General features: G+C 35.8%; 1 protein-coding gene across 3 annotated transcripts; it reads right to left on the reverse strand.

The window, feature by feature from the left end:
- Nucleotides 1-4,122: 4,122 nt before the first annotated feature.
- Nucleotides 4,123-50,286, reverse strand: LOC149805841 (erlin-1-like). 3 transcript variants are annotated; one of them, XM_089950560.1, is made up of 13 exons: nucleotides 50,135-50,206; nucleotides 40,545-40,592; nucleotides 37,319-37,416; nucleotides 34,481-34,503; nucleotides 29,201-29,281; nucleotides 28,134-28,180; nucleotides 24,018-24,205; nucleotides 17,877-18,009; nucleotides 17,291-17,382; nucleotides 16,145-16,234; nucleotides 10,914-10,993; nucleotides 8,226-8,411; nucleotides 4,123-4,327 (listed from the first exon to the last, which is right to left on the reverse strand). In XM_089950560.1, the coding sequence occupies exons 3-13, from the start codon at nucleotides 37,404-37,406 to the stop codon at nucleotides 4,319-4,321; spliced, it is 1,017 nt and encodes a 338-aa protein (XP_089806686.1). In that variant the 5' UTR covers nucleotides 37,407-37,416; nucleotides 40,545-40,592; nucleotides 50,135-50,206; the 3' UTR covers nucleotides 4,123-4,318. The 3 variants fall into 3 exon arrangements, with proteins under 3 accessions (XP_089806686.1, XP_089806684.1, XP_089806685.1); XM_089950558.1 differs by lacking the exon at nucleotides 40,545-40,592 and having other exon boundaries at nucleotides 50,135-50,286; XM_089950559.1 differs by lacking the exon at nucleotides 40,545-40,592 and having other exon boundaries at nucleotides 50,141-50,243.
- Between the last annotated feature and the right edge of the window lie 21,803 nt (nucleotides 50,287-72,089).

Consider the following 72,089-nt stretch of genomic DNA (forward strand, 5'->3'; position numbering starts at 1 on the left):
ACTACAGTGAACTCGAAAATGAAACCAAAATGTCTTTGTCTTTTTAATGTTTAAAATGTGTTTAAAAGATCCAACTTTATTCACAGATTCATAGTGATCTCGTACTAAAGAATAATTTTGACAGCTCCTTTACTGAATTTTTGTACATCTGAACATTTATATTTCTATCAATATATAAAATACATATCAACAGTAATGGATACACTAAATTAATTGTTATTGCTACAGATGTTTAATTAATGCATTTGTTGATCATCACCTAAGTCTTATAACTTCGTTACTAACTGTCAAAGGCCTACTGGATCTACATATTTAGTTTTTGCCCAACTGTCAGCAGCCTACTTGATCTACATATTTAGTTGTAACCCAATTATCAGAGGTCTACTTGATCTACATATTTAGTTTTAGCCCAAATGTCAAAGGCCTACTTGATCTACATATATAATTTTAGCCCAACTGTCTGAGGCCTACTTGATCTACATATTTAGTTTTTTTTAGCCCAACTGAGGCCTACTTGATCTACATATTTAGTTTTTTTAGCCCAACTGTCAAAGGCCTACATGAACTACATATTGAGTTTTTTTAGCCCAACTGTCTGAGGCCTACTTGATCTACATATTTAGTCTTTAAGCCCAACTGTCAAAGGCCTACTTAATTAACATATTTAGTCTTGGAATCTTCTAGTCTTTATAGTTCTTAATGTGATTTAGGTAAAGCAGTATTATTAGTAGTGATCTACTCATTAGAATATACTGGTGTACTGCTTTTTGTTTTACACGTTATAAAAAATAATCGGCTGCAAGTTGCCACTGTCCTTACAAAGCGAAGTGAGCTATTTGATCTTGAAATCAGGCTGAAATATATTGTTGTCGTTGTGGGCTTAACACAATTTTTCAGCACATGATAAGCTACACTTGGCAGCCAGTATATCTGATGGAGGAAGAATCAGGGAAAACCCAGTGAAAAATCAGTGACCCACAGGAAGCTACTGCCAACTTTCTCACATGCACAAGTTGACCGAGGCCAGGACTAGAACCCATGTGGACTGAAGTGAGACATCAGTGATCTGTAATGGCTAGGACCTTAGACCATTCAGCCAAAAGGGGCCCAACTGAAATATGTAACAGTGTAAGTGCCAAGTGTGAGTCTGCAACACTTTGAATGGTAGATTATGGGTCCTCTACAAGTGGCATTTATTGACATGTATACTGTTGAGTACAGCATTAGATTAATCAAGAAGCTGTACATATCTATTATTGAAATTGCAGACATTTACATAATTGTCAGTGACTGATTATGAATCTAAGAAGCCAAATGCCAAGATTTTTGATATTTTCAATAATGATTATTACTTACAACTTGCCAAGAATATCTGAAAGAAAACAGACACATCAGATACAGATTATGATGGTGATAAAATTACAAATCAAAGTTAATGACACTGCCAGTGTGCAGTGTAATCTTTATAGAACTGAAATTTAGAGAATTATTTTTCAAAGAAACTGTAACTGCAAAGTGAAACCCACACATGGCTAACTCTGATATGTGAATCATATTAAATTGCAGATATGGTATTTTTTAAATCATATATAATGTGGACATTTGCAAATATTAATTTTGAAATAAAAAAAATTTTAAAAAAGACTTTGCATATTTTAACATTATTTTTAATGTTTTTCTTGTAGAATTTATTAACATGTGCTGTAAACTTTTAAAACTGCACAAGTTTGAAATTTAAACAATTTATGAATTATCATCATTAACAGAGTGTTGGGGTTAAACAGTTCTGCTTATAGAAAATTATTCTGTAAATGACAGCATTGCATTTATTCGTAAATGTTATAGTCTTATGCCGTTTACATTATTTGATCTATGTCCATGTTATTTCAACATCAATTTACATTATTTGATCTATGTCCATGTTATTTCAACATCAATTTACATTATCTGATCTATGTCCATGTTTTTTCAACATCAATTTACATTATTTGATCTATGTCCATGTTTTTTCAACATCAATTTACATTATTTGATCAATGTTCATGCTTTTTCAACATCAATTTACATTATTTGATCTATGTTCTTGCTTTTTCAACATCAATTTACATTATTTGATCAATGTCCATGCTTTTTCAACATCAATTTACATTATTTGATCTATGTCCACGCTTTTTCAACATCAATTTACATTATTTGAGGGGCCCCGAGTGGCTGAGTGGTCTAAAGCGCTCTCCATTACGGATCACTGCCATCTCACCTCTGTTTGCGTAGGTTTGAGTCTCGGATTTGGCCAATGTGGGTATGTGAGAAAGCTTGCCAGTCTTCTTGAGGGTCGGTGGTTCTTTCCGGGGTTCTTCCTCCACCATTAATACTGGCCACCATGTATAGCCTATCGTGTGCTGAAAAATGGCATTAAACCCTACAACAACAACAACATTATTTGATCTATGTCAATGTTTTTTCAACATAAGTTTGCATTATCTGATTACTGATGTTTTCAAAAGTAAATGAGACTTCAAAATTTCCATTTCTAAACTCATGTTACTAAATTAACGAGTTAAAATATTCCTCTAAATTAGAGTATTAACAGTGCTCGCTCAAAGTCTTATCTGTGACTTAAAGTTACATACTATCTTTAGCTATGTATACATCCAACTGCTAACAGCACAGATCCATATCTACCGTTGCATAATTTGCTAGCTAATCCAACCAGTGAGACACAAATACTATCATGCTAGTTCTCTACAGAAGCTATTCAACAGAACACCAGTACAGAAGAGTTTAAATAACTTAGAAGAAACTGGTCTCTATAAAAAATTATACACGTCAGTTTTGACATAACTTTATACATGTACTTTTATTATATACTGAATTATACATATCTACATTTTACACATTTATAATTTTACAATTTACAGTTGTTACTTTTACCTTTCACCATCTGTGTTTACTGATACTGATATTTATAAAAATATATTTAATATAATTTAATATCACTTACAAATCTTACCTTTATCAGTGAACTATATAGCTTAGGATGTGATTATGTGCAAATCCGCTAATGGATCATAAGATGGTAGCCAAGGATCTTCACTATTTGTTAGTTACAAACCATTATAGCATACAGTTTTGTTTCAAAGTACAAAATAGATTCGGGCATTAAACATCATTTACAATATTCTTCTATTTCCTTGTATAACAACGGTATACATTATCAAAATTCAGTCCACCCAGTGTTGCATGCAAGACTTTGCAATGAGGAGCTCCACTATCACTTCCAAAATTGACGACAACAGTAAACAATTAAGAGTGTTAGACATAAATATGAACTTACAAATTATGTTTCTGCATCAAAAGTCATTTGCCATCATTTCAACCCTCAAAAATGAGTACGTAATCTGCTTCAATGTCCATTCATAAACAGATTTTGACATGATATAGGTAACAGCTATTCAAAAGAATGCCCTAATAACTGTAACCCCTATAAGTAAAGATTACAACATACATTACTTCTACTTTCCATGGAATGAAATTCTCACCACTAAATTTGACAATTATTCATCTGCCATATTTACAGATTACACAGATATAACTGAAATGTGTGGAAGTGTAGCTATTTTCTATGATTTATTAGTACTTCATGCATATTTTGTTGTGAGAAAGATAAAAAAGGAATGAATTTTGCAATACCAAGGCCTGGATGCCACATTGTCCATAACTGTAAATAATTACCTTGAATAAATGGAAGTAACTGCCATCAGGTATTTGTCTGGAGTTTATGTAAGTAATATGTCCTGACAAAAAAAAAAACAACCTAGCTTATCTTGTCTGGAAACCGTAGACCAACTAATTATTATATACCATATATACAAACGTAAAAGCTGAGCCTGACTAAAAACAAAACAGTCCCTGATCTGCCATTGTATGATGTGCTGGCAGAGCAGTGTATATGTTGTTTTTTCTACTGATAACTCCTAACTGCATTCCACAGGTCCAGATCTGCTTGTACATTATGTGACCACAGACCTGGCTCTGTACAGTTTGCAGCTTGATGCAACTTTTAAGTGTGGATATATGGTAGTTCTTGTGTATTGGGTGCAATAAAAGACCAATTATAAGTAATATTTATTAAAAAATGTTTATTCCAGAATAGTGTTGTTTATATGAAATACATGGAGTATCGGGTGCTGTATCTTCTAATGCTGAGCAAGAATTGGAAAGAAGGGGCCATTTATCTCTTTCAATATGATTATCCTGTATGAAATGATTTGCATGCATCCACATTTGCTGACTGATGAAGAAGTTCGTGGACTGCCTATCATGACTCCTGAAAAATAAAAATAAAACTACTGTAATCTTGATGCCACTGAATTTATTTCCACAAAGAAAAGGATCTTTTGTTGGAGACAACTCAAATAATTTATATATTTTGGCAAGTCTTGGCAACAAAAGAATTAAAGTTATTTGGCAAGGTTTGTAAATTTTATTTGTGAATGAGCACAGGTTAAGGTTCTATTTTAACTTTAAGAAAAAACTGATATTTATGAAACTGCAGAATAGAACGATGAAATGACTTTGAAAACAATCTGCATGCTTTGGTCACAGTGCCTCTGCCTTATATGAAGTCACGACATCAGGAGGTGTTATTATGCATGTTACATACAAAACAAGAGTCCCTCGAAGGGACTGATGCTCTACTGTTTGAAAAGAATTTCCAGGAATTCAAAATAAGGCTAATTCTGTTCTTTTAAACTGCTGAGTGTTGAAACGAACCCAGATATTATCTAACAATAAGATTTTCAAATTGGCCAGTATGGCAGTCCTTTTTGATGTAAGATCTGTACCGTTTCCATTTAGGACAAACTAGACACCATTAGATGACTTTTGGTAAAAACCCTGTGCCAATATGACCATCTATTCAGGATAATTACTGACAATATTTCTACATGATCATTGATGCAGCCATACTGGATGTATGCAAGGCAACATTTTCATTTAGAACCCAAGTAGGTATCATAAGAATTCCTTTGGTGAAAACCATATTGATATGACCGTCAATTCTGGAGTAGTGACAACATTTTCAAGGTGGCTGCAGTGTTGGCCATACTGGATGCCAGATATGCATCATTTTCATTCAGGACCAACTAGGCAGGATAAGAAAGAAGTCTTCTGGTGAAAACCATATATCAATATGACTACAAAGTCATATAGTAGCAACAATAAGATTTTCAAGATGGCTGCTATGGCAGCCATATGTGAGGTTAGATTGTCACCGCATTCATTCAGGACCAACTAGATATCATATTTAGTCTTCTGGTGATAACCCCACATCGATATGACTTTCCATTAAGGAGGAGAACCAATATTAAGAATTTCAAATTGGCTGCCAAGGTGGCTATACTGGAAGTGAGATCAGCATCATTTGCATTTCATACAAACTAGATATCATAAGAAGTCTTCTGGTGAAAATCCAATGCTGATATTACCATCCATTTAGGAAGAGCATCAATAACTAAGCAGCAACATTTTTTTCTCGGACCAATTAGACCCTGGGATGAAAGTTTGTGCCAAGTTTCAAAGCACTTAAGTAAGAGTAGTGATAAGAAAATTGTCCTAAAGCTTTATGACCAATAGATCTAAAAATTATGATGGGAATATATGAACATAAATAATACAGAAGTCATATGATAAATCCTGTTCTAGATAATCAGAGTATATGAATAATTCTGCAAGGTCATTTACTTTTTAACTAAGATCTGAGAATTATTAGCATATCCATTTACCTGGAAAATAAGCATGTACAGGTAAAACCTGTTATAACGCAATTCATTTATAATGCAATTCCGCTTATAACACAATGGCAGCATGGCTCCCACTTTTTAATTTAAGGTTAACTCTCTTTTTAATATCCTAAATACATGCTCTCAGAAAAGCCGATTATTCATACGGATTTTAATCCCAGCACTATGTTTAATGTTGCCCTAACTTCACCGTGCACTGTTTCCGCCATATTGGCATGTATACAATTCAAAATTGAAGCATATCTGATGTCTGATGAAACCTGGCGAAGAAAACAAATGATATATGATCAAGAGGGTAGTTAAAACTGATGACATTGAAATTTCAATGCACATGTTCTTTAGGGAAGGTTTTTGAAAAATTTGCTAATGCGATCCCACTTGTATCATGATGTTATTCTTTGGACCCTGAGCATTGTGTTATAATGGTTTTACCTGTATTTAAGTCCCATTTTTCAAGACTTCCAACAATGTAGTTAAAACTTAATTGGAGGAACAATCAAACAGTCTTGACGAAGTTGTAATATTACCTTGCATGGTTTTCAACTGAACGTTCAGTTAATTCCTATATGAGTATAAAATATTATGATTTCATTACAAAACTGATGTTTATATTTTTGGGGAATTTAAAAATGAAGATCAAGTTAGATACAGGCAGAATTGCCCTAGTTCTCATAAAACAATTTCTTTTGAGGCCAGATGTATGTGTGTTTCTCATACTGTAAGAAACAAGGAGGGTTTCAATGCAATTTTTGGGTTTCAGCAATGTCACAAATTGTGAAATTTTTCCTAACGGGCAACAAATTGTACCATCTGGCAACAAGATTTTTTGGCAGTTTTAATTGGTATATATATGATCTTTGGTTTGGAGTGGAGAAATCCAATGGCATCATGAAAGGAGCAGCAAACTTGGATATAAAATGCACTGGAATCTATTTATTGTTATATAAACAAATCCTCGTTCATAATGACAAACCCATCTTAACAGTTTATTGTTACATCATAATCTGCTGATACTGGCATCCAGTCTAAGTACTTTATGCTGTGATACGCTCAAATAGTTATGCTACCTGACTAGCTACAATTGAACAATTTCCAAAGGCAGGATCAGGAACAGCTACCATTCTGCAAATGATGATTTTTAAAAAACAAATGTACCAAGAAAATAGTTTTGCTGAAACTTCAAAGAAAACTTTACCTTGAAGCACTGATTGTTCTGCATAAATACTAAGAAAATGAAATATAAATCGGTCACAATCAATGTTCTACAATTATTTGATGTTACTGCTGCAATAACAAACCGGCATTTGTTTGGACCTCTGATGATGGCATTTTGCAGCGACTGTAATAATGCATGCACCCTTCATCAAAGTAAGCAGACTACAATCTTCAATAAAAACAAAGCACCTATCATCAAAGGAAATCAGCACCAAGCCTAAATAAAAGCATGGAATCTGATCAATTATTGCATTTCCCAAAAGTGATTGAAACACTTTTATTGTGCCATGAAAGTTTCCTTTTTGCATGAAAAATGTTTATGCTTTGAATCGCTATCAATGACAACATAAAACATAAATTAAATTTCAAATCTTTTTAAATCTTGTCAGATTAACTGATGGTGGGAGATCTCACAAAGATGTTTATTACATCATTTTCCTTTGAATAGCATTATCTCCTTCGTTGCCTTGGCAAGATGATAGCAAACTCCAGCTGACCGAAATCAAAGCCAATTTAAGTGCATCTACATGCAGCATGTAAACAATTAAACAGCCATGTGCTACTAGCAATGATAAATATCTTAGTGAATTGTTTGGTGCCACGTGTTTGTTGACAGTGGGATACAAATCAAATGAAGGCAAACAGATTTTTAATATATTTGTTATTCATGTTTTCTAAGAGGATGTGAATGATATATGAATTTTCTAATGTTATCTATACTTGAATTCATGGATTTTTTTATATACATGTATGGTATTTAACGTATTATGGATTATACCACACATATGCAAGCTGTCTATACACAAGTGTATATCAGATAAATTATGGTGTCAATTAATCAAAATTTTCATTGTTTATTTTCTCTCTGTATAAATCCTACTCACTGATAACAGGTGACCTCTTAAAAATTTCACCTGTATGCAAAATATGATTTTTTAGCACCTGCCCCCCCCCCCATTATCTCAACATCTGCTTAAGTTGAAAATATTACTGTGGTTACCAGGATGTTGAGATAAACAGGTAGTACAGTATTATGAAAATGGCAACATTTTTTTGAAAATTGGAGACAAAATACTGAGGTTGGCATTTTTTTTGGCGCAAACATTTTTAAAGCCAGTGCCATCCCTGATAAGAACTACAGGCTTCATTTTTTTCCTCCACATCTACTGATAATAATATTTAAAAAAATCAAGAAAAAGGAGCTCAAACCTGTTGAAGATTTGGATTTTGTTTATCTGACCCCTTTGCCTGCTGATTTGTTGCTGCTGTAACCTGGGCTATGGGGATTCCAGAATCCATGAATATATCAGGAATACTGTTCCCAAAGAAAATCTTGGCATTATTGGTAAGTGCTTGATATCTTACTAGCTCTAAGTACTCCTTTGTTAATTTTAGCTGAAAAGTAGAGTGAGAAAAATATTCATTAGAGATTCATAACAAATAAAACAAACATATATTAATGAAAATATTTCTGCTACTCAGAAATCAAAGTTTAAATTTACATGAAGATAGAAACTATACTCTTGATAGTTCACCTCGTATAATTTCTAAGATTCAGTGGTGTCATTAGGTGCCGGGGTCCATAGATTTACCCCAGCAACTTTGCCGCTAGCACCATCCTATATTTTGTAAATCAATAATCATTTTTGACAAGAACAAAAAATATTTAAAAAAAACTCCAATTTTTGTGGAAAAGCATGTTCTTGTAAAATAATTAACACAATGATGACTATTAAAATACGTAAAACACCCAGTGATTCAAACAAGCAATAATGATACTAGCTTGCAACCGAATTCACAATGCTTATTAATCTACCTGTAGCCATAATGTAATATGTATCATGACTACATTTAAAGTGATATATAACTTCTTCATGCCCTGTATCAGGATATGCACATGGGATATTTATTCATACTTGCAGATACAGAAATAACAAATTCCTGGATTGACTAAATTTATCAAACATTGCAGCCACTTTTGACCAGTAGATCATATATTTAGGCACTAAGTGTGCAGGCACAAAAATAGTGAATTGTGATGACTGCAAAAACTGAGCTGGCAAAACAATGGTGAATCGTGATGACAGCATTGAGTGGGCACAACAATGGTGAATCGTGATGATACCATGCGAGTGGGCACAACAATGGTGAGTCGTTATGAAACCATGTAAGTGGGCACAACAATGGTGACTTGTGAAGACAGCACTGAGTGGGCACAAAAATTGTGAATTGTGATGACAACACTGAGTGGGCACAACAATACTGAATTGTGATGACAGCAATGAGTGAGTTGGCACAATAATAGTGAATCAAGATGACAACGAGTGGACACAACAATAGTGAATCATGACAGTATTAAGTGAGTGGGCACACAAAAATAGTGAATTGTGATGGCAAAATGACATATTGTGTGCATTATGATATGTATTGTACTATGTCATCTCTTTTGCATTATGTATAATACCACAATATCAACATTAATGGATAGATTTACTCTTAAACCAAGTATTACATTTAACTTATATCAGCAACACCTACAAATGACTCCAACAAGAGTTTCTGATGGAACTGATGTTCTACAATAAACAAGGGTTCCTCGAGGGAACTGATGTTCTACAATAAACAAGAGTTCCTCGAGGGAACTGATGTTCTACTGGCCAAACATAATTTCCTTGGATCCAAGATGATACCATTTCTTCCTTCTAACTGCTGAGTGTTCAAACTATGTTGTTGTCGACAAACTGGTTGTATGATTGACACCATTTTCATTTAGGATGAACTAGACATAAATAGACTTTACTGACAACTACATGCTCATATGACCATTCACCTAGGTGTAGTAATAACTAGAATTCCTAGATGGCTGTTATGGTGAACATACTTTTAGAAGTAAGATCGGTACCATTTTCATTTAAGACCATTTAGATATAATAATTCATTCATTGAAAACCCCATGTCAATTTAACCATCCATTCTAGGTTGTTGTTGTTCTCGGGTTTAACGCCATTTTTCAGCACAAGATAGGCTATACATGGTGGCCAGTATAACTGGTGGAGGAAGAACCCTGGAAAACCCAGGGAAGACCACCGACCCACGAGAAGCTACTGGCAGGCTTTCCCACGTACCCACGCTAGCCGAGCCTTGGACTCGAACCCACGCAGGCAGAGGTGAGATGGCAGTGATCCGAAACGGTGAGCGCTTTAGACCACTCGGCCACTTGGGGCCCCCCCATCCATTCTAGGAGAAGTAGCAATAACAATATTGTCACAGTGACCAACATAGCAGCCATACTGAGTGACAAATTGTCACTATTTTCATTTAGGAACTAGACTAGTCTTCCGATGAAAACCCCCATGTTGATTTGACCATCCTTTTAAAGTTGCAGTGATAGCAAGTTACAAAATGGCTTTTATGGTGGCCGTATTGGATGTCCAAGGGGGCACCTTTTTTACAACTAGACCTTGGATATAGGTGTTAGTAAATTTTTGTAGTAATCCTCCCAGTAGCTTAGAAGTACTTTTTAAAAAATGGATGCTAGCCAAAAGGCCATCACATTAGCTCTTCTGGTATATTATCAACTTTACTATAAACAAAAAAAAAAAAAAACTGTCAAATACTGACAGGAATTCTTTCTAACTTACTTTAACTGTGAGTGTTGTAATACAAAACTAAATAAACATTTAAATTTCATCCAAAGTTTCATGGCTTGGAAATAAACAATGACACTATTAGGCTCAGCAACTTACAGACAGAATATATGGAGTATTCAGACAGAAGAAAAAGGGAAAGACTTGCTAACATATTAGTATAAAGAAGGTTTGAAACTGTAGTCTAGCCCTTATCCCCATATAGTGGGGTATGCAAAACCAAATAGTTACCATGATAATGCTGCCATACCTGATTAGCTCGAGCTTCATTCTGAGCTTTATAAAATTCAGCATCACTCTTTGCTTTTTCTCTAGCTAGATGAGTTTGATCTAAAATAAGACAATGTGAAACATTTACTGTATAAAACAAAATCAATCATACAGAAAAATATTTTCCTACAATTGTATTAAAATCCATAAATAAAACTGGAGCTACCTCCATGGCCCAACATATCTCCACATCTTTTTATTACATGCTCAACCCCCAAACACTTCATGACTATGACTGACAGGACATAACCCAAAATCCTATGAATATATCTCATGCCCTTTTATTACAAATGCATTTTAAAATCTTTGGGTACAAAATATTTAAAAATGTCACTGTAATCTGCTATCAGGAAACCCCCCAAGGGATGGGTACAAGAAAGTATACCCCCTTCTCTCACTGATGGTTACTAGATGGGCAACATCTACTCAAAGCTAATAATAGATGGACTTGTGGACTAGCTGACTAAGGGTATCAAAATATTCCTGATTAAAGTGCCGGAATAAAAATTCCTTGCACATAAATGGTCATAAATGTGACTGACAAACGGGTAAATACCACATCCACAACTATCCTAATCCGATACTTGTGAACTCTGACCTATTACTAAGTTTCCTGCATGTTTGATCCATTATTATTCACTAAAAAGCATGTGTAAAATCTAATAATAATCTATAGATACAACTGTCATCACAATATAACTAGCCTGATTGACAGATACAACTGTCATCAAATATAACTAGCCTGATAGACAGATACAACTGTCATCACAATATAACTAGCCTGAAAGACAGATACAACTGTCATCACAATATAACTAGCCTGATAGACAGATACAACTGTCATCACAATATAACTAGCCTGATAGACAGATACAACTGTCATCACAATATAACTAGCCTGATAGATACAACTGTCATCACAATATAACTAGCCTGATAGAAACAACTGTCATTACATTATAACTAGCCTGAAAGACAGATACAACTGTCATCACAATATAACTAGCCTGTTAGACAGATACAACTGTTATCACAATATAACTAGCCTGATAGACAGATACAACTGTCATCACAATATAACTAGCCTGATAGATACAATTGTCATTACATTATAACTAGCCTGATAGACTGATACAACTGTCATCACAATATATCTAGCCTGATAGATACAACTGTCATTACATTATAACTAGCCTGAAAGACAAATACAACTGTCATCACAATATAACTAGCCTGATAGATACAACTGTCATCACAATATAACTAGCCTGATAGATAAATGGACAATATTTTATCTTTCATTGTCCAGCACCTAATAGGCTTTAACATGGCGACTAGTATAACTGGTGGAAGAAGAACCCAGGAAAGACCAGGTAAGAACCACCCACCCATGGGAAGCTACTGGTATGGTTTCTTACCTACCCACACTGGCTAAGCCTGAGTCAAACTCGCACAGACAGATGAGATATCAGTGATTGGTAAAGACAACAGCTTTCGACCACTCAGCCACTTGGGCTTCCTTGCCTTTTCTAAAATACTGCATTACACAGGAAAACATCAGATGAAGGACCAGACAGGCATGGTATGAATTCACACTAATTCACAGGTAAACCAATTTTCTTACATTGTCATGCGTTTTATAATCTTTGGATTTAAAATTTAAACAATTAGCTATTACTGATTACAACAGATCCTCTTAAATAAACAGGGTTCATACATAATTCTGAATGATAAATTCAGACTTTTCCCAAACTTTCAAAGACCATAAACGTAAGATTTCCATGACCTATTTTCGCTAACATTTATATACAAGTTATGTTATATGAGAAAACAACAAATGCAAAATACTACAATATTGTTTCATGATGAAATTCAAACTATAATTAATTTCCTAAAATTGCTTTATAATGATCTGAATGATAGGTTAACATTATTGTCATTTTAGAAATATGTAACTTACACAGCAGATTTAATACAAAATAAATTGTTCTCTTAACAGACATCAGCACTGCTTTAAACGCATTATTAAAGTTGCCGTTTTTTCTCTTCAATCATTTTGGAATGAGAAGACACTGCTGTGATTATGGAAAGAAATTAAAATGTTTGGGTTTATTTAAATTTTCAGAAACTTTTAAAGACCTCAGGGTAATCTGCTCGATTTTCCCAAACATTCAAGGCCTTGAAAATACTACCTCATTTTTCCCTAACCATCAAAGACCGTAAGAACCCTTTTAAATGGGACCGAGTCACAAACTGAAAGTAACATCATTACCTTTTTTTTGCATGCAAATCCACGAAAATTGATACACAAAAACAATAAAGAATATCAAGACACTAAAAGATAAAAGAATTCACAGTAAATTCCCTCAAATTCTATACTTTGCCGATGACTGAATAACAAAAGTTGAAGTCAAGTATGTAAATATATTTTCCAGTGTGGTGAAACCCATGTAATTGAGTGAAAAGGTGGAAACCAAAGTTCAAGATGACTGATCAGTGAGCTAGAATACTTTATGTTAATACCAATATAAATTGGTCACTGCACAAATTTTACTGCCACTATTGCCAGAGATCCAGATTACCTTGGAACCAAAGTAGACAAGTTTTGTAGCCACCATTCACAGAAATCTGGATTACCTTGGGACAAAATGAGCAATGTTTTTCATGCATGATTTGCAAAGATCCATATTACCTTGGAACCAAAATAGACAAGTCTTGCAGCTATGATTGACATGAATCTGGGTCAACTGGTACCCAAACTAGACAACTTTAGTGGCCACCATTCAAAGAAATCTGGATTAACTTGGGACAAAAAGAGACAAGTTTCCAGGCACTATTCACAGAGATCTGGATTACCTTTGGACTACATAAACCAGTTCAACTGTATCCCTTTCCTTTCAGCTTTTCTTTGGTTGCTGTTATTTCAACTGTATCTCCTGCCTGAATGATGACTGGCAGGGGTAATAATCAAAGTACTGAACTATTATATCTACAATTTATCATATCTGCACATTTAACTAATGGCTGATGGGTTATAATCAAAGTAATGTATTATTATATCTGCAGCCTTGATTGATGACTGACAGATGAAATAATCAAAATACTGTATTATTATATTTAGAAACCATTGGATTATTCTATCTGCAGCTTTGACTGATGACTGACAGGGGAAATAATCAAAATATTGTATTATTATATTTACAAACTATCGGATTATTATATCAGCAACTCTGACTGATGTCTAATGGGATTATAAATGAAGTACTGTAAATTTATTATATCTTTAAAAAAGTACTATATTATTATATCTGCATCCTTGGCTGATGATTGACAGGAGTTCTAATCGAAGTAATGTATTATTATTTTTATAAAAGTACCATATAATGTCTACAGTTTGATGACTAAGAGGGCCTATAATCAAGGTACTGCATTATTATATCTACAAAATACTGTATTATTATATCTGCATCTTTGACTGATGACTGATGGGAAATAATCAAAATACTGGATTATTATATTTACAAACCACTGGATTATTACATCTACAGTAAAGATGGCTGAGAGGGAGAAAAAAATCAAATTTCTGTATTATTATATCTACAAAGTACTTTATTATATAAAAAAGTAACGTATTATTGTATCTGCTGCTTTGACTGATGACTGATGGGTTATAATCAATGTACTGTATTATATCTGCTGCTTCGACTGATGACTGATGGAAGATATAATCAAAATAACTGTTCTTATATAAACACAGAGAGAAAATAAACAATGATAATTTTGATTAATTGAAACCATAAACATGCCAGGATGTGTTTGGCAGTTTTGGCAAAATTTTCTGTGTCGCTATTTTTGAAAAGTTGTTTAATAGTTCTTCCATATTTAGTCACAGTAGCCATGATGAGATAGTAGTTACTTTCAATCTGCCCACATCATGCGAGTGCCTTTGTCTTAGTGCATAGGGATAGAGGACTTCAAAAGGCAATTATCTTTTCATAATCTATGCACATACATTATAATGACAAATACTTACACTGTGTTAATTATGACTGTCTTTTATCTGGGGAGGGGGAATTATGACAGACAAATTTAACGTACAAAATTAGATTTGTTAACTTTCATTTAAAAGAGAAAAAATGCAGTTTGAGGGGAAATAATTAAACATGAAATGAAAATTAAGTAAAATAATTTAAAATAAGAAAACTCTTAGTAAATGATAAATGATTAACCTTTTTGTGAAGACCAAAGAAATATATTTTGCATCAGCTTAATATTCATATCAGATAAAAAGTTATAAACATTTGAAACTAATTGTAATTCTGAACTTATAAATATTACTCACTCTATGCATAATATATTGAAAGATTTGTTACAGGAAAAATTATAATTTATAGACAGCCTGAATAATAGCAATTATAACGATTTGAAACTGGTTGTTTTACATTGATGCTAGAGTTCCTCTATGTTTTAAGAACATTCAGGGAAACGGACAAGTCATCGATATAAAAAATCCTGATTTAATAAAATCATATATTTTTGCTATCATTTATTGTGAAATGAAGTTCATAATTTGAACCCACAAAAAAAACAAGATAAAACAACATGTAGAAAACCATGATACCAACTTCAAGTGCAACAGATGCAACACAGATTGTCATTCATGGGTGTGTCTCTTCAGCCACAACATACACTGCCCAAAAACTAACTGACAACTACAGAGTGCAGTCTTCTGAGACTGATGGATGCCGATACAATTACCAATGGCTATGCTCCAAAGCAACAGTACACAAATAAAAATTGCTTCAAACAGCATTACCTCTAAAAAACAAAAAAAGGAGTCAAATTATGAAGTTATACAGGAAAGTGGCATATAATCATGTACCTACAGTCATGTTAGGACTATGCAGGTGAAAATAAAACTAGACACCGAAAAGAAAGTTATAAATTAAAGGGTGATAATTGATTGAGAAGGCAATAATGTAAAACCATAAAAAAATTATACATGGGAGGTAACTGCAAACCAAACAACATCATATATAGTCAATGGTTTCAATCCATTCTGGTCATGTTACAAAACTACAGATCTAAGACTTGAAAAGATGGATTACTTCAAGACAATTACTCTCAATATACAGTTTTTTCCAACACACTAAATGCTCTAAATTCACTAGTGGTAAAACAAATTAAGTCCTGAACTTTAAAACTAGTCACCTTCAATCTCTGACATTTTCCTCTGAGACTCCTTCTCCATTAGTTTCTGTTCCCAGTTAATCTTGGATACCTCTGCCGATTTTTCTGCCTCTGGATATAAAAAAGCAGAAGGTAAGTCAGTGGTCAATTCAGAAATGGAAAAGTGGGGCAGAAATGGACTCCAACAGGTTAAAAAGTTAACTTATTTAGAAATAACATGGTTGCAAATGTCCTAATCTGTTCTTGTCTATTCAGAAACACTATGGATTGAATTATTAAGTCTTCCCTACTACAGGCAATTCATACCTTTTATTTAATTCTTCATGTGTAATTAACCATACTCATCAAGAATTTATTTTTGGACACTTGAGTTTACAATATTTCCCTGCAAACTGCTTTGAAAATAAATGCAGCCAAGTTTTTAAGTACGATTTCTTCTTCTTCATGTTTTCTATCCATCATCATTTACTTAAAATGTAGTGCTCTCATATAAATCTGTGTAAATTTTTTATATATTTTTTTTATTTTCCACAATTATTCCAACAAGTTAATAGCACATGAGTACACACTAACACTGGGTACATTACAATTATCTATTTGTTCATAAAGTGCAAAATTGGTCCATTTGTATTAAAAATCGGACTTTAATTTTGGCTTTTCGTATTTTAGTCACTGTTGTTCAGGATGAGATATTTTTAAGGTAAATTTGAACCTGATGTATTTTTATGATTTTAATTAGAGACTGCTAGATCATAAAAATTCTCCACCAATCAAAATTCCTATGGTATGGGACATTCGTTTTACAAAATCTTAGACATTTGCTAGAGGGTCAGCACTAGGTGTTGCACAAAGACAGTTCTTACACATTGTCTGGTTATTCTTGATTCTGTGCAGTATCTTTTAAGCTATGCTAGAAAAATATCCCTTACACTCAAGAATAAACCATGTTCTGTAGAATCAAAATATTGCAAGTACTTTTAATTAGTTGTGACTAATCATCCAAAAAATGATTTAAGTTTTAATTGTATTCCAAAACCAGATTTTAGATTTTAAAAAATTTCTGCCCTATGCTTTTCTTAATATAATGCTTTCTGCCAAGTATGGAAGAATCAAGAACAGTGTATGTACTCTTTATACAATACTGTCTGCTAAGTGACCAAAACTTACCTATAATAGCTCTTTTCCTCTCGGTCTCTGCTTCCTTTTCTATGACTTTCTGTTTCTGAACTGCAATAAGCAATTTGGTCTTCTCTCCCTCCCTATACAGAATTGATAGTGCAAATAACAAGTCAACACCATCAACACATTTCAACAGAATGCAAGAATTTCTTCTTTCAAAAGAATTCTGCAGCATAGCCAATGAGGACTTCCTAGGTTTGTCATCTGGTCCTAATCCAGACATTCTTACTAATAAGTGCATGGAAGAGAGATATTAGGAAAAAATCAATTCACTGATATGATGTGCCAAAGGTGCAGTTTTTGTTAATTCATTTTCCGATCTACAGATGAAGTAAGATTTCTAAAAAGTAACTTCAGTTTTTTCATACGGTTAATTTGCATTTAAAAAAATGTCAAACTCTCAATTATCAACCCATCCAAAAAGAAATTTTAAAAAATCAAACATTATTTGTCATTATTGTTATAAGACTTCCTCAACATAAGTAGAAATGCAATACCCACTAACAGCACAAACATGATAAGTTACAAAATTATTTAATTGACAGCTTCAATTTCTTTTTACAAAAGCACTTACATAGCTTCATAATTTTTCCTAATCTGCTCAGGGATCTTTGGTTTGGTCACACGGACAGCCTGGACTGTCAGACCTGGTGCCATCTTGTACAAGTCCTGCTGGAGTGCTGTTTTCAGGTTTTCATCAATTTGATCTACAAATACAGTATACAATGGTCAATCATAGCACATGTGACTCATATATCTCAATTCTAAGAAAAAGGGGTCACTGAAATAAGTAAAGATGAAAAGCCCATATATATAAATCTACATAATATTAAGATGCTGTGAGCATGCAACTTGATGCAAGCTAACAAGTGTCAGTGCATTTACATGCAAATACTACTCAATCATCAAAGTTTTATACACCACTCCCTCGATAACTCGAGATCCCGCTTACAACGCGGTGTCAGGTATGGCTCCCAATTTTTTCTCCAAAGAAAATATATTTTAAATATCTTTAAAATATGCTGAATGTGAACAAATTATGATAAGAATTGGTAAATTAAACCTTGCTACAGCGCTCGTGTTATCATCGAAAATGGCGATTAATGCCTGTAATGATAGAATCCATACTGTGAAATCTGCAAGTTCTAAATTATAAAGATATCATATATTATGTAAGTTTTTTTAATGACAAATAGCTGTCAATACACTTAATAAAGTCTGGTGAAATAGCGATCAAAGAAAACTTCTGGTGAATGCTAACAATGGACAACAAAGAATGAAATAAACACCAATTAAATGTCTTGCTATGTGAAAGTCACGTTCTAATCCTTTAATTCCATTTCTGTGTAACCATTATAATCGCAACATATTCTGTTCTATGAAAACATGAAAAGAGTCAATTGACCATCACATCGAAACCCGTGAGTACTTCTGTGAGAACCTAATTACATGCCGGCTTTTTTCTGATCAACAACTTGGGGAAGTGTATGCTGATTAAAAAATCAATTAAAAGAGACCTGTGTTGTTTTATCACTTTAAATATGTCTTTTGTATCAAAGCAAGCAAGGGAGGTACAAGGAAAATATTCAAAGGCATGCAAATCTGAGCATAAGTTCTTGTGGTCACTACCGTTATCAAAATTCATTTCATTTGACCAACTGAAAATGGTTTCACATTTTTATACGGTGGCTGGAGACACAAAATGTTGACTATGTAAAGATCATACAGTTGAGAAATGTGCAGGATTTTTCTTGGTGGCAGAGAAATCAAGGAGTAACACAAAAAAATTAACTGATTTTTTTCAAAATGTGAAGTTACCACCATGTCAGGTAATTCTGCGCGTCGGGTAATTCTGTGCAACGATATTTCATTTCTGTAAACGCTGAATCACGTCTTTTTTGTTCAAAAATCCATTTTGTATCAAGAAAGAACAATCGTACTTTTTTTAGTTAAGGAAAGTGATATTCATAAAGTGTGCAAAAACATCCCGCATTCTGACTCAAAATGCATATGAAAATGTGATTTCTAAATGACAACAAGAAGACCCACTCCATGATGTTCTTGAACCGGTAACCCAGAAAATCCGATTTACTACGTATCTTTTAGAATCATACAAATAAATACATTATATAAAAGAGGGAAATGTATACCTTAAAACAATACTGCATTTTAATCCAAGTTTCCAATTTTGCAAGAAGTTGTCCAACACGTACAAAATTGTCTGCTACCCTATGTGTCAACTTGCCGCTAGAACATAAATTCTCAAGAAATTCCCCGGCATATAGTCTGTTTCTAAATTCTTTAGTAATTATTTCACCATTAATAAGATGTTGTGAACACCTTACATCCTATTCATTGTTGTTTCTCTTCCACATAATAGCTTATTTTTTTATAAAATGTTCAACTTTACTAACTTTTTTTACAAGATCGGTTTAGTTTGCTAAATATCTCTTGCCATTTATTGGCATTTTTATCTTGAATTTTGTAAAACTACTATAAACCTGACTAATTACTTGACTGAACTGCTGACAGAAACAGTCCAAAGTAATGTACTTCATTTCTATAGCCCGATGGATAAACATAACATCTTTTCAATGCTGTGTGCAGAACAGGCCGGCATATCGTGAGTCAGGAAAACACAGGGGTGGTATCCCCTGTGTCCAAAATTAATATACTTTGAACAGAATATTCTGGTGACAATTGCCTCTTTTCAAATGGTAAGCATTGCTCTATTTTATTTTCGTAAATCGGTTGAATTCATTGCGTTTTGCTTCAATATTGGAGACGGAAACGTTAAGTGCGCAGAAATGCCCAACAGCATTGTATATTTGTCAATCGTGTCACAAACGGCAAGTATTATTGTGTTCAAATTTACGTTGTTTTAAATTTGTAGAAACATTTAATTCATGTTGGTAATGATTAACCCTTGTGATTCTTTTCATTTTACTTCTACCACAATCAAATCTATCTATCTATCGTTCGATCTACGTTTCTCGAAAAGAGTGTCGATCTTTTGTATTAAAAAACCTGTCTAATTTGGATCAAACAATAAAACTAGAATGTATCCAATTCAACACATAAATTAGTGACGCAGTACACAATGTGTGAAGTGGCACACTTAAGCGAATGGAAACCATGTGGAATAATGTTCTTGATGATCTCCTCAATATACTGTAATTTATCCTGATTTTAATGTTGCTCTATGAGGAAAAAATAAACAAAGTACACCGTTATTAAGAGATATTTATTCACAGTTAATCTCAGCACGATTATAAATTCAGTATTCCTTTACGTCGATTGCTTTATTGGTTTTGGCTTTTATATAGGTCTCTTGATAACTTGCACCTCACTTATAGTGCAGTCAATGTTTTTGGACCTGATGTGCACGAGTTATTGAGGGACAGGTGTACTTCATAGTTTCATGCTAATATATTCAAATGCAGCATCTCATCTTTCCAAGATATTCACTTAAAAACTGCATGTATATTTATTTCAAAAGATTCCCACACATGTTGCAAAGCAAAATTAATTCCTCCTTTAAATCAAATGAAGTCTCCCATGCATGTGAGACCTTACAACCCTGAGGAGCCCATCTCAGTAAGGCAGTTGATCTTTTTTTTCCATAAGATTGATCAGTTTTCAGTAAGGTGTACAAAATATCAATAATTGCTATTGTAAAGCTGGAAAATGTAATTAAAAGTTTGACACATTGATATTATGTTCAACTGAAAAGTTTGTAAAGTACATGTAGTCTTTATTTACCACTAGTACAGTTGCACAAACTCTAGTTCCAAACCCTATGCAGCTCAATGACTTGTTGCTATCTCTCAACCTGACATAATTCCTGGAAATTCTTGTCCATTTCACATGATGACATCAATCATATCTCCCGCCAAGAGACATACTCAAACTGGCATGTGATGTCCAATAATTGTAATTGTGTCCCTTCCAGCTTTTATTCACAAGAATCTGAATACCCCTTTTATTCTTCTGTGTTGTTTATTAACACTTTTCTAGAAGCTTATTTTCCCTTTTGTTTTTAACATGCATATCTTTCTGGACGCTATTTTAACAAATTCTATAATCAACAGTTTTGATCATGCAGATGCTTCACATAAACAAATTGGTGTAGTTTAAAGTATCTGGGGTACTGCTGTAAAGTTAGTCTGGTTCTCTGGCTAATTTCACTAATTCTAAGATGAAACCCTGATCCAAATAAAACACATATCAACCAACTATCCAGATTTTTCAGCAACGATAATTTTTCCGAAGATTTTGCTACTTTGCCGTTAAGTCCGTATTTTAAGGGAAATTTTTGGTAAGACTTACGGCAAAATTGTAAGAGTTGGCAGGTCTGGCATGTATTCATAATTTCACCTTATAATGCATGTCCTATACAATTACAAGAAAAGTCATAAGGTTACTATATCTACATAACTTTCTATCAAAAATTTTTCATAAAGAACATAAGTGCAAATGAAAATACATAATTACAAAAATCAAATTTTATGCAGAAATCATGCTGTTAGTTTGTATGACTGAAAAGTCCACAAAAGTGGCAGAAATGATACTGTTAGTCTGTATGACTGAAAAATCTAAAAAAGTGTTCATAATCACACTGTTAGTCTGTATGACTTAAAAGTCCACAAAGTAGCTGAAATGATACTGTTAGTCTGCATGACTGTAAAGTCCACAGAAGTGGCAGAAATGATGCCATTAGTCTGAAGGACAAAAAAGTCCGCAGAAGTTTCATAAATGACAACACTGTTAGTATGTGTGACTTAAAAGTCCACAGAAGTGGCAGAAATGACATAGAAGTCCATAGAAATGGTGTCAGTATAATTATGTTTTACTATTTAGAACAAAGGAGGTTCGTACTGCATTTGGCAAATCTACTTGCAACAGTAATACCTGTGCAACATTTGGAATATCAAAACTTATTATAGGAATATCTCTTTGATGAACAGTTTTACCGCAGGTTGCACATAATATAAAGAATACATTGTGTCCAAAAAACAAAGAAACACATTTAACTTGGCTCTATAAACAATATATTTCTAGCAATCTGCAAATTGGCTATAGCAATCACCCAAATCACCCATGGTGATAAAAATCTGGAAATGGTGATCAACTTCAATAAAAATAAAATACCTGCAGACTGAAAATTATGGTACATATGCTGCTTATATGATGATGTAGGCAGATTTTTTCCCCCCAAAAAGTGCAATTTGCACTCTCATCCTAAAAACATAGATTCTGCAAAATTGTACATGCCATTCTTCCATTGCTTGCATGGTTCCCATTCTTTTCTAAAGATAAATTTCCAGATCATTTCCAGGGTTTTTCCAGGATGAAATTAATTTTTTCGCCATTTGCATTACTAATCACATAACTTCACAAATCTCAAATGACAAGATCAGAAGTCCAACAGTGATGTGATATCAACAACAAACTCCTTTTTAATGTTGTTGTACAGAAATTCAATTATATTAAATGTGATGTGATTTGGATTTTTAACATAGCTTTAAAAAAAATTCCGTCATATCGCTAAGATGTCTGCAATGTGGCAGTTTATAGTGACGTCTAGCACTGGGGCATCATGCCACAGACATGTAGCATGATGTCCCACCCAGTCATATTATCCTGACACCAGGCTGACCAGTCCCAACACTAACCTCTTTATGCTGAGCGTCAAGCAAGGCAGCTAGCTGTTAGTACCATTTTTGTAAGTCTTTGGTATGATAATTATATTAAATGAAAGTCAGATACTTTCTGTAAAACCAGCAATCTGGCCAGTCTGATTTTTGAAGCAGAGAGCACATGTCAATGTGGTAGTCACGTGATACAACAAAACTCCAGATGTTGTTCTCTGAATACATAAATATCGAAAATTTTGTGTTGTTTCGTTTTTATATTTTTATTACAAACAGTATAAGAATGTTTTAATATTTTTTCTCTACAACATTTGAAAATGTGGGTTGTTAGATTTGTGTACTCATGCAACTAGCAATGCAAATCAAGAGTACCAGGTCACATTTCTTCAATGTTGTTGTTTCATTTTGTCTTTCAGCAGATTAAAGACATGATTTTAATACTCAGAATTTTTGAGAAAGTAAGTAATTTTCATATCAATTTCACACATATATCACTTGATCTAACAACATTTAAAGTTTGTCAGGCCATCCAGTAAGCAACTATGCTTTGCCACCACCATGCTGGCTTTTTGTGATCCTAGACTAGTTTTCGTCCTTCCATATAAGGAAAGATACGAATATCAAGCTGACTTTGAAAATAAAAGTCTACTAGACGAATCTAATCCAATGAGAGTTTGGATTGACTCAGCATAAAAGTTTATTGCAAGCACCCAACCGATCCATAATGTACCCTCAGAATATTCTGGTTAGAACTCGATATATTTAACTAGCAATCAGTTTAGTTACAACTCAATTACATGATTGTTTTGGGCATCAACTGGTGGCGGAAAATTCCTGGGGTTTTCCCAACTTTCATCGCTATTTGCAGGAATTCCAGGACTTTTCACGGTTGGGAATGTTTGATATAATTTCTCCCAACTTTTTCCCTGATTTCCAGGTAACATGGGAACCCTGTGCATGACATGTAAATATACCACTGTTATGTAGTATAATGTAGGGACTTTGATATCAAGAGAGAAACATTTGATTTTCATATACTTATCACCATACAACTATCATACCAAAGAGATCAATGTAGACTTCCTGGAGAGTGTGGATACTGCAGAACTGGTTAAGCTCATGGTGAATTTTGTTGTAAATCAATGTCTTGTCATAATCAGCTGTGTAATTCTTCACAGTTTCATATACTGAAGATGAGCTCAACATGTTTACTACCTCAACGCGATCAAAGTAGATAATTACACCTCCGCTGAAAGGGAAAGAAAAAATATGAAGGAATATCTGGCATGTGTAATAGGAAATGAGACAGGATTTTCTCTTGGATGTTAAAAATATTACATGCAACATTTGCATCCATTCCTAAATGTGGGTTAAATCTTGGTGTTTTTATGGATGATGATATCCTGGTGAAGGATCTCTTTAACATGCAAAGTCAGTGCTAAACCATTATAAATTTTACACTACCTTCTATCTCCAAAAGCATTTACCTGACATAATTATAATCAAGCTGATCAATATTTAATCCCTTTATGATTTACAAATTTTAAACCACATGTTGCTCCATCCATGTCAACTTTTGTAATCTGGAAAAATAAGTTGTCAACAGTGAGTAGAAGACAGAACAGCATATGCATATAATAAACTGCAAGGATGTGACAAGGACTCCTGCACAAGTAAAAGAAAAGTACATATGTACTGTATAAATTATGCAAGATACATCTCACAGTAATGGCTACAATTAAAAGGAGAAAAAAAACAAATACAACAAAATTTTCTGAACCAAACAAATTTCAGGTTAAATAAAGCATTTTCATCCATTTTAGGATATGCCAAACATTCCAAAATAATGCAATCTGCACATTTGTGTTTTTTCTCTAGAAATTTGTTTCATTCGTATTTGGATGGCATTTTGCATGTCAGCAATTGGATTAACATTTAAAAAGAATCTGTATGATAGGCAGTTACTATTATTATTAACATTATTATTTATAATAATATTGTTATTATTATTATTAAAAAAATTCCCCCAAAATACATTTTAAAATACAAATATGTAAACTGTTCTTATTAGAATAGCTTCTTGATTTGAAATTGAACAAATTTCATAATTTTAAAATTATTATACAAGTATCAGTATTAAAAATATTATTTTGACTTGTATTTTTCACTGATTTTGCAAAAAAGTACTGAATAATAATTTAATTATTATTTAGATTCCATGTGCTTATGTTGATAGTTCTGTCTTCTATACTAATACTAATAATGTCTAAATTAGTGAATTCTATTAATGTAGTGAAAGAACTGTTAGGTAAATATGACTTAAATATGAATTGTAAATAAATGAAGCCACTTTAATTCAGACTTTATTACTGTAGTATGTTTGGCATATTAAAAAAATCTCTACCTGATTTACAGGACATTTTTATGACCAAGAATATTCTCACTTTAGTTTTGTCTCTCTGTCTTATATCTACCCATTTTAACAGTAAGAATCTTGCAAGGTGTATACAGTATACAAGTACCTACTGTTTTTTTTACCTGTGCGAGTATGTGCATCATAACCCTGCATATTGTCATGTAAATTAGGCTGCTCCATGTACTAAAAATAAAATGGTTTTAGACTGCAGATGCCATTGACCATGATTTTCCAAAATTACAAAAGTTTGACCTGAGGGAGCAATGTATGGTTTAAAATTTGTAATGAATGAAACGATAAATAATACTTTTGGAGACATAAGGTGGGGTATAATTCATAATGGATCAGAAACTGACTAAACCATCAAATTATTTTAGAAGTGTTCTTTCTTTAAATACCATTGTTGTAATATTTACCACATGTTTTTTATCCTGTTCCAAAAGGGTGCATTTTTCACCTCATCTGACAGTAATATTTAATTTTTTTTGTCATTACCTTGTTCCACAGGGTACATTTTTCACCTCATCTGGCAGTAATATTTAATTTTTTTTTGTCATTACCTTGTTCCACAGGGTACATTTTTCACCTCATCTGACAGTAATATTTAAATTTTTTTTGTCATTACCTTGTTCCACATGGTACATTTTTCACCTCATCTGACAGTAATATTTAATTTTTTTTTGTCATTACCTTGTTCCACAGGGTATATTTTTCATCTCATCTGACAGTAATATTTGTGCTTGGCTGAGATCATGGGTATCTCTGGTACTAATTGACTTTAGAGTGAAAAACAATTCTTTTAGAGCATCCAGATGTTAATATATAAATGCAGTAATAACTAATCACTGCTCTGGTGGCGAAGTGGTTAGAGCATCTGCCTTGGATGCGGGAGGTCATGGGTTCAATCCCCGGGCAAATCATACCAAAGACTTACAAAAATGGTACTAACAGCTGCCTCGCTTGGCACTCAGCATTAAGAGGTTAGTGTTAGGACTGGTCAACCTGGTGTCAGGATAATGTGATTGGGTGGGACATCATGCTACATGTCTGCGGCATGATGCCCCAGTGCTAAAATCACTATAAACTGCTACACTGCAGACATAGCGATATGACTGAAAAATTGTTAAAGCTATGTTAAAAATCAAAATCGCAAACACACACAGTAATAACTACAATACCTCCAGCATTCACAATCGGTTATCATAATTTCTGTATCTGTTATGAGAGCAAAATAATCTGAACATTTGGGCTATTCCTATACCACCATTTTGTTACACTATTATCAACACTTTCCTTGAAGCAGCTCATGTAATTTTAGCAAAGTTAAGAGCAACAAAATACATCATTATGAACTTATTAAAGACAAAGTAACATATAATCAAAGGCCAGAAAAACATACTTTTAAAATTTTGCAAACTTTATGACCAGGAAATATTAGTCATGCATGTAACTCTTTGTGTCCACTAAACCGTGTACTATTAAAATACTTGGCCTGTATAATTACAACAAATACACCAGGAAAAACCAATAGCCCAAAGATAATAAAACAAGCTAGAATCTTTTTATTACACAGATAATGTCACTAATAAAAGTTCATATTTGGAAACTACGAGTCATAATTTCAATGTACTGAATTTTGTGTCCACAAAGTTATATGTGGAATCCATCGGTTCACACTGGGATCTTTTCTTGTTGTACTCAAATAGTTCTCTACCAAGACTGGAGCACAAGAAACTACCTTACATCATTAAAATATGCGCAGATATTGGCAACTGACTACAAGCACTTGCACATTGTTTGTGTAAATGGTATTCCAAAGTTGTTATATGCATAAACCAAAAATGACTATAATCACAGGAGTGTTAACTTTGTTCAGGTTGCAGATGTTTCATCTGAATCAAAGGTAACATAGTTAAATTAGACCATTGGTTGTAGTAATTTTAATGTTAGAAATGGTGTTTCTTAAGAAGGGATGTTTTTTCACTGTAGATTTATGTAGGCTTGGTTGAATCTGTAAAAATGGCTGTTACATGGCTGCCATGTTTCTTGACCAACATACATATTGTTTTTGTATTGTGAGAGCTGCATTTAACTTGGGATTCAGTAATGGCTTTTGTACTTGTATTTAATGCAGCAAAATTTGTCCACATTCTGCAAGTACTATGCTGCTTTGACTATATCTTCTTGACTATTGTTCTTAGTAACACTAATAACTAAGACACGAAACTTCATTATGTCTTTGTTGTCTCATGTTATATGCAGAACTGTTTGACATAAATACATATTTTCTTTGCTCCAAATTATTTATTTTGCTTCTATTTACATTTTGTATATGATGTTATGGATTTTCCAACATCACATGTAATGTTTTTCTAAAAAATTTATTTGAATATTTATAGATCAATTGCCATCTTAGTTGGGATTTGGTCTCCAAGTTATATGCAAAACAAATGTAGTTTTCAAAATAAAATGTGGTTAATCAACGTATAATATTGTCTTTTCACATTTGTATAGCTGATCACTGAATACTGCAAACAGCACAGATCAGATTAAATAAAACATTATCAGAATTTTTAAGTAGGAAAAAGTTAATCTGTGTATGTTCTGCAGATAAGTGTCCAATTATATATGTTTGTTATATGTCAATTACTCTTTAATGTCAAGTTTCACAGAAATCTTCAGTTAAAAATGCTGTGAAATGAAATATTAGGGTACATCTTTCAACTCATCTAACTGTAATATTTACTATTTTTGTCATTACCTTGTTCCACATGGTACATTTTTCACCTCATCTGACTGCAGGGTGGTCTGAATATTATAAACAGACAATTAGAGGACATGAAATTTGCTACTGTTAGATATAAATAATATTACCTACTTTAACTTTGACAGAGTAAATGGAAACTGTTTATCACAATTATTTACATTACTTTTACTAAGGTAATGGACACTACTGATCACAATTACTTACTTTAACTTGGGGGGAAAATGCAAGTCAAACACTATTAGTGTGTTAGTCAAATAATGCTAGCAATCTATAGAAAACAAGACACAAAAGTCAGATGACTTGGACTTGATTTAACATGCACAGGCAAAAGTATAGTCAGTGTTAATTAAAACTTTCCTTTGTTTATTAATTTAAGAATCTATTTTATATCCAAATTAGATGCAGCAGTAAAACCTATTATGATGCCAATTACCATCATAAATCCATCGCATATATTAACAAGTCCCATTCCCCAACCCTTTTTTTAATTAGGTATCTTCAGTTGTGTATCTTTTGACATATCTATCTGTCTTCAAAGTTCATTTGCCATTAATATTAAATGTGTATTCTTTATTAGCATAAATTCACTGACACGATGAATACCCCCATTAGTTCATGACTTGCCAACAAGGCAGTCATTAAAAATGCATTATATAACAATATAGATTGTTCATAAATGCCATTTGTTTTCCTTTAACGAACAATGTCCCAAAACTATACAGAATGATGGAAAAACCTATCATAAAGCAGATCAAGTCTTTTGGCTTCAACAATAAAGAAATGCTATTAAGCTTTTTAAAAATTTGGAATACACTTCAAAGATATTTTTCAATTTTGGAGAAGGTCAATTATGTAAATAGATGAATACCAATTCTTTTGTTACACATTTTTTAAATGAAACGCTCATCAAACTGCTATAAATTAAAATCAAAATCAATGACACATTTTGGAAGTGAGTAATGCAAAATTACAAAGATCTGACAACAACTTTTATTATATATTCAAAGTTAAAAAGATTAAACTCTCCATCATTAAAGATGCAAATGCTGAATATTTTCTACCTGTACACTCCTGAACGTAGTTATCAAAGGGACCATAAAATGGTATCCAGGTGCACTCACACTGCTCAATAATGCTCCACCCTGTAAAATTAGAAAATAAGAGACCATCAAAATGTGCACAAGATCTTATGCCTTCAGGCTCTTTTGTGTCAAAGACTTGGTGACAAGATCCCCTGCCATTAGACATTCTTGTGTCAAAGACCTGATAACAAGATCTCTGGCATTCAGGCACTCTTGCAACAAAGACCTGATCACAAAATCTCCTGCCATTAGACATTCTTGTGTCAAAGACTTGATCACAAGATCTTTTACCATTTGGCACTAAGAAGTTTCAAGTTACCCCCACCCCACAAAAACATCAACAATATTGAAGGTTGACGTGACTCTGCGAAATTTGGACAGTGTGGAAGATAATTCAGAAAATGCAAACTTAACATTTAAATGCAATATAACATGCAATAATTTTAGCAATTAATCAATTTCTTTTTCTTTAAATTTTACAAATTAACATACTGGAAATTCTGTAACATCAAAAATTTAGTGTTTGATTTATTCAGTTAAAGGAACACTCTTGTGGCCTAGTGGTTTGAGCATCTGCCACGGATGCAGGCTTGAACTAACAGCTGCCAAGTTAGGCCCTCAGCATTAAGAGGTTAGTGTTAGGACTGGTCGACCTAGTGTCAGGATAATGTGACTGTTGGGGCATTATTCCCCAGTGCTTGACATCACCATAAACTGTCACACTGCAGGTATCGTAGCGATATGACTGATTTATTTATACAAGCTATGCTAAAAATCCAAATTACACACATATACACTACTCAGTTAAAGCAAGATTAATTTCCCTTGTCAATGCAAAACATCAATAAACACATGTGCAATAAAGTTCCTAATCAACAGAGGTTAAGTATATATTTTTTTTAGATTTTTATCACAGTACTGATGAAAATCTATGGTACACATTGATACCTGTGCAGCTGCCAGATTTACACCCAACTACACTTTATAACATCCTGGTGTTACAGATGAAGTCAATATATGGTGTCTGGAGTGACAAATTTGATACATGAACCTGATGTGAGTAATTTAGGTTAAATATCTAATACAATCAGTTTATTTTGTGTTGAGTGTAATTTGCACCTGGTGAGCATGTTACAAGTTCAGAATTTCATCATGTCACTCAATTATACTCAGCAACACCCTACACCAACACAATGAACTTTATTAATATTAAATATATGTATTGTTAAAAACACCTTAAAATGTATACAGCAAAATCTGTTTATACTGGACACAGATAATGTCTATTATAGGTATATGCCTGTCAAATAGTCTCATATACAGTTAAACCTGTTGTAATGGTCACCTGATTTTAGCAGTCACCTGTTCACAACAGCCATATTAATGTCCCCTTGGCAAATTTCCTATATAAATGTCATGTAATTTTTGGTCACATGTCTTCTGTAGCCAGTGGCCAGGTGTTTCTTAACCAAGCAGTGGTTTCACCCTGCCTTCTGTGGTCACTTGTGCATATCATCAGTGACCATTCCAAGAATGCAAATTAAACTTGTTTTGTTTGATGAAGAAAGCAAGATATATATAAAGGTATTTTACCTGAATCTATGTTTAAATTTGGTATATTTTTATTGTACTTAACATAATCCATTGAAACTTGAAGGTTTCTGACAAAGCCGGGTTCATGAAGTATAAAGCACATGTCAATGTGGTAGTCACATGATACAACAAACCCACTGCTGACATGTCCACTCTTCCTGATGAATCTGATTTTCTCCAAGTTGCTGTGAGAGCGACAGGTTTCAGGTCCTTGTTCTCCAAATATATTGAGAATTTGTGTTCTTTCAATCTTTTATAAACAGTATGTGAGTTTAATATAATATTTTCATATTTTTTGTACAAGATCAGAAAGAGGGTTTATTGTTAATATAACTTAACTACTGGACCGCGGATGTCACTGACATGTAGGGGTTGTGGGATTTGTGTCGCCATGGGACTAGAAATGCAAATGCGAGTACTAAGTCAGATTTCATCAATGCTGTCTCAACTCTCAGCAAATTACCTAGGTACAATGTGATTAAAATTTCTCAGAAAATAAATCATTTTCCTACTGATTTCACGCAGCTATGACTTGATGCAACATTGTTTAAATTTGTTAGGTCTGCTGGTAAGTTCCTACCCTATTCCAACTGTGGTGACAAATTCAAACTTTCTGATAGATAATAAAATCTTGACCTATACCCCAACATAAAAATCGAAATTTGATAAATGTGGTTGGAAGGGTCAGAGGAAACGTGGACTAACATGGTATGTGCTACAGGACGCATCTTTTCATTATCTAATCATCAAAGGTTACAAACAAAAGCTGCCTTCTTTTGATCGTGGTGAGTTTGAATAACCGATTAATCCAACAATTTTTTAAAGTGTGAACACATTTTAATGGCCTAATTGTACCTCCTGCCCTGACAAAAAGTCTGTCATGTGTTTCACAATTACAGGTAAGCTGTCAACTAGTAATTTTATTTAGGAGCTATTTGTCTGATAATGAGATAAATGTGTTTGCATGAGAGAGAGAGAGAGAGAGAGAGAGAGAGAGAGAGTGTGTGTGTGTGAGGGGGGGGAGTAAGGACTGTAAATGAGTGCATGTACACAGTTGTAGTTTTCTTGATTTTATTGTTGTTGTTGTTGTTGTTGTAGGGTTTAACACCATTTTCCAGCACATGATAGACTATACATGGCGGCCAGTATTAATGGTGGAGGAAGAACCTGGGAAAACCCCAGAAAAAACCACCGACCCACGAGAAGCTACTGGCAAGCTTTCTCACATACCCACATTAGCCGAATGCGAGACTCAAACCCATGCAGACAGAGGTGAGATGGCAGTGATCCGTAACAGAGAGCGCTTTAGACCACTTGGCCACTCGGGGCCCCTCTTGAGTTTGTAGTGATGTATAAAAATTATCAGATTGGTATTATGAGACATAAAATCACAGAGTCAGGTAATGATAAATGTACTTTTTTATTTCTCTACAGGACAGTAGAAACAAATCTTGTCATTGGCAAGTCCAAAATCCAACTAAGGATACAGTATCCTTATGTGGAACTTATTTTAGTAAATTGTTTTCTTTTTCTTTTTGCTAACTAGCTAAACCAAATAATGTATCTTGGTCCCATACTACTGCTAATGGTAATACATGTGGAATAATAATAAATATATTACTAGACTACAAAGGCCACTTTTGCCTTTTCCCATGTGTGGCTGTTGTAGACAGCTTTTACTGTATTATTATATATATTGAAATTCACAATTTTTTGTAGGCTACCAATTTTGTTGCTTTTGTGGTTGTTACAAACATTACTTTAATGTCCCAACTAACAACAATCTTTCAGTCCCTTAAGGAACTGATACACTACTGGCTAAAAAGAGTGTGTGTGTGATTTGGATTTTTAACGTAGCTTTAACAATTTTTCAGTCATATCGCTATGATGTCTGCAGTGTGGCAGTTTATAATGATGTTTAGCACTGGGACATCATGCGGCAGACATGTAGCATAATGTCTTACCCAGTCACATTATCCTGACACCAGGCAGACCACTTCTAACACTAACCTCTTAATGCTGAGTGCTAAGCAAGGCAGCTGTTAGTACCATTTTTATAAATTTTTGGTATGACACGGCTGGGAATCAAACCCACGACCTCCCGCATCTGAGGTGGACTCTCTAACCACTAGGCCACCGGAGCAGTCGGCCAAAAAGAACTCATTTTAATTACCAAGAGTTTCATTTAGGACAAACTGAACACAATTAAAAGACATTTGATGAAAACCCCGTGGTCATATGATCATCCAATATTCAGGGGAATAAGTGACATAATTTTCAATGTGTTCATTGTGGCAGCCACATTAGAGGTCAGAGTGGTACCATTTTCATTCAGAAGCAACCAGACATCATAATTAGTCTTCTGGTAAAAGAGAAACCCATGATGATATGACTTTCCATTTATGGCAAGAAGAAATAAGTTTTTCAAGATGGCTGCTGTGGTGATCATATTAGACATCTGTTCACAACCAACTAGAGTCATAACAGTCTTTTAGTGAAAACCTCAGGTTGATATGACCATACAGGTGGAACGGCAATAACAATATTTTCAAGATAGCCATTGTGGTGGACATAATGGATGTCCAAGCAGAACCATTCCCACCTAGTCTAAAGCACTCACCATTCCGGATCAATGCCATCTCACTTGTCTGTCTGGGTTCAAGTCTTAGGCTAGACTAACATGGGTATGTGATAAAGCTTTCCAGTAGCTTCTCATAGGTTTAAACTTGGTAGTTCTTCATGGGATTTTCATGTGTTCTTTCTCCACCAGCTGTACTGGCTGCCATGTACCGACTACACTGTGCTGAACAATGGCACAAAACCCAACAACAACAACAACTTGTGTTGAAAGCCTCATGCTGACATGACTCTCTGTTCAGGGGGGAGTAGTGGAAGCAAGAATTTCAAGATGACTGCTCTAGTGGCCATACTGGATATTAGTGCAGCATGATTTTCATTTAGGACCAACTTGACCTTGGGACAAATGTGTGTGCAAAGTTTCATGGCAATCCTCAAAGAAGTTTATGAGAAGAAGCAATAAAAACTTTGGGCCCATAGATGGATGGACGACAGGCCATCCCATTTGCTCTCCTGGTCTATGACCAGTAGAGTTAAAAATAGTACCATGAAAATCAGCACACCAGATTTGTTGTGAACCCGCATAAGGTAGCCATTACAACTGGTTACTGTTTCAATAGCTTAGAGAGTCTTTCCTTTTCATAACTTGAACCAAACAATTAAGGTTGCTGCCTATGGTAAATTCCTACATAGCTAAGGGTCACAGCAATACAAAATTGCTACAAAAATTCATAGGCTGGTGTTTTTGTGCCACTCTTACTGCCAAATATCAATTGTAAAGCAAGGGTTATTACACAGAAAATAAAGTTAAAAAGTACCCTGTCACTAGCTGCCCATAAAATTATAGCTGATTCTGAGTATTTAAAATCTCGTCATATTTTATCCAGATAATTCATGAACTCCTCTTATCAAATACAGAATGAAAGAGGGCATATTGGTGAATTTCAAATGAGTTAATGGAACACAAATATCCCACCATCATGCCTTAGAAGTGATATAACACGAAACTTAACAAAAGATTTGACAGATGAAAGATGAACTATTTACTTGAAGACAAGTGGTATTAATTGTTCAGCTGAAAATACCTACCCTGTAGTAAACACCCACGTGACCTACAATAGAAACAGTGAACATTATAATTACAAGATACAGCAGATAAACAATATAATGAATTTATAAAAACTACGACAACTCAGATCAAGAATCCTGCACATTTATAAAAAAATCTTTTCTGAGCATAACGACCGATTCATGGCTAAGTGCATCAGACAAAAATGGACTAAACTGTGAACATAAATAGAACTATAAACATATGAATCATATTAACCCAACACTTTTCTCACATTAATTGCAAACATGTTATTCACTTGTGACCCAACTTGGGAAAGGGGTAGGGGAAGTGCTGCTTAGCCCAAGTCCAAGTTTAGTGGATGGAACAACATTCTAAAATCGTTTTCCCACATCTAACCTTAGGTTTAAGTAGAATCATGCAAAATAATGCTAGCATACATGCATGGCAATTAATGATCACATCATAAGGATGTATGAAACAGGTCTTTCCACTGGATTACAAAAAATCCAGGGTAAAAATATAATCCCAAATATGTAGTTTCTCAGAGGCATGTGTGTGTGTTTGTGTGTGTTGTTAAACAAATTTTAATGATAAAATACTTACCCGTTGCCATTGCATATTTGGTACTTTTCTGGATGGATAATATCCCTACCATATGATGAGAATTTAATCTTCCAATAAGGGTTAATCAGAAGATTGCAGAACACTAGACTGCCCATGGTCCACCCTGCAGATACCTTGCCCATGTGCACTGTCCATCACTCTTTTTAAGATGCAACCTAAGTTAGTGGGACATAAGTGGGGGGGTGGGAGGAGGGAATCTGGCAACAGCAACAGGTAAGTATAACATCATCAGAAATAGTTTTACCTCCTGACCCCCATCTACATTTTAATATCATTAATACATACATGTTGCTGTTGCTTAGCTGAATTTGTCAGTATGGTGGGAGGCTGATGATCCCACCACTGGTGGAAAAACCACAAGGAATTCACACCTTTTCTGAAGAGCTTTTAAGCAATGACAATTGGACCCAAGGAAAACATGCCTTTTCTTTGGTTAGCTAGCAAGTGAAGATAAAAGCATGAGAAGGTAGTGTTGGAACACCATAACACAGCTATGATCACATCCTCCAGAGATGAATGACTTAGAGAGGCCAATGAGGCATCAAAGGCTCAAACCTCATGGTCTTTGATTTTCATGAATGAAAGTCCCAATTAGTAAGGGACTGATAATTCTCTCCTTAGAGTTATAGCAAACCACCTTGAAATAGTGGAGTTGAAATAACAGTTGAACTCTCAACGAGGAAGTAAAGATGACTCCTATCATTTCTTCTCTCTCAAGAGGCAGCCAAATAAAAACATAAGCCTTAAATGAACACAAGAGTCTAGCTAGATCATTCCAAGCACAGACACAAATAGGACCAATAACCTGGTTGGCAAAGGAGAGAAACTGACTTAAAATTCCCAATGAACCTTGTACAGCCTTGCTCTATGGATAGGGCATAAAGTCGTTAATTTGAGGAGGCTAAGGATTGTTCAAACAGTTTTCTATAATTATGGCATGTAATATACAGATTGCTCTTTTGATGCTCTGATTACGCTTTGTTGCCACTTATATTAGTAATAATAAGCTAATACCTCTCCTGGGGGTTGGCATGCATGAAACTACAGCAAAGCAATTCATGCTCACATTTAATACAATTTCCCTTTGATTGGTTACCCAGGTAAAAAATAATTAGGACCGCTGAGTACCCAATTAAAGTTTCCTAAAATTTTGACATCTCTACTCCTCACAATTAGCTAAAGGACTGCCCATAGCAGCAGACTCAGAAGATGGGCGAGAGTGACTCTTGACACTCCTTGATGGATCTGGGAGAAGAATGTCTGTAATTCAAAGTGATGAAGACAATACATGCAATGAATACAGCAAAATCCCTGTATTAACTCATGAAGAGATGGCAATTCTTCATTGTTGCAAACAAGGCAGTTGTTACAGCCATGCAACCTAAAAAAATGTGATGAACAGTGCACATGGGCAAGGTATCTAGTGTTGGACCAAAGTGGATCTAGTGTTCTGGAGTCTTTTATTTCACCCTAATAAGAGGATGAGTTCTCATCGTAGTCGGGGTATTTTCCATCCTAAATAAGTACCAGCAATGAAAAAGCAATATATATTACTGATATTACACTGAAGATTCACCTTATTAAAACCGACCAATGTTTGAAAACTGATAGATCAAGACCTGAACTGGAAGTCCTGGAATCAATGACTCTCACATGAGACAACTCTAGGACAAAACTAGTTTATCAGAGCCACAGACATTTTACACCAGTGGTTCCCAAACCTTTTCGAGCCAACGCCCCCTTGATTCTCCTCATCATCCCCTACCTTACACCATAAGAAGTATTATTCAGCGTTAGCGCCCCAGTAATCCCACCGCCCCTCCCTGCCAGGGATAGGTGCCGCCCACTTTGGGAACCTCTACTTCACACTGTCTTCCACCTTTTTATCCTCATTATATGAAAGTTGTTTTCATTGATGAACCACAGTGACCATTTTTTTAAAACACATTCATGGATAGTTTGCATTCAAATTTAATTTTTACATCTGACAAATTAAACTCAATTTTCCATACACTTTAATAATACAACTAAAAACACAGTCTCACCATATCAAACTCTAATTAGCTACTGAATCTTACTTATGTCAGAGTTTTTTTGAATATATGATCCGTCTTTAAGTAAAAAAATGTCACAAAACCTAAAGATAAGCAGTAATTCCTGCCCCTTACATACACAACCTATATTTGTCAGTCATGCTAGTAGTGTTTGAGGAGAAAAAAAATCCAACATACCCTCTTCAATTTTGTGTACTGAGAGATTTCCAATGACTGCAATAAGAGCTAGAAGCACAGCCACTGCAATCAGTTCTTGATGGGCCATTCTTTAATACCTGTAAGGAAAGAAAATGTACATTCTCTTGCTTGGCCTCTAATCAACATATTATACTGACAAACAGCTACCAGAAAATATCATCTGCATGTTTATATCTTGCGGTTAATGTATTACTGTATCCAAAATATCAGAAAGTGATTTTGATTTGATACTCTACAAACCAGCATTACTAGAGAAAGCATAACAAATTATCTTATGACTCCTGGGGGGGATGAGGAGGGGCTTGGGGGAATATTTATCTGATATTGTAACAGTAGTGGATTTTATATATTAACATATGGTATGTAAAATTATGATACTCTAATGAACAGTGGCCAATGGTGTAAATGTTTAATATGAATCATTTACGAAATAATAATTATTCTGCATAAAGAACTATATCCAGCTGTTCTACCTTAATGGGCCTGCAAAGAAGGCAAAGGTAGCGACATTTTACACCATTTTAGGAAATTATAAATGAGATCTATTGTATTGTCTCCTTGTGGGTAACCACCATATCAAGTCCCCACTTGACCTATGGGTAACCACCATCTCAAATATCCTCACTTGACCTATGGGGTAACCATCATCTCAAGTCCTCACTTGACCTATGAGTAACCACCATCTTAAATCCTTACTTAACCAATGGATAACCACCATATTAAATCCATATTTGATGTATGTGTAACCACCATCTTAAATCCATATTTGACATATGTGTAACCACCATTTCAAGTCCTCTTTTGATCAATGTATAACCATTATCTCAAGTCCTCACTCGACCTATGTGTAATCACCATCTCAAGTCCTCATTTGACCTATGTGTAATCACCATCTCAAGTCCTCACTTGACCTGTGTAATCACCATCTCAAGTCCTCACTTGACCTATGTGTAATCACCATCTCAAGTCATCACTTGATCTAAATGTAATCACCATCTCAAGTCATCACTTGACATCTGGCACATCATTCATTTCAGTTTTGGTCCTATGACCTCCAAAATATCAAGCATAGGTGAAAAGTACTAGAAATTAATATTTTCAGTGTGCACCCAAAATTTCAAAAGTAGTACAAATGCACTCCTTAGACCAAACAAAGAGTCCCTCCTAGGGACTCGTGTTCAACGAGCCAAAAGTAATTTCCATGAATCCAATATAACCAGATAAATCACTTTGTCATTTTAATTGCTGAGTGATGGAACCATCTCTGCGATTCTTAACCCATAAGATTTTTGAAGTACTTGCTATGGCTGCCCTACTGGCTGCAAGATTGGCAGCAGTTTCATTTAGGACAAACTAGGCATCAACGGAAGTCTTCTGATGACAACCCAGTGGTGATATGATTTTCCATTTGGGTGTAGTAGTAATAGGATTTTCCATTTGGGTGTAGTAGTAATAGGATTTTCCATTTGGGTGTAGTAGTAATAGGATTTTCCATTTGGGTGTAGTAGTAATAGGATTTTCCAGATGATTTCAGATTGCCAGAATTTTTTATTTAAGTACCAGCTAAATATTGTAAGAAGTCCTCAGTTAAATAAAACCCCATTCTGATAGGACTTTTTGTTCAGTAGGAATAGTAATAACAAGATTTTCAAAATGGCTGCTGTGGTTGCCATTTTGCATGTCAGATTGACACCATTTTCATTAGAATCAACTACAAATCATAAAAAGTATTTCAGTGAAAATCCAATGCTGATATGACAATATAAGCAATTATGGCAGCTATAATGGATGTAAGATCAGTACTATTTTCCCTTAGGACAAACTAGATACTATTAGAAGACTTTTGGTAAACCTCATCCCAAGATCATCTATTCAGGAGAATCAGTGACAACAATATTACCTTCGTCTAGTGACTGATAAACTGTTTCAGAAGATCTCTGGTAAATGAGGGTATTGCAAGCTAAGAGATGTAGCAAGGACAAACAGAATGAAAATGATAGGTACCCATATTTTATAACTTCAGTCTATTTCCTTATTAACTGATTTCTTTTTAATAATGAATGTCTTTTCTAACTGCAGACAAGAATGAGGATATTTCTGTCCATGCCAAGTATGTATGGTCTTAAAGGACACTCATTAATGTACAAGTAAGAACCAACTCTGCAGCTATTATAAAAATTTTTAAAGAATATTCAAGAATAATCTCTAACATTTTATCTAAGTTAGCTTGAGAATTTTATAGGCATGTGGGGTCATCTGCATTTATATGGCAGGAGCATTCAAAAATGCAGTTTTTTTCTCTAGGGGGTAAACCAATTTAAATTATGCAATAATTACCCATTGCTACTGCACAGATGATTCTTTTCCATGTCGAAACATCATGTCCATCCAATGTTAATACACCCTCCCACCGTAGAGAATAGTCAATAAGACGTGGTCCAATCATGCACCTTGCACATGCATGCACTGAAACAGTTATCTTTTACAGAGATGACAATTACACCAGAATATCAGCAGGGTGGGAGGACGGCATTTGGCAATAATGATGGGTAAGTAAATTGCAAAATTAAAATTAGTTTACATCCTCAAGGGCATGGACTACCAGTACCAAAACAGAAGATGACACAGATGAATGTAACACTAGATGAAGTATTGTTGAAGGGAGATCCGAATAAGGTTTAAACTTGCAACATGCAATTTTTCTCTGGTCACATTACGAACAACAAACATTGGCATGAAGTACTTGTAAAAGTTTAATGTATTCATGCTAGTGATAAGTGCTTGAATGGACCATGTCTTTGTGACAATTCTTCATTGTGTGGGATAATGTATTTACACTGAATGGATGCGTTTTCAACACAAAAAAGAATAAGCTGCACAATAGTGACAGCTACGCTATTGAACTTCCAATATTACACCCTAGTTTGTTTTCTAATAAGTGCTGTAGCAACTCATCCATAAATATCAAATAAAAAAAGGTGTCCAGCCTAACTTTTTGCTTGATACTGAACCATCTAGAATGGCATTTACTAACCATGACTACACTTTGTACATTTTGAAATGTAGTCCCTGTTATTCTCTAGAATTTTTCCTGAATTCACACATTATATGTAGTTCCAAGAGTAGAGCAGCATGCCAAAAAGCTTCAAATTTAGAGTATAAAGGTAGAATATACAAGACTATGGTTAGAATTATAATTACTGACCTCTTAAGATTAAAACAGGTCATGAGGCAGCATTCTTTTGAAGCCTTGCTGTTGTGGATTAGGAAATAGAGTTTCCCAACATTATCGTTTGCAACTGTTTTAATAATAATAAAAAGCAAAACAAACATTGACTTAAGTGATTTTAAATTCAATTACAGCATTTACTTTTTACCAATTTCTATCACGATTCATGCAATGAAGTCACTCTTTTGTACTCATGGACAGGTTTTATAAATAGCAAAGGGAGACCTTATGCTTACGAGAAGCTGGAATATGTGTGTATATACTTGTGTTTTAAAGTAAATAAGGATATACATGACACACAAAATTACAAGATGATAGTGCCACATACAAATATCCAGCAGAAGGAAAATTAAATTATGGTAATTTTCTTAATACAGGAACAGTTCGTATGCCTACCTCCAAATCTCAAAATATCTCCTAATTTTTGCACAGAACTCCCAATTATTACATTATGTCTATCAATTTTCATTTCTCCTATGAAAAATCCTACAGAAACAGATATCTTGTATGCAATTCACAGAATCTATGTTCTAAATCCTCACCTGTGAAATGTTGTTGTGACAAAATAATTACTATCCCACAATAAAATATTTTCTTCACTAAACAGAAAGTTAAGTTTAAAACATTATTGACATAAATTTTTGAAGTTATTATACCCCTACAAACAACATACAAAAATAAACCACAGCAAAAAGTTAACCACAACAATAAAATTGTCAGCAATTAGTTTCAATCCCATGAAGGGTCACTGTGAAATCTTCGCTATTTAACTTTTCTACAAGCAAAATAGCATCTCCATTCCCATGAAAGAAACTAAGCAAGTGAATACCTGACAATACTGTACCATATATACAGCTGTTAATTACCATTATTAAATTAAAATAAGGAATGAGAAAACATACCATGCTGCATATGTGCCCTCAAAAAAAAAACAAATTCAAAATAAATATATTATTTAGTAAACAATATTAATTGCCTTGCAAGCTGACAATAAGGAAATAAGGTGAGATAGAGCAGGTGTGAAAATAGTTGCCACATGTAACATAGCTTGAGGATGAGATTTGATTTGTTAAGTTGAATTCACACACAGTTTAGGCAATAATGGGGCATCATTTATTTGCTATTCAATGGATGGTGCATACATGCACACACTGCAGAACAAGGTTTATTTTAAGCATGTCAGTGGGGCACTCCTTTCTGACAAGATAACTGCAATGATAAGGGCTAACTATTAATTAGCCACACTCGATTTCTTGCTTGTATACTAAGTCAAACCTTGTCTACTGTGCAGTTTCTCCATAACTGACCAGAATATAAAATGGGGGCAGGTCCTGGGAGAAAATTTCATGCGTGTTTCACCCCAAAGACTGGTCAATATTAGGGTAAGAGTTGCTTAGAAAATGCAGTAAAAATCCTCCTAATTTTAGGTCTCAATCTCCTTTTTGTGTATTCAATCACCTTAATTGGTTTTTGAAAAAGTTGACAGGTATGAGAGTTGGGTAATTGTTGTTAAAATCTGAGTCTAGCACTGAATGAATTCCATTAAAATAATGTCTTCTTCAATTTGAACCCAGAAAGGAGGTTGAATAATGGGACTTTTTTTTATACTTCAGATGATTAGTGTGTTGGATACATCTGCCACTGCATCCCCTAAATCTAGTCCTACAATGTAAGACTATCACATGTTACTTATGTTTTTAGTGCTATATCTTACTGTCCAAATAAGAACTTTGTATAGTATGTTTTGATGTCAGTTTAACTGACACACACACACACTTGGCAGCCCATATTGACACTCTTCCACAAACTGATGTGTAATTAATATACTTACTGTGCTGTTTTTATCCTGGTGGAATCAAAATCTGACACTAGCCAAGGTATGCAGAAGTATGTTCAATTAGGTTCATGTGGGGGATATGTTTCTTGAATGAAACCAAACATTGCTCACAGTTCCAATAGACAAATAATATTTTTTTTTGTTTCATTAAAGAATACTTCAACCAAACCCAATTTTGGCATTCCCAGCTTCCATTGCTTTCCAGCTAAATGAAATGTAGGCCAACAAAACTTGAAAACAGGTCAAACTGCTTGTGTGAGAATTTGAATTTCTAAGGAAAAAGACATCAGATTAAATAAAGTCTTACTAATACATTATAACTTTATTTTGTACAAAAGCACCAATATGGGTTGCCAAGTGTGTGATATATTCATGAAAATTTTACTTTCATTATGATGTTAGTTGACATTAAAACATACTACACAGTACCGTCATTTAGGCAGTAAGACCGTGACACCCAAAACATAAATCTCAAGGCCAAGGTCTTGCATTGTAAGACTACCCCATAATTATACTATTTCCTGTTTGACAATAGGGATCTGAGCAAGATTTTTTCCTTCTTTTTTAAATGGTTAGTTGTCCATACATGCTGTATTAAGTTAAAAAAGGACCGTAAGTACATGAAGAGGGTCAAAATCTATATCATTAAAAGGTAAAGTAAATATATATTAGCATCAAATACTTTTGGTACTTTCAACTTTATGTCTTCATTCTGTGTATATATTACAATTTGGCTAGCTGTCCAATTAAATACGACTGAGGTACTTCATGCTATAAATACAAAAATGTACATAATTTGTATAAAATCACTTAAATTGTATTTTCCTTTTTTGTCATTATCCAAAAACACATGTAAATCAGGATCTCACTAAACACCTGAAGACATCCCAGGACACCTCAAGACTTTCCAAGAACATATTAAGACTTTACAAAATACCTACTTTAAATTTCAACAACAACAAAAACAAACAAACAAACAAACAAAAAGTGTGAATATTTAGTGATTGTTTGTGTAACAGGAAAAGTAGTGAGGGCAAGAGTAGCCAAGGGAAATAACTCCTGTTCTGATGCAGAGTGTTCATGTACAGCAACGTGAATATCCACATTTGTTAATAAGTAGCAAACACCACAGGTGAGCGAGATAATCTGACCCAAAGAAAATTCCCAAGACATTTCAACTCCAGCCATGGGACAATTTGACCGGTGGCTTGTAGGTTAGATTGTCTGCCTCAGATGCAGGAGGTCGTGGGTTTGATCCCTGGCAGAGTCATACCAAAGACTTACAAAAATGGTACAAACAGCTGCCCCGCTTGGCGCTCAGCATTAAGAGGTTAGTGTTAGGACTGGTTGGTCTGGTGTCAGGATAATGTGACAGGGTGGGACATCATGCTACATGTCTGCGGCATGACGCCCCAGTGCTAGACATCACTATAAACTGCCACAAAGCAGACATCGTAGCGATATGACTGATTCTTTTTTAAAGCTCCGTTAAAAATCCAAGTCAGACACACATACACACACGACCCAAATTCATGCATATTAAAAACAATAATCAGCACACTGCTAATGGTGATCTCCACTAAACACACAATTATTCATTGATGTCTGCAATTCAAGAAAATACCAACACATCGTTCAGTCACCGAAAATGATGTCAACAGTTAATTATAATTAAAAACAGTTAATTATAATTAAAGTTACTTTTATTAAGTTAATGAATGCACACTAATTTGAATGAAAGAAATCAAATTTACCATACACTGTAAATGTGTATTAAAAAAAAAATAATTAGCACACTGCTGATGGTCTTTCCCACTAATCACACAGTTATTCACTGATGTCTGCAATTAAAGAACTAAAACAAACCACTAAATCATCAAAAAAAGATGTCAACAGTTAATTATAATTAAAGTCACTTTTATTAAGTTAATCAATGCATGCTAATTTTAATGAAAAGAAAAAGGTATGAAAATTAAACATACCACATGCTGTAAATTTGTATAAAAGAGCAGAAGATTTTCATTACATGCCAATTTTTATCCTAAGCTTTAATAAAGGTGTTTGGTATACTTGTGTGTAAACTTTGGATTAATTTATAGTAAGTATAGTTTATAATGTGAATTTTCGATCAGATATATTTTGGTATAATACGAGCTGAACTGTTTTTTTATGACAATGGCGTTTGATCCTTGTGTAAAATACCATAAGCAAGTCAGGTCTCGCCAACGTGCTTCAATTTGTAATAGATGCGGGAAATGGCAGCATTGCATCTGTGATACAGGTTAGTGTGATGATTCAATACCATTTTTTATTCTGTCTCTCAGCCTTCCTCTTTGAAATATTTATTTATTTAGTTTTTCTTAGTCAAACTTACTGAGTAGCTTAGATGTGGCTTGTATATTCATACATTTTAGATATAAAAATACGTATAAAATGATTATATTCCTTCAAGCTCACTAACTTCATTCAGTTCTAGACTTTCTTTATTTTTTAGAACATAATGTAAATAATTAAATATCAAATAAGTGAATGATTAGCAAAAAAACTCTAATTTCGATATTTCAGACCGACTCCAAAATTGTTTGTAGTAATTGCAAAGTATTAAATGTTTGACCTTAAATACCGATATATGATGTTCTGTAACTTCAAAGGTATTTTATTTCTAAATCAATTATTACTGAGCATGAAGTTAGTAGCGAAATATTCTTTACAATAAATCAATACTAAGATTACAGATACATATAAATTCTTAATAATATTTAACTTTCCAAAACACAATATATATTTTATGGATTAGTAATATATAATAAATAGAATACAAAAATGTTTCAAATGCTTCGACATAGAATTAGACGTATTGCTGTATTTAAGCAACAATCACAATCTTTATTAAAATGATACAAATTAAAGTTACAACAATAAAAAAAATGCTTTCTGTAAAACTTCATTAAAAATTCAATCTTCACATGTATATTAAGTATTTAAATTTTTGTAAATAATTTATTGGTGATGCTTAATTTATTGATTACCTATACAAATAAAAGTGTATGACTTTTTCTTCTACATATTATATTTTTTTTCTTTGAAGCTGGCATTTTGTTCCTTGGATTAATACATAGTATTCAATCACTTAGGCCCTTAACGAGATATGAATGACACAAGCCATTAAACAGCTTTCGGTTTCTTACACCTTACTTGTATACTATAGCTAGTATATCTTGTCAACAGAGTTATATTGATTTGTTAAAAAGAGTGAGAATCCCTATGGTACTAGATCTGCAATGTATACTGTCTTTTAATTATATATCATAATTATTAATCCTTTCCTTTATTTTGTCAATTATAAATATATTTCATAAACAATTTAATTATTCATTTGTTTGTAAGCGCTGAGTGTTTAATGGCCATCTCATTGACAGGCCTTTTTTGCTGACCAGGTTTTCGTGCAGTTGCTTTAGCCTTATTAATTACGGTGTATTTTCCTGCTTGTGATTTTATGTACTTTGATTTCCATGTACGTTTAATGCCCTTGAGGAAGTCTGCGAAAGTTCCGTCTTTTGCTGTTCGGAGTTTAACCTCTTGACACTGTAATGTATGTGGTAAATGTGTTCTTTTTCTTTTGTTAACTGATAATTCCCGCTGTCCTGAAGAGCGCTTTTATAATCCATGAAATGGAACTCTTGTCACACTGAAAAGTATACATATTAGGTCTTGTGTGCGTTGTGGTTTCCATTCAATGGAGAGTTTTATAATGTTACTGATGGACTCTGCATTGTCATTAGTCAAATTCACACTTTCAGTATTTTTGCGGCCTGTTCAAAAAAAATATTTCTATAGTCTTGGTTTAAAGTTGTTTGTAAAGTATGGTGCAAATGTCAGACGCTATTAATTGATGATCGTTTCCAGATGCTCCGATCGACTTTAAATCTATTGTTGTATTTGTGTCTGTGATGACACCGGTACCAAATATTTGGGCCATTATTATATCACATTCACCCATTTCCACCCAACTTTTATTTTGAAGGTAGTGCCTGACATTATCCTTCAAATATCTAGTGCAAAAAGATAGACTGTAGCCGAGGGAAATATAGACTATATTGGCTTGGTTATGCCCTTCTCATCATCACTTCCGAATTCCATCATTTCAGACACTCTTACTTCCACGGACTCAACATCTATATCCAGCTCTGCAGCAATATGCTCCAGAAAGCTCTTGTAAGTTCTGTAAGAAGTGTCTGTGCGCAGAAGGACAGGACCAATACAAATCGGATGTTCGTTTGTACCGTTTCAGACAACTCTTTGATGGGCTATAGTACAGCTTTTACTCATCAATAACTCTTTGATATGTTATACTATCATTTTACTCATCAATAACTCTTCCTACAATTTGTTTTGTAAATATAATGCGAAGAAAGCATGATTTGCTAGAGAACTAAGTAATCAATAAATATGCATTACTGTTCAACAGTGTTGATAATGGCCTGATTTATGAAAATTTAAAATTATATTTTCTTAATTGAAACACTGGAAAGTTATTTGGTAAAAATAAATGTAAATGCCATAGCTCATATCTTTTAGTCTGATTTCAGCTGGAAGCTTGCTATTTTATGTAAATTTAAAACGATGAAAATCTACCTTCTGTATTCTCGCATTATGCTTGCAAAGACATTAATAACTTCTAAAAAAAACAGGCATGTGTATTTCATCATTTTTCTTTCTTCTCTAAATCAGTCTGTAATTTGGGACGCATTAGCCCACAATTTGCGCCTAATAAGCGTGGTCCCAATCAGCCATGATCCAAATCAGCCTGATACCTAGAGCGGCAAAATTGGGGAAGAAAGGCATAAAAAGTGCCACTTTTGATACAAACAGCGACGATACTAATACAGACTAATACCTTGCATTACTTGAGACATCTTTAGATAAAGAGACCAATGCCCTTTCTGTCAATGTGGACTTGCACCTTTTAAAAACCCTTTTAAATAATTGAATTTTCAACTAGCATTCTTGCGATCCGTATTATGCAATGATATAATCAACATATTTGCTGAAAAGGAGAGGCTAATTCAACTGTAAGAGGTGAGTTTTGTTTTAATGTATGGCAGCATCTATGGATATGTGCCTCATGGTGGCAAATAGCTTTAATAATTGCTTTTTCAAAGGATTTTGAATCCAGTAACGGCATCATCTTTGTTCAACATGTGTAATATTTTCGGCATGTCCTTTCAATTCACTATTGAGAGAGAGTAATTCATACAGTGACAGGAAGAATGTAAGATGAAGAACACCAGTAATTGTATTCATTTCAGTAAATATGTCTTAGCATAACGAATACATTTTATATTTCAATATGCAGCATAAGAAGAGTAACAACTTGGCAGAAGGTTGACTACTATATATATATATATATATATATATATATATATATATATATATATATATATGTGTGTGTGTGTGTGTGTGTGTGTGTGCAACTTTGTAATTCTATATATGTAACTTTGTAATTCCAGAGAATACAAATCTGAATAAATAATTCCAGCCAAAATCAAATACTGAGCACAACAAATAGGCAGATTCTGACTAAAGCACGAATGACTAATTTCACAAGTAAACTAGATTATAAAACCCTCTATATGAACTAGGTCACATTTAGCATTTTCTGGAAATAAAATGACTTAATAAAATTTTCTATTCTAGAATATTCTGGGTTCTCAAAAAGATAAAATCTGCTAGAAAAGTATAATACAAATTAAAGTGTAAGCAAAACAGTTATTTTCGTGTCTTTAACACATGAATATTTGAGTCTACAAATGAATATTTATCCAATATTAATGCTTAATTAATGGAAAGAATACATATTATGCATTTATTATACATTAGTGTCTTTAACTGATGTGACAGCATTAAAAAAAAAATTCAATGGAGCATATGGGTTGATTTAAATGTATTTTAATTAAATGACGTGGTGGTTTGTGAGTTACTGTTTATAATTAATTGTCTATGTGAGTGTGCCAATCATTAAATGACCTGTATAATCAAATAGTTTAGATAAATTACATACAATATATCAAGTAATCTACACACAACGCTTTTTCTTGAAATCTAAGTAAAATTAAGGGAATCACAGAGTAATTTTCCTTCACAGCAAATTAAATTCAAGGGAAATCACTTCCATGGAGCTTGGAACAATCATTAGTCATGTATTTTGAACGTCTCTTCCAAAAAGTTTAATGCATAATTTGAAATGAAAAATTTGTATATAGAGTAGGTGGTGCTCTACAGTTTCATATTTTGCATAGGGTTAGTATATTAAAGAAAAAGAATTTCCCTGGCTTTCCTCACTGGTTATACTGGCTATTTGTTGTTGTTGTTGTTGTTGTATGGTTTAACGCCATTTTTCAGCACAAGATAGGCTATACATGGCGGCCAGTATAATTGGTGGAGGAAGAACCCTGGAAAACCCCGGGAAGAACCACCGACCCACGAGAAGCTACTGACGGGCTTTCTCACGTACCCATGTTAGCCGAGCCTGAGACTCGAACTCACGCAGACAGAGGTGAGATGGCAGTGATCCGTAACGGTGAGCGTTTTAGACCACTGGGCCACTTGGGGCCCCCTACTGGCTATTTGAAAAAGACCTTGTATATCTTAGGTATAATTCAAAGAACCTTTAATTCCCTTTATTTTGGTATATCATTGATGGGTGTAATATAGGTTATAGAGTATACAGCTTGGCCTTACTCCAGATGTGCACCTTTCAAAAAAGTGCTAGCTCCACTTGGTCATTTTCACTTCCTGAACTTCAGAGGCAAACTGTATAAAAAAGAGCCAATAACGTTTTTTTACATTTTATATATTTGGTAATTCATTCATTGCACTTTCAGAAGCTGGTATTGTCTAGTCTGGCAAAATTCATTTTCCCTATTTTAATAGCTGCTATGGATAGTGTACTTTAGACTAATTCAGGCTCATTTTTTAGCACAAGGGAGCGTTCGTTTTAGTTAGCAGTGTGTTTAAATCATGTACAATTTCCAAAAGTACAATATCCAAAGAAATATCATCCACATTACATTAATGTAGCATAGAGGTATGCCACCATTCTCTCCATACTGCATGTTTAAAATGCAAACAACTTCACCATACATACGTCATTCTCTCAAAAGTACATAATAACTGGTGAGCGCCCCCGTAAGCAGTTTATAAAAAATATACAAGGGAAGTACGATACACTGACATTTAATGAAGAAATTGTTTTTGAAAAAAATATAAACTTAAAGAGATTTGATGCAAAAGGGTTATTTTCCGTAGGTTATCGGAAATAGGGCGATCAACGAATACTAGCAATCACTGATAGTATCAATGCCCATGTGTGTGTGTGTGTGCTTTTTTATTTCGCTTCTTGGTACGTTTTTGAAAGCTTTGGTACGAATATATGTAATATTGGTGTGTTCTTGGAGAACCTTGGGGTGTTTAGTGAGACGTGCAAATCATAGAACATTCGTCTTCACGAGTATTATGGTAAAAACATGTCAGTTTTTATGCGATTTTCGGTTTCTAGCAAGTTCGTTTCCTCCTATCATGCTGATACTGATAGCATCGAGTGAATTAAACTGATAAGATACAGACAAATGCTAAGTTCAGACATTATCTTTTGAAGACATAATCGGAAAATTTACATGTCCAAAATCCAAATACTATAACGGAAACCGTAAAGTTTCGCGTATCTTACCCTGACCTCTTCAGTTAATATTTTGACCGCACGAGGACTCCGGTGTCAAACGGGTTTCATAGGTGAGCTGCCATCGATACAGAGCTGTAGGCATTTAGTTTAATCGTACCAAATGTGAATTAAACGTTTTTCAAGAAACGCCTTACAATATTAACAAACTTCAATTGATATATGGAGAGATTACCATTTTCATTTAGAACAGTGAATTTATATTACAAAGCAAATAATGCGAAACAAATGTTAGGGCAATATTGGTGTTTCGTTAGATTCACCTCTACGAAAATTATATCCACGAAAGGAGCAGCTTCGAAGTAGCGGGTGAATGATTTTAGCATGAATTGTCTATGTATTGATATTGTTAATTATAGATGCGGTAGCGGTTATCACACATTTTACTCCAATATATATTTAATGATTTACAGAGACAACATAACTGCCATTTAAAACAAATAACATCTTCCACAGCTGGAACGGCTTGAAGTAGTAAATGGATGATTTGGTATTGTATTTTTTCTTCTTTCCCGTTTGGGTTCCGCTAGTCATTATAGTCCCTGTCCCCCATGATCTGGCAAGCATGCGAAATATAGAAATGCACAACCCGTGGATGATTAATCCATTGAAGTAGTCAAAACGTATGCATACTATTTTGACTGTATACGACGATTAGGCAGGCAGTAGTGCTGATTGGTTCGATACTTAATACTTTCTAGGCTGTGCGATTACAACTGAGGCAGATTGTATCAAAACAATCGACTGTTAAACCTTATGACTGGAGCAGATACATTTACAGCTAAGACGGACAGATTTTCCTTTATATAATAGAATGATTGTAGTATATAATGGCAAAAAAATCAGATTGACGCTAATACTATTTGAAAGAGTGCAGCGAGTTCTCTAGAAAAAGGTATTAAACTACCACATGACTGGGATATTAGAAGTGTAGCAGAAGAAACAAAAACGAAATCGCAGTATCGTTTGAGTACATCTTGTCGATTTACCAAAGCAGCACAAAAGTTGTATGCGTTTTAAGAGACATGTCGAAACACATTGATAAATTGATTAAGTTGGGAGTGATTTTAGAAATGGAACGGAGTAAATTATGGTAGGCTTTAGAGGAAAAGAAAAATAAATGTATAAAATATTGTGCCAGAAATAGTACATACTCTGACTAAATCGTCCACTACGTTTGAAGTGTCTGAAACTTTTAATGATTTAAGCGAATATCTGAGCTGTAATGATGAAGACATCTTAATTAAACAGATGTGTTTGGGGTGTTATATAGGAACGGAATCAAAACAGTTTCATAAAATAAAATACCACGATGCAAAAGCGGAGCAGCGCGAGCACACAAGAAAATCAAATATAAACCATACAAACGTTTTTACGAAATTCGCAAGACGTTTGCCATGGTTGCGCACAGAAAAGACAGTCCGACAAAAACTATGTTGTTGGTATTGTAATCTGGGATTTTATTTAGCGTTTCAAACGAATTTTGCTATAAGAACCCCGAAAGAGGCACAGAGAAAAACAACAGCGTACAATTAAACCGGAACGAGGCAAAAACAATTTGGAGTTCATAGCTGTGCATCGGAAGATGAAATAGATTATCACGAGTACACGAGTGAGGGAAACGTTTACAGAAACTCATGGCCTGGGATGTGCTGCTGTCACAAATCAAAGTAATGTTGGAATTGGTCACCGATATTGTTCAGCATATGTTTGTGGTATGTGGTTTCCGCGGAGGGATTTCAATGGCGAGTGATCTCTACTCTCGCACCAACAACGTCGACGAAACAGTTACAGCATGAATATTGTCATATACAACTTGTATGACTATGCGATGATACAACCAATGCACGTAGACGAGTTTGAGTGATCAATCTCGGGGATGTAGACGTACATGAATACGACAGTGGTATCAATGTCCGATACTTGTCTGAAGTTGACCTGGAGTATCCAGGCGAGCTTCACCTCGACTACAATTGTCTGCTAGCAGCGGAAGCACAGTCAATGCCAAGCGAGTAATTGTCCCGCGTCCGTGTACAATCATCAAGCTTGTTCCGAACCTGAGAACTAAACGCAACTACGTGCGTAACGGGTGCTCAGGTGTCGCAAAAATGCGTGGATGGCTCCATACATACAAATATATAGGGACCTGCGTCCCGCGTCAACCAATGAGTTTGAACAAGATTTCTTTAGACTCATTAGGAAAGCTGTGCGTGGGAAAACAACGGAGAACCTCGTCAAATGTGTCTGGGTTGACCTTGTTTGGGACAGTGAGCAAAAGAAATCTGCACTCTTATTAATGCCCGGTGTTTGAGTCCCAGAAGATCATCGATGGTGGACTCATTGACGAACATAGCAAGAATTCGAAGCTGTAGCTAATGAAGCCTATCTAGATTGGCGTGTCTGTGTTGGGCTTAAATAAACTGCTAGAGTTTTATCATGATAAGATCAAATCGCTTAGCTGTGACATCGAATTGTTGTTCACGGGCACAGACTCGTTGCTGATGCAAATCACAACCGATGACGTGTATTGGTAGATTAATTTGGATACATTCCTTCATCCAAAAGATCATCCACTGTTTAGTAACACCAGCAAGTAAGTTGTTAGCCAATTAAAGGACAAGTTTTCGGGAAATCTAATCGAAGAGTATGTAGGACTGTGACCCAAAAGGTATTGGATTGTGGCTGGTTCTGATGAAACATTAAAAGGCAACAGTAGATTCACAGGTGCTTGTGCAAAAGGATCTTTGGAACGATATGTATGTGGAGTGTCTACATCAATGACGTGAATTCACACATACACCACTAATATGATTCGATCAAAGAAACATTATATTGTTCTGTATCGTTGCACTAAACTTTGTCCCCGCCTGACATTTTCCTTGTGGAACCAGTACTTACGCGTACGGTCAAGTACAGATCCCAAAATAAACCTTGACGTCAATCCGTACCAGCGGGAACGACTTGCGATTCCTCTGGCACAAATGTTATGTTTGGTGGCTTGGCTGCTTGTCAACCGTAGGCTCCAAATTGTGTTGGTTACCTCATAAAGTCAATCCGGAACGAGACTGTAAATACTTCGACGGACCATACCTGGCCATTAGCACGACCTGTTGTGCCTTCCAACTCCCCTGGTGCACACATATACCGAACGAAATGGTAGCTTTTGTGAAATGATTTTTCATTTAATAGTAACAGTTTGCTGTCGAATTGCCTCAGCAGATTTAAACCCAAAAGTGCGTGTGGTTTCCTAACTCGGCACTTTTTTGACTGATGGATGTCGTGTCACCAGCTCACGAAACCACTTTTGAATGCTATCACTCAGACATGATTCACCAACAATCCATGCGTGTACTTGTGCCCGAAAAAATCGTTCCGCAAGTATACTGTTAAATCGTTCTACGATAGTCTGGTTGCGTTCTGTGTTAAAGCGTCTAAGATAAACCCGCACCTTATGCTTTGTTAACAACGCAACAACTATTCTTAGAAATTTTGTATCCGGATCCACCTGTAACAGTCGTTGTCATGTTAGTAGTGAGTAGTGTAGTGGGATACTTTAGCATCAATGGGAAAATACATTACAGACCCACCTTGGGAACGTTTAGCGTCAAGGCTTTTTAGTACACCCTGGGAACGTTTAGCGTCAAGGGAAATTCAACATGGGGAATATTGGGTCTGTATAGCGACAAAGGAAAGTTGGGTTGTTGTATAGCGGGTGAAGGGTAAGTTCAGCTAGTTCAGCGGGTAAGTTCAGCTATTTTATAAACTATACCAATAAACAGCGCTTGGCTGGGCGGGACATATAACTTATTTATAGACAGAGCCATATATATATATATAAGTAGTGAAGGGAGCCACCATAGGGACAATGGGAATTAGCATTACAGACCCCCCCCCCCCCGGCCACTATAGGGACTATGTAAATTTAACATGAATAAAAACCCTGGGCCACTATAGGGACAATGGAATTTAACATGGGAATATATTTTGGGCTTGTTTAGGGACAAGAGGAATTGAACATGGGGAACAGAGTTTGGGCTTGTCTAGGGACAAGGGGAATTGAACATGGGGAATAGAGTTTGGGCTTGTCTAGGGACAAGGGGAATTGAACATGGGGAATAGAGTTTGGGTCTGTCTAGGGACAAGGGGAATTGAACACGGGGATAGAGTTTGGGCTTGTCTAGGGACAATGGGAATTTAACATGGGAATAGAGTTTGGGTTTGTCTAGGGACAAGGGGAATGGAACAGGGGACTATAGTGTGGGTCTGTCTAGGGACAATGAGAATTTAACATGGGGAATAGATCGTGGGACTGTCTAGGGACAATGGGAAATTTAACATGGGGAATAGATCGTGGGACTGTCTAGGGACAATGGGAAATTTAACATTACGGAAACCCCTGGGGGGATATAGCCTCAACGGAATTTAACATATGGAAATTGAACATGGTGGATCTGTATAGCGTCAAGGGGAATTGAACATGGTGGGACTGTCTAGGGACAATGATGGTAGAGGGTCAAACACAACAGAGACAGAGACATACATACACTAGTACAAGCGTGAGATTTAGATATAAAGCATTACCAAGACCTGAAATCTTGCTGGGGTGTTCAAAAATTTGCATAATTGTAATGATGCTATAAATAGCTACAATCAAGGAAATGCTCAACGACAAAATGGATGTGACTAAAAGTAACGCTAAAATGACGAAATTGTCCCAGAATTTAAAGAAAAATAAACATACCCCCGAAAATTAAGTTACAATGGTTTAGACTAAAATGGATAAAATTAGTAACTACTTACAATATCAACTTGTATGACGATCGTGGATAAACACCCATGTATCTATTTATAGCTATAATCAGCTAAAATTCCTATGAAATCCCACTATCTATTTATACTACAACTTGTGGGTTATTCCTTTGGAAAACCCCACTATCTTTTTATAGCCTCAGCTTGAGTGACGTTCTATTTATGAACTCTAGTAAATATGTATAGCTACAACCTGTGGAAATCCCCAAGTCCATATTTATAGTCTCGAAATTTCCAGCGTCAGTGACGTCACTGTACTGAACACTAGGGGATAAATGTCAACAGTGTTGCAAGTGGCTGACCTGAATACACGCTACTGCAGGTAGGTAGGTAGAGTGTATCTGATAGGGATAAAGTGAGTTTTATAGATACAAACAGAGACCAACACACACACACACACACACACACACACAACGTACGCGCGCAGACATACACACACACACACACACACACACACACACACACACAGAGGGAAGAGGAAAAAACAAACCCCAAATATACTATCAACACAGATGGGAGATAATATAAACCCCAAATAAACTATCCACACAAACGTACGCGAACGCATACAAACCCCAAATATACTATCCACACAAACGTACGCAAACGCATACAAACCCCAAAATATAATATCCATACAAACGTACGCGAACGCATACAAACCCCAAATATACCATCCACACAACGTCGCTAACGCGTACAAGTCCCAAATATACTATCCACAAAAACGGACGCGAACGCATACAAACCCCAAATATACTATCCATACAAACATAGGCGAACGCATACAAACCCCAAATATACTATCCATACAAACGTAGGCGAACGCATACAAACCCCAAATATACTATCCATACAAACGTACGCGAACGCGTACAAACCCCAAATATACTATCCACACAACGTCGCTAACGCATACAAACCCCAAATATACTATCCACACAACGTCGCTAACTCATACAAACCCCAAATATACTATCCACACAACGTCGCTAACGCATACAAACCCCAAATATACTATCCACACTCGGGAGTAAGAAGAAAAAAACAACCAAATATACAATCTACACAACGTACGCGAACGCGCGCACACACACACACACACACACACACACACGCGCACACCACAGAGGGAAGAAGAAGTAAACCATTATACACTATCCACACGGAGTGAAGAAATAACCCTTTATATATACTATCAACAGAGAGTGAAGAAAATAACCCATTATATTCCATCAACACAGAGTGAAGAAGAAAAAGTTTTTTGAAAGCACTTAAGCCCTCACCTGCAATGACCAACTCTGCCAAACACCTACACCCCACCCCCCACTCCCAACACTACAAAACCCATTTAACCCGTTATTTTATGGCATCAGTGTGTGATTTAGGAAACATCAAGACACAAAATGATGGACGAATAGACTGACTATTGTTTACCGACTTGCATGCCTAAAGAGCGTGCGTGAAGGAAAACATCCTTCCATTTCAATTCTAACTAAAACATGATCCAGAGGGATAGAGAGAGGTGAAAGAGCACAATTTCATAAAGTGTGAGTAAAAACAAAACACGCCATCCTTATTATACAATGTCAAGACCAAGAGACACTTACGTTTTCTTTCTGGTCTATTCTCTTTTAGAAGGTAGTATGAAAATCGGCTCACATTGTCAATTTTTCCATTTCCATGTCTTTACTGGCACAAGTTCTTCATCATCTTCAATTTCTTCTTCTTCTGAACCCCTCTTCTCTGTTTCGTCTTGTTTTTGTTTCTTCTCTTTTCTCGTAGGGCACTATGAATTCCAGTGACCTTTCTCCTGACAACGATATTAGGTATCTTGACTTTTGTCTCTCTTTCTTAGACGAAGCAGGTATTCTGGAGACAAATACCCATTTACCTTTGCAGATATAGCAAACTTCATTAGCACTTACACACTTTCGTATGACTCATCAAATCAACGACCAAAAGAGTAAGTTTTGTTGCCACTTTCGCATGTGAATTATGCTTTCGTATGACTTTTAGCAAATATTTGACCAGCAGGTCGATCTGTGCTGACTCTTCCATCTTCTTGATCGTTTGAAAGTGGAATGAATACTCTGACGCTAAGACACTCTCCTTATATACAGGGACCTGCTGCGTATGAAACCTAGTCAAATGTAATTTTGCAATAAGATGAAACGATTTCATTGAGGAAGTAAAAGGCAATGATGTACCGTATCGCCTCACACAAAACCTGAAGTGTTAGTTCAAATCCGTGTCAGCGATTTCGAAGACGACATAACTGAGCTTTAATCAATGCTCTTCATTTATGCCACAAAACCACGAGTCCTGATTCACGCCAAAAGAAATTTCGTTCGGTCCATAAATAGTAGTATCACATCTGAGAAACGCAAAAACGAACTTCCAGAAAACTGAGAACGACGGCTTACACCTACAATGTAAATGTATGAGTTCAAGTAGTGCGTAAAACTTAGTCAAATTAAATTTTTATAGTCAAGACGAAACGATCTCTTTTCGAACAAGAAAGCAGACACCAAGCGACAATGGCGATCCGTGTCACACAACAGTTTTCAAAATGTATATTATCAGAGGTTTGTTCTAGCGATCTGCACGGTTAAATTAAATGTTGATGTATTTTGCAATAAGACGGACACAATTTCCATGGGATCGCCCATGGTACGATTGTTCGTGCATTAGTTTAATTTTTAAAAATATTTTTTTATATAAATCGCCTATAGGATAGACCCAGTAAAGCATGGCCATTCTCGTCACTGTTTGAATAGCTACTCAAGTCAATTCGAAGCGAACGCGGTAAGAAAATAAGTATAGCCAATGAAATGGCTTACAACGGGTGATGCATTGTTTTGTTCTAGGACTGTGTGGCATAATAATCCCTATGTTCTTGCGTTGTTACCATTACAGTGCAGACAGACTGAAATGTGAACTTACAAGCCCTCTTTGTGTGTGTTGTACCATTTCTTCTTACGACATCAAAATACTGAGCGTCACAGTATTGGTTCGCGTTTTCAAGCTGACCATTTTTTTATATCTCACTTAAACATTTTAACATAAACACTCACACTCACATCGGTAGAGTCAGAACAGACGTGTTACAGTATTGAGGGGCATGTTATCTTTATTTTTCAAACTAATAAATTTGGGGTTTGTATGAAGTAAAGAACCGAAAGTACAGTGAAACTCAAGGATGATGACCCAATCTGTCTGTCTATTGATGCGTGTATTTACTTAAGAAGAAACATGACCTCTAAAACACAAAGAGATACGGCAAACATGAATAGATTAAACACAACGATGTTTTCCTTCACGCCCGTGTAATTTAGAGTTTCAATCGTCTTTGAAGACAAACTTGGTCTCCTTTTGTAGGGCTTTAAATAATAAAAAAAACTGAAAAATCTTAATCACTTTGCTATAGATAATTTCATCAACAGACTAAACAACATAAATACCGTTACAACAATAGAAAGCCTTAAATCTTCTATCAAAAAGAAATGCATCAAAAAAATTAAAGATTAACGATAACTAACCAATGAAACCGAATTTAACAAAGGCAATGACATGTGAAGAAATGCCTCTCACTTTGGAAAGGTAGGCGAATGTACTCTGTCATGCACCATCAACGTGAAAAAAATTATAAACAGAGAGAAACGTGAATTCAAAATTCAGTTGTTTTTTTTTTTTCTTCAAAATTGTTTCGTTTCTTTTTTCTTTTTTTTTGGGAACAAATCTAAGCACTAATATAGAGTGGAAAAGGGAAAATGCACATGCAAGCTTTGATATTTCTGAAAAAATGAGGGGATATTCCTAACGTTCATAACCACATTTATATGCTTGGACTTGTCTGTGACTTATCCACAAAACAAGATGTACATATTTCTGGTCAAGTTGCAAGTGTGTGCGTGTTTTTGAAAATGGTAAAAATTGGATATACAATTTTCTCGTGACACTTATAAAGTGAAGAGTCTGTGCAAGTGTCAAAAGCCAAAGTCATATAAGTTTTGTATTTTGTACGGCTTGTAAAGATTTCCACTTTAGAAAATGTGAAGTATCACAAGTTATTATCACAAACAGAAGTGGAACATAGGGGCTTGCAAGAAAGAAAATAACCCAGACAGTTGGTGTCATCAAGAGTGCTAGAGACGGTACCCGAACTTGCTTGCTTGCTTACTTGAATTAAAGTGATTTTCGCTCTAACGGAGCATGTATCACTGGTTTAATTACGCACCGCGTGATTTTTAATTACTCCTGGGGAAGGAAAGAGAGCCTCATCCCCCAGGCTTTTATGTACTCACAGACTATTTTTAAATTTAGCCACTCAGGTGTAGGACTAACTAGTCCTTAACAACCTGACTGAAAGGCTTTAAACATGAGTGGGAATTGTCTCACCACACACTCATTTTTCTGTCCGAGCGTGGTAAAGGAGGAAAAAGGTGCTCAGCAAGACAGCCATGGATGTTAAGTACTCACCAAAACGCTAGCCTGTACTTATTTTAAATCAAGTCCCGTTTTTGCTAATGGACAATAAAAAGTACCAATAATGTGTTAACCACCTGTACAATTAGTTCAAATCTAACGAGTCTGTTAAATTTCCTACTTCCTAACATATCTGTCTAATATTAGTACTTAGTGTACATAACAATAGCCATATTGATCTTATTTAAATTATTATGTCTAGGCGACATATACCAGTTTGGTCACTGTTAGGTTTAAAAAGTTAAGTTTGTTGCGGTGTTCCAATGGGTCAAGTTTGTTTCGAGAATAGTTTAGTCAAGGAGGGATACCAAGCCAAATATGGTTCCCTATTTAATAAAAAGCAATCTTTTGGAGCCCTAAAAAAGGCTGTTTTTCTGTTAGAAGGTAACACGTCTCTCTTTTGCTTTCACGTTCTTTCCCGCACTCCTAGTCTCATGATTCTTGATATCAGGAAATGCGTAGCCATGACGGGCGGCAATGTAAGCAGCGGCTTCTACCAGATGACTGAGGGGGTATCCAGTGTAGGCTTGTCTGTAGAATTGGGGAAGAACTCTGACCCCTAATCCCCATTGAGAAGGTCTTGGTTTAAAGGTGTCTAGAGATTTGTAGGCAACGTATTGTATGGCTCTAATAAACTGCCCTGCTTTGTTGACGTCATACAATGCTTGATCTAGCCCCATTTCGGTGTATTTCTCAACGAGGGTCAGCGTCCCCCCCCCTCCTCCTCCTCAACCGCCTCAATTTCCTCTTCTGGTTCTGATACTAATTCTTCAGTTTAGGTAGATAGTTTCAAATCCGCTGCTATGGTGTCTGTCGCTGTTATTGTTGTTGTGGTTGTTCTTTCAGCTGAGATTGCCTGTAGTATCAGAGTGACAAAAGAACGTAGTGCCTCCGATAATTACATTTGAGTTTGCCATACCGTTTGTGTAACATAATTGACCCTTTGTTTTGCCACCACCCGGGGCGGGTTGTTTGTTAGGTATAGTCGGCTGTTTACTAGATGTTATTTGTGTTCTCGAGGTGGGTGGAGTGCTAACTGGCTAGGTCTGCATTTCTTGCTCCCGCTGCTGCTGCGTATATTTCTTCCCTCCACACCGAGTTCTGGGCCTAATTCTTTTAATTTCGTTGTACCCGAACTTACATTTTCCATATTATCACCAACAAAAAAAACGCACAGACCTAAAAGAAACACTCACTCACTTTTTACAGAACATTACTATTTTTAATATTTTGATAAGCGACGGAAACGAAGGACTTAGAGTCACACTTTCTAACCAAGATAAAGAAATCATGTGCTGATAGACTCACTTCTGTATTTTTTCTTCTAACTGACTAACATATCATAGGCAATGGAATGTTATTTCTTTTCGAGAGTATGGGGTAGCCCTGAATTTTTTTTTTTTGGGAACTTGAAGCTATGGCGATCGCTAAGGTTATAAGATCGCGGCCTCCTCTGACGACAGGCTTTCTCACAGGATAAGGTCTGCTTCTTCGGAAAGAGAAGAAGAACTCTTTGGCGTCGATACAACTGTTGACAAAGCCTCTGTCAGGTTCATGCTGCTGCTGCTGTTGCTGCTCTCTCTGCTGTTTATGAAGTCTGTACTTCTCCGTCCATTCTTCTTTCTCCTTCTTGAAATCCTCCTTGAAGAGCTCTTCTTTCAGGTCTTCAGTGACTTTCAACATTATGATATTGTCTATCTCTTCAGGTCTCGGTATCAGACTTGTCATGACCCTATGCAAATTCACATCGGCTTCGTTCAACTTGGCTAATCGTGAGCACATCTTCGTAGGAAGATGAGTCGACAATGGATGGGCAGACTGGAGACTACCCCGGTTCTTAAAGTCAAAGCCCGGACGTGAAGGAAAACATTACTATACGGTTTTCGAGTCGAACCGTTCAAAAAGTGTTATGGGAGGGATAGGGAGAAGTCAAAGAGCATGAATCAGGATACCTATACTTAAACAAACCACAAAGGCATTTTGTCTTCAAAACACAACATTTTTTATTCAAAATCACTTAACACTAACAAACAACTCTAACATTTTTAACAATAATCCAACAATATAACATCAAACATTTTTTTTTCAAATCACAAACATTTTTTTTCAACTAACACTCTACTTTAAACAGGGCTGACAACGTTGTGAATGAAATTGTGATTTCCACTGTTGCAAGTCATTAGGCCATTGATGGACACTACGTTTCCTAGCTTGAGACAAAAGATAAGCATAATGGTCACAAAACCATTGATCTACTTTCACATCGTTTCTTGAAGAAGAACGAGGATCAAAATGAGTCACTAAATGTTCTAAGGAATAGCCCAGGCTGCGATGATGCAGAAAATACTCACAGTACTGTCCACACACCAAGGAATCTGTGTCTTGTAATTTCACATTATTGAATCGGGTGGTCTGAGCATTTCTTCTCATAAAGTCGATGATATCGTCTTCCAAAGGAAGCAATCCGTACGAATCGAAATATTCCACACATCCTTCTTGAGGAAAGTAGACGGCTACCCAGTGGGTTCCTGGGAGATGACTGTCGTCCGTGCTGATCACATAAGCTAGATGGTCTTGAGGTTTGCGATGAGGGAGTTCATCTTTAGCACAGACGACAGGATTCAAAGAAGCAGTGTAAGAACTGTGGTTCAAAAGGTAATAAAGCTCCCAGGTATCCCTGTTTTGTGTGGGGTTTTTTCTTCACAGGTAATGATAAGTCATCAATTCGATCCTGACTTTTTGCTTGAAAATGTCTGACAAGTAACCGTTCTTCGCCTTGTCTCCCAACTCTGATCCAAGAGAGCTTCGATGCGATGGATCTCTTGAGTGGTTAATGGAGGACAATAATGTTCACGCAAGCCTTTATACCACTGTTGTAACACGTCTTCTTCCGAGATCAGACTCCAAGCTTCGTCCAGATATTCGTCCAATTTTTCTTCTTGACTCAGCATCAGGCATTTATCGTGTTGAATTTGACTGGAATGATCGTTATGACATCCATAGCAATCTTTCTTGATCAATTCCTTAATTTTTTTCTGTCAAGACTATAGCATAACAGGAAACTAAATGTGATTCTTGTTCTGGCCATCTAGACTTCATCATGATGACTTCTTCGTCTTTGTCTTGGGGTTCTCCTTCCTCAGGATCTCAATATTCCATGTCCAAAGAATCCCTACTATATAAACATTGATAAAAGTCTTCCATGACTTCTAATAGTGTAGAATGACTTCTCTCAAACTGTTGGTTTACATCGTATTGTCAAATTCAGCATACAGGATGACGTTCACCGTATTATCTGCGCGTAGATTTTCTGCAAACTGAAATTCCACACGCATCTGGCCGGATTTTATAGGGTGAAAATGTCACTCGTCGCTGTCTTGACTTACAATTCGTTAGAGAACCGTTTTCGAAAATGGAGTTTCACTGTAACTTTCCCTTTGAAGAATGGAATATTTTGTCCCAGATCTCCTTTTATAGCAATGTTGACAGTGTCTAAATACGACTTACTGACGGGCAAATAGTGAGGATGTACAAATTCACGGTGTACGTGATAGGTGTTTGCACCTTCCTGGTCATTGTTTGTGGTACTATCCACTTTGAAAGGAATGACACGCAGTAACGGCACAGAGGTGTGTCCCACCACGTTGTGCTCCACCACATCGGAATACACAAAGATCAAATTAAGTCCTTGGTTCAGTTCTACCGGGTTTCAAAAGCTCTGTAAAAATCCATATTACTGTTGATCATGGGGCTCAAATTGTTTGCGACCATTTCTGCATGTCCACCCAAAATTTCAAACAAACTACCATTGAACCTGAGGGACAATGTGTCCGTATCTTGAAATTTGATCATGAGACGATGAGCCACTTTATGGTACTCAATCTTCACACTTTTTTTGGCTCTGTTCAGTGCTTTGCCAAAGGCTAAGTTGAACCTGTCCGCAATAGTGTCCACCAAATGTTCACCACTAAAATAATAGCCTGAAGGAATTTTCAAGGTGTAGATAATGAAGGCTGGATTGCTGGCTGGTCTTGTGTCCCCTAAAAACCCGATTTTATTGATTTCTTCCTCCAATTGGGCATTCAGGATTTCCACCTCGAAAGTGTTTTGCTTTTCGGTGATATTTTTGATTTGTGTTGGGTGAATGATTTCCACTAAAGCCACTTCCCAATGGGCTTCGTGATCTAATGGGATGGTCTGAGGTAATTTGACCGTGTAACAGCACAACGTGTTCTTGGGAAACACCTCCATGGAACTATCACTGGGAAAGGTTAAGTAAAATTGGTTGTTATTGCTCATAATTCCAGAGTTCTGTGGCTGTCCGAGGTGTTACTGGAAGTCAGAGGAGTGTCTCCGCCCAAAATGGAGTTGTTGTTGGAGTGGTGGCTGCCACTGACACTGGACACAAGGTTCCCGTGGTTCCCGTTCGAGGAGAATTTCAGGGAGGGATTAGGAAGCAGGTAACCGATGCAACTGCTCAATACAATGGTCCACAATTGTTTGTCCCCTTGTTGCAAACTCAAGTTGGCGATGGCTGCACCGATGACACAATACACCACGAAGGTTTGGCAGAAAAAGACGATTTGCGTTATAGGCACACGTTCTCTATACCTCACCCACAAGGGTTGTTTTTGTAAATCTTGGAGAGAAGAATTGGGTGAAGGAGTGATCGCAGTAGCTGCGTCTGTGTGAAAGGGCATGATGGTCACTTCTTTTTATAGTCGATGACTTGCGAAGCATCGATCCAAGAATCAAAACTGGGTGGATATCCTTTCCAACGTACTTTGACTTCTTAGACACGTCGTTTGCCCACTTTACGGTTTCTGCGTTTGACAATCCCTTTGATGTCGTACACGTCGTCTTTTTTGGTGACACGACTTGATTTGAAATAAGTACGGGCTAGCGTTTTGGTGAGTACTTAACATCCATGGCTGTCTTGCTGAGCACCTTTTTCCTCCTTTACCACGCTCGGACAGAAAAATGAGTGTGTGGTGAGACAATTCCCACTCATGTTTAAATCCTTTCAGTCAGGTTGTTAAGGACTAGTTAGTCCTACACCTGAGTGGCTAAATTTAAAAATAGTCTGTGAGTACATAAAAGCCTGGGGGATGAGGCTCTCTTTCCTTCCCCAGGAGTAATTAAAAATCACGCGGTGCGTAATTAAACCAGTGATACATGCTCCGTTAGAGCGAAAATCACTTTAATTCAAGTAAGCAAGCAAGCAAGTTCGGGTACCGTCTCTAGCACTCTTGATGACACCAACTGTCTGGGTTATTTTCTTTCTTGCAAGCCCCTATGTTCCACTTCTGTTTGTGATAATAACTTGTGATACTTCACATTTTCTAAAGTGGAAATCTTTACAAGCCGTACAAAATACAAAACTTATATGACTTTGGCTTTTGACACTTGCACAGACTCTTCACTTTATAAGTGTCACGAGAAAATTGTATATCCAATTTTTACCATTTTCAAAAACACGCACACACTTGCAACTTGACCAGAAATATGTACATCTTGTTTTGTGGATAAGTCACAGACAAGTCCAAGCATATAAATGTGGTTATGAACGTTAGGAATATCCCCTCATTTTTTCAGAAATATCAAAGCTTGCATGTGCATTTTCCCTTTTCCACTCTATATTGGTGCTTAGATTTGTTCCCAAAAAAAAAGAAAAGAGAAACGAAACAATTTTGAAGAAAAAAAAAAAACAACTGAATTTTGAATTCACGTTTCTCTCTGTTTATAATTTTTTTCACGTTGATGGTGCATGACAGAGTACATTCGCCTACCTTTCCAAAGTGAGAGGCATTTCTTCACATGTCATTGCCTTTGTTAAATTCGGTTTCATTGGTTAGTTATCGTTAATCTTTAATTTTTTTGATGCATTTCTTTTTGATAGAAGATTTAAGGCTTTCTATTGTTGTAACGGTATTTATGTTGTTTAGTCTGTTGATGAAATTATCTATAGCAAAGTGATTAAGATTTTTCAGTTTTTTTTATTATTTAAAGCCCTACAAAAGGAGACCAAGTTTGTCTTCAAAGACGATTGAAACTCTAAATTACACGGGCGTGAAGGAAAACATCGTTGTGTTTAATCTATTCATGTTTGCCGTATCTCTTTGTGTTTTAGAGGTCATGTTTCTTCTTAAGTAAATACACGCATCAATAGACAGACAGATTGGGTCATCATCCTTGAGTTTCACTGTACTTTCGGTTCTTTACTTCATACAAACCCCAAATTTATTAGTTTGAAAAATAAAGATAACATGCCCCTCAATACTGTAACACGTCTGTTCTGACTCTACCGATGTGAGTGTGAGTGTTTATGTTAAAATGTTTAAGTGAGATATAAAAAAATGGTCAGCTTGAAAACGCGAACCAATACTGTGACGCTCAGTATTTTGATGTCGTAAGAAGAAATGGTACAACACACACAAAGAGGGCTTGTAAGTTCACATTTCAGTCTGTCTGCACTGTAATGGTAACAACGCAAGAACATAGGGATTATTATGCCACACAGTCCTAGAACAAAACAATGCATCACCCGTTGTAAGCCATTTCATTGGCTATACTTATTTTCTTACCGCGTTCGCTTCGAATTGACTTGAGTAGCTATTCAAACAGTGACGAGAATGGCCATGCTTTACTGGGTCTATCCTATAGGCGATTTATATAAAAAAAATATTTTAAAAAATTAAACTAATGCACGAACAATCGTACCATGGGCGATCCCATGGAAATTGTGTCCGTCTTATTGCAAAATACATCAACATTTAATTTAACCGTGCAGATCGCTAGAACAAACCTCTGATAATATACATTTTGAAAACTGTTGTGTGACACGGATCGCCATTGTCGCTTGGTGTCTGCTTTCTTGTTCGAAAAGAGATCATTTCGTCTTGACTATAAAAATTTAATTTGACTAAGTTTTACGCACTACTTGAACTCATACATTTACGTTGTAGGTGTAAGCCGTCGTTCTCAGTTTTCTGGAAGTTTGTTTTTGCGTTTCTCAGATGTGATACTACTTTTTATGGACCGAACGAAATTTCTTTTGGCGTGAATCAGGACTCGTGGTTTTGTGGTATAAATGGAGAGCATTGATTAAAGCTCAGTTATGTCGTCCTCGAAATCGCTGACACGGATTTGAACTAACACTTCAGGTTTTGTGTGAGGCGATACGGTACATCATTGCCTTTTACTTCCCCAATGAAATCGTTTCATCTTATTGCAAAATTACATTTGACTAGGTTTCATACGCAGCAGGTCCCTGTATATAAGGAGAGTGTCTTAGCGTCAGAGTATTCATTCCACTTTCAAACGATCAAGAAGATGGAAGAGTCAGCACAGATCGACCTGCTGGTCAAATATTTGCTAAAAGTCATACGAAAGCATAATTCACATGCGAAAGTGGCAACAAAACTTACTCTTTTGGTCGTTGATTTGATGAGAGTCATACGAAAGTGTGTAAGTGCTAATGAAGTTTGCTATATCTGCAAAGGTAAATGGGTATTTGTCTCCAGAATACCTGCTTCGTCTAAGAAAGAGAGACAAAAGTCAAGATACCTAATATCGTTGTCAGGAGAAAGGACACTGGAATTCAGAGTGCCCTACGAGAAAAGAGAAGAAACAAAAACAAGACGAAACAGAGAAGAGGGGTTCAGAAGAAAAAGAAATTGAAGATGATGAAGAACTTGTGCCAGTAAAGACATGGAAATGGAAAAACTGACAATGTGAGCCGATGCGTTGGCCCTGATGTGAAATTTCATACTACCTTCTAAAAGAGAATAGACCAGAAAGAAAACGTAAGTGTCTCTTGGTCTTGACATTGTATAATAAGGATGGCGTGTTTTGTTTTTACTCACACTTTATGAAATTGTGCTCTTTCACCTCTCTCTATTCCTCTGGATCATGTTTTAGTTAGAATTGAAATGGAAGGATGTTTTCCTTCACGCACGCTCTTTAGGCATGCAAGTCGGTAAACAATAGTCAGTCTATTCATCCATCATTTTGTGTCTTGATGTTTCCTAAATCACACACTGATGCCATAAAATAACGGGTTAAATGGTTTTGTAGTGTTGGGAGTGGGGGTGGGGTGTAGGTGTTTGGCAGAGTTGGTCATTGCAGGTGAGGGCTTAGGTGCTTTCAAAAAACTTTTTCTTCTTCACTCTGTGTTGATGGAATATAATGGGTTATTTTCTTCACTCTCTGTTGATAGTATATATAAAGGGTTATTTCTTCACTCCGTGTGGATAGTGTATAATGGTTTTCTTCTTCTTCCCTCTGTGGTGTGCGTGTGTGTGTGTGTGTGTGTGTGTGTGTTCGCGTACGTTGTGTAGATCGTATATTTGTTGTTTTTTCGTCTTCCTCCCGAGTGTGGATAGTATATTTGGGGTTTGTATGCGTTAGCAACGTTGTGTGGATAGTACATTTGCAGTTTGTATGCGTTAGCGATGTTGTGTGGATAGTATATTTGGGGTTTTTATGCGTTCGCGTACCTTTGTGTGGATAGTATATTTCGGGTTTGTATGCGTTAGCGACGTTGTGTGGATAGTATATGTGGGGTTTTTATGCGTTAGCGACGTTGTGTGGATAGTATAGTTGGGGTTTGTACGCGTTCGCGTACGTTTGTATGGATAGTATATTTGGGGTTTGTATGCGTTCGCGTACATTTGTATGGATAGTATATTTTGGGTTTGTATGCGTTCGCGTCTGTTTTTGTGGATAGTATATTTGGGGTTTGTACGCGTTAGCGACGTTGTGTGGATGGTATATTTGGGGTTTGTATGCGTTCGCATACGTTTGTATGGATAGTATATTTTGGGTTTTGTATGCGTTTGCGTACGTTTGTATGGATAGTATATTTGGGGTTTGTATGCGTTCGCGTACGTTTGTGTGGATAGTTTATTTGGGGTTTGTATTATCTCCCATCTGTGTTGATAGTATATTTGGGGTTTGTTTTTTCCTCTTCCCTGTGTGTGTGTGTGTGTGTGTGTGTGTGTGTGTGTGTCTGTCTGCGCGCGTACGTTGCAACACTGTTGACATTTATCCCCTAGTGTTCAGTACAGTGACGTCACTGACGCTGGAAATTTCGAGACTATAAATATGGACTTGGGGATTTCCACAGGTTGTAGCTATACATATTTACTAGAGTTCATAAATAGAACGTCACTCAAGCTGAGGCTATAAAAAGATAGTGGGGTTTTCCAAAGGAATAACCCACAAGTTGTAGTATAAATAGATAGTGGGATTTCATAGGAATTTTAGCTGATTATAGCTATAAATAGATACATGGGTGTTTATCCACGATCGTCATGCAAGTTGATATTGTAAGTAGTTACTAATTTTATCCATTTTAGTCTAAACCATTGTAACTTAATTTTCGGGGGTATGTTTATTTTACTTTAAATTCTGGGACAATTTCGTCATTTTAGCGTTACTTTTAGTCACATCCATTTTGTCGTTGAGCATTTCCTTGATTGTAGCTATTTATAGCATCATTACAATTATGCAAATTTTTGAACACCCCAGCAAGATTTCAGGTCTTGGTAATGCTTTATATCTAAATCTCACGCTTGTACTAGTGTATGTATGTCTCTGTCTCTGTTGTGTTTGACCCTCTACCATCATTGTCCCTAGACAGTCCCACCATGTTCAATTCCCCTTGACGCTATACAGATCCACCATGTTCAATTTCCATATGTTAAATTCCCTTGAGGCTATATCCCCCCAATGGTTTCCGTAATGTTAAATTTCCCATTGTCCCTAGACAGTCCCACGATCTATTCCCCATGTTAAATTCCCATTGTCCCTAGACAGACCCACACTATAGTCCCCTGTTCCATTCCCCTTGTCCCTAGACAAACCCAAACTCTATTCCCATGTTAAATTCCCCTTGTCCCTAGACAAGCCCAAACTCTATTCCCGTGTTCAATTCCCCTTGTCCCTAGACAGACCCAAACTCTATTCCCCATGTTCAATTCCTCTTGTCCCTAGACAAGCCCAAACTCTATTCCCCATGTTCAATTCCCCTTGTCCCTAGAAAAGCCCAAACTCTATTCCCCATGTTCAATTCCCCTTGTCCCTAAACAAGCCCAAAATCTATTCCCATGTTAAATTCCATTGTCCCTATAGTGGCCCAGGGTTTTTCTCCATGTTAAATTTACATAGTCCTTATAGTGGCCCGGGGATGGGGTCTGTAATGCTAATTCCCATTGTCCCTATGGTGGCCCCCTTCACTACTTATATGACACATACATAGATTGATGAACATCAGTCTATCACACAAACAACTATACAACCGACTAAAAAATGTTTTGGTAAGAAAGTAAATCTTTACTAGGCATATGAGTGGTCCTAAAAAGGGATTTTGGTACCTTTGTTAATACCATTCCGTTAACATAGAGGGTATCGCATAGGTCTTCTTCTCTTCCTCAAACTTGTTCTGACATCTGGACCGTAGATGAGGACTCTGTTCAGACAGCCTTGTCTCTCCACATAGATCCCTCTTTTCCAAACGCTCGTATCGGTGATCGGCATGATTGTCCATGAGGATTTGACATCCATGGGTAAGTCTGTACGGAACAGCATCGACGGTACGAAAGTAGATGATTCTACATTAGTGCACATCTTGTGACGTGAACAGGTGAAGGGAATGAAGTGAACGGGGTTATTTATATTGGAAGAGCGGATCGAAACGATTTAGTTTTTTTTCACCAATCCTAACACGCGTTACAAAATTCAGTTACAGTGTGGAATCTGTCGTCCAGTCAGAGGAGAGCTACCTGTGACGAGAAGCGATGATATAGCAGCGGCTACCAAAGTCAACACAGTCCTACTTCTTTCTTCTTCGCAAGAATTTGTTCTGGTACCAGTACATTCGCCACCTTCTCCTTCTTTACAACACGTAGAGGATTTTAAAATCAGACAGAAAGAAGAATTGGAGAAAAAACATTGAAGCAGCAGAAAGAAGCAGAACAAGCTTTTCTCCTTCAGCAACAACAGCAACAGCGAGAAGAAGAGGCAAGAAGAAGGAAACGACACGAAGAAGAAGAAGCAGCATAGACGAAACAAGGTCATGGAGAGAAGGAAGACAGTGCAGGTCAAAAAGTGACGGTACTCTTAGACATTTTAGTAGAGTTACAGAGTCTGAAACAAATGTAACGGACTTCTTTAATACGACCCGAGAGAAAAATACCTTCCCGAGCCAAACATCCCAACCCTGTTACTATGCCTGTGATACCACCCCTAGTGATTTCTACAAAGTCATTGACAGGAATAAGCCCAGAAGTAGGCCTTTGCCGTGGCAAAGGCATAAGGCAGTTAAAGCTGATTACGTCCCGTTCCTGAGTTGTTTTTTTTATATAATAAAAACAAACACCCAACGGTCCTTTTCAGGGCCACCCACTTCTCTCGAAAAGAGATAGCATTCATTTCGCCAAAATCAATTAAAACTCAAAATCCGTTTTTTGCCCATGATGTACGTGTGTGAGTGAGTGAGTGCGTGAGTGTAGGTTCTTATTATGAATATACAAATCAAAACCAAGAGACACTTACGTTTTCTGTCTGGTCTATTCTGGTACAAAATTTACAATCTAATATCACAACGCAACTCTTTAAAAAGTTCATAGACCTCTTCTGTGTCTTTGTTCACTCTCTCTGTTTTTTTAAATTTCTTCACTTTCACAGGTTTTTCCTCTTTATCGTCACTTTCTCCTCGTCTTCTTTTCTATTTTTTTTTCTCTATCTGTACGTGTCTGAGTTCTTCCTTTGGAGAGGGTACCTCTTCTTCCTCTTCGGAACCCCTCTCTGCCTCTTGCTCCTGTTGTTTCCGAGGGCATTCCGAAGACCAATCTCGTTTCTCTTGACAATGATTTTTTGACGGTCTGGACACTTTGTAGCCCAGTGCCCTTTCTTCTTACAGATATAGCAAGTATCTTGACATTTATCTCGAAGGGAGGGGGAGTTGTCCCTTGGCTTGTCTGAAGAAAACGTTCGTATCACACATCGCAAAGCTCTGATCAGAAGTTCGATCTGTGTTGGCTCTTCCATCTTTCTGGTAGGTTTGAGAGTGAAATGAATACTGGAAGGGAAGACACACCCTTTATATATACACTGGTCTGACATGGATATAAAGGGACCCATGGCTTTTAGAATGTAGTCATTTGACTTTCTGTAGTCAAGATGAAACGATCGCATCATTTCGAGGAGAAACAAGAATAAAGTAAGAGGCAGAAACGTGACTTATCACCTCGCACAATAGCTGAAGTCTTGGCTCAAATTCATGACAGCGATTTTGAAGATGACATGAGTGAGCCAGAATCCAGAGCCAGAGATTCTACACCCAACCAAAGTCCACCACCAGTAACCCCTCAAAACTACTACCACATTCGAGAGACGGAAAAGCGCTCCTCTAGAAAATTTAGAACTACGGCTTAAACTTACACGGTGAAGTTTAAATATTTTAAGTCCGAAGTACTGTTGGAGAAAGCAGAGGGGTTCATCAACGAGGCATGTGATTCTTCGTTAACCACATTGAAACGGCAATGTCAAGCCAAAGACGATGATCGCTTGAGACTTTCCATTCATTACGACACTTTGAAATCCCCCGTTTGGATCGAGTTTAGGAGCCCAGCAGAAATGACACCTT

The sequence above is a fragment of the Sinohyriopsis cumingii genome, chromosome 2 (assembly GCF_028554795.1).
Source record: "Sinohyriopsis cumingii isolate HCF-2022 chromosome 2, ASM2855479v2, whole genome shotgun sequence".
Classification (NCBI taxonomy): Eukaryota; Metazoa; Mollusca; class Bivalvia; order Unionida; family Unionidae; genus Sinohyriopsis; species Sinohyriopsis cumingii.

Bases quoted from the DNA above. Each gene is read 5' to 3' on its own strand.
- LOC149805841 (XM_089950558.1), bottom strand. From the start codon at position 37,406: ATGGCCCATCAAGAACTGATTGCAGTGGCTGTGCTTCTAGCTCTTATT. The intron at 29,282-34,480 runs GTAGGTATTTTC...CTAATTTTACAG, and splicing joins ACGTGGGTGTTTACTACAGG to GGTGGAGCATTATTGAGCAG. The intron at 18,010-24,017 runs GTATGATAGTTG...CTGTATTTGTAG, and splicing joins AGTCTACATTGATCTCTTTG to ATCAAATTGATGAAAACCTG.